Here is a 60,948-nt window from a genome sequence, read left to right as displayed (position 1 = left end):
TCTGCCTGTAATACTGACCAACTCTCCATCTCCTCCTCCTACACCCAGTCTGCCTGTAATACTGACCAACTCTCCATCCCCCTCCTCCTACACTCAGTCTGCCTGTAATACTGACCAACTCTCCATCCCCTCCTCCTGCTCCTACACTCAATCTGCCTGTAATGCTGACCAACTCTCCATCCCCTCCTCCTACACTCAGTCTGCCTGTAATACTGACCAACTCTCCATCCCCTCCTCCTACACTCAGTCTGCCTGTAATACTGACCAACTCTCTATCCCCCTCCTCCTACTGTCTGCCTGTAATACTGACCAACTCTCCATCCCCTCCTCCTCCTACACTCAGTCTGCCTGTAATACTGACCCACTCTCCATCCCCCTCCTCCCACACTCAGACTGCCAGCAATACCCGCTAACTCTCCACGGCCATTCCTCTTGGCTGCTTTAAAACCAACATTTACCAATGTTGCAGCATAGCTGACTTCTTGGCCCACAGTCAATGAGAGAAGATAAATGTGTTATAGAAACTGTTGGCTGATCATGGTGTTAGGGGTCTAGAATAGAAATGCAAGGACATAATGCTGAGGCTTTACAAGGCTCTGATCAGTCCGCACTTGTACTGTGAGTATTTAGGGACCCTCATCTGAGAAAAGATGCCGTGGCACTGGAGAGGGTCGAGAAGAGATTCATGAGAATGATCCCAGGAATGAAAGGGTTAACTTATGAGGCGTGTTTGCCGGCTGTGAGTCTTAACTTTTTAAGGCATTTAGAAGAATGAGGGGGAATCACATTGAAACCTAGGACCAGAGGGCACAGCCTCAGAGTGGAGGGACATCCTTTAGAAGAGCGATGAGGAGAAATTTCTTTAGCCAGAGAGTGGTGAATCTGTGGAATTCATTGCTGCAGGCGGCTGTGGAGGCCAAGTATATTTAAAACAGAGGTTGATAGATTGTGGATTAGCAAGGACATCAAAGGTTACATGGGGAAAGCAAGAGAAAGGGGTTGAGAGGGATAATAAATCAGCCATGATGGAATGGCAGAGCAGACTCAATGGGCTGAATGGCCTAATTCTGATCTTATATTTTATGCTATTATGGGAAACCTAAGATATCTAGGGAGGCAGTCGGGGAGAGTTTGAAGGCACTTTGCAGAAGTAGTTCAATTTCTTTGACCACCATAGTGACCGAACAAACCGTCGCTACACCAGGAACTGACACGTAATGGAGAGTATGATGACTTGCTGCACCAGTGATCGGGATTCAGTGCCTGTGATTTCCGTGAGGAGTTTGTACATTCTCCCCAGGACTGTGTGGGCTTCATTCAGGTGCTCCGGTTTCCTCACACATTTCTAACACGTACGGGTTAGGGTTAGTGAGTTGCGGCTATGATTTTAGACCATATGACACAGGAGCAGAATTAGGCCATTCAGCCCATCAAGTCTGCTCCATCGTGGCTGATCCCGGATCCCACTCAACCCCATACACCTGCCTCTGTGCAAGATCTTTTGATATGTTGGTGCTGAAAGCATGTCGACACCTGTGGTATGCGCCTCCCCGTCCCCCTGCACATACTCTTGTTATGTTGGACATTGACACAAACAGCATGTTTCACCATGTACGTGTGACAAATACACCCAACCTAATCTAGTCTTTGCCTGTTAGGTCAAGTCCAATCTAGAGAATGACTGCTCATTCCCGTTCTGACATGTCCACAGCCTCACCTTCTGCCACGATGAGGCCAGACCATCAATTTCTCCTTCTGTGAATGTTTATTTTCTTTACCCCTCCTCCATTCCCCACTCTGGTCCTTTACTTCTTCTCACCTGCCTATCCCCACCCCGGTGCCCCTCCCTCTTCCTTCTTTCCAGCCCTTTACCGCTCTGGCCCGTCTGACTTCACCTATCACCTTCCAACTTGCCCTCCTCCTCCCCCTCTACTTTTTTTATTCTGGCATCTCCCCTCTTCCTTTCCAGTCCTGATGAAGGGTCTCAGCCCGACATTATGACTTCATAGATGCTGCCTGACCTGCTGAGTTTCTTCAGCATTACTCTGGATTTCCAAGATCTGCAGAATTGCTAATGTTAATGTCTGATCATTGCTGCACTCACCCCCGATGCCAGGAGGACGTACCAGACCTTTGCACACCTGGACCAAAGACCTGAGCTCCAGAGTCGGGTGATACCTCCTGCCCTTCACAGGGGGTCTCGGTAAAATGGGCATCAAATAGCGTCAAACATTGTGCAAGGTGGCGTGGCTGAAGGAGGTCGATCCTCCTAATCTATCACTGCAGCGGTTGCTCAGGTAGTGTCCTAGACCCAACCACCTTCACGAGGGGTTTTCTTTCAGTCATTATGTCAGCAGCTGAGTTGCTTGCTGTTGATCATACAACGATGAATTCCAATTATATCTCCGAAACTTGAGGCGGTCCATGTCTGCATGTAGCAATACTTCGATAACAGTCAGCCAGGAGACATAAACCATAAAACATAGGAGCAGGATGAGACCATTCATCCCATCAGCTCTGTTCTGTCATTCAATTGTTGCTGATTTATCATCCCTGTCAATCCCACTCTCCTGCCTTCCCATAACCTTTGATAACCTGACTAATCAAAAACATAATCAACTTCCCCTTTAAATATATCCAGTGACTTGACCTCCACAGCCTTTAAACCCTCAGATCACTACCCTATAACAAAAGAAATTCCTCCTTATCTCTGTTCTAAAGGGATATTCTAGGATGTGCACTCTGGTCCTAGACTCTCCCACTATTGGAAACATCTCCGTCCACTCTGTCGAGGTCTTTCAATATTCAATAGATTTCAATGAGATCCTCTCTCCGTCTTCTAAATTCCAGCAAGTACAGGCCCACAGCCATCAGATGCTACTCATATGTTAACCCTTTCATTCCCAGATGCCACTTGCCGAGGACTGGTGTGTGTTCTCCCAACTTTTCCTTCCTGAAGTCCATAATCAATTCCTTGGTCTTACTGACATTGCGCTCCAGGATGTTGTTGCCATACCTTTCAACCAGCTGATCTATGTCACTCCTGTACTCCTCCTCATCACCATCAGACACACTCTGTGGACAACAGTTATGTCATTGGGGAATTCATAGTGCTTGGCGTAGAGAGAGTAGAGCAGTGGGCTAAACACACATCCTGACTGGTGCATCTTGTCCTGCTGTGGAACAACCAATGGCAAGGAACAGAAATGTCTGCAGAAAGTAGCGGATACTGTACAGCCAAGTACATCATATGCAGGGAAATCTGATTGATACGGACATGTGTGCAGGATAACGCGTGGAGTTGATCGGCCGAACAGCCAGTATCGGTGTTGTATGAGTCTTTACAAAGGCGCAGGGCGGCCGGAAACGGGAGCCCGCCGCCAGACCAGCACTCCGCAGAGGCGATGCCCGGAATCCGCGCCGCAGCGCTGGACCTGTCAGTCATCGGGTTGATTGACAGGCAGGGGTGGTCTGGGGCGCGTCATCTGGCTGATTGACAGGGGAGGTGGCCATGGGCGTGTCACCGGGGTGACTGACAGGAGAGGGTGGCGCGGGACTGGGGCAGCGTGCGCGCTCTCGCGAGACGGCGCCGCGCCTGCAGCAGACGGCCCGACACAGACAGACAGACAGACAGACAGGCAGCGATGGCGTTACTGTGCAGAGCCGCTGTGGCTTCGCTCTGTGCGCCCCGGATTCTGCCTTCTGTATTAGTTGCAGCCCGGGTGAGCGGCGCAGGTAAGCTTCTGTCCCGTCCGACGGCCGTGCGCCTGCAACCCAGATCGGGCCTTCTGCAGAATATCGGGGCGGAGAGCCCATGACCTTGGGTCTTTAACCAGCCGGACGAGCCGTCCACCTAAATGTAGCCGGATGCTTCGAGAACACTGTCCCCTGTCAGAGTGGCATTGCCGGAGATTCCCTGGTCACTGAGGCGCAGAAAGATGGCCTCGGTCCATTCCCCTCCATACCTGATCTGCGGAGTTCCTCAGCGTTTTGTGTGTGTTGCTGAAGATTTACAGCATTTGCAGAATCTTTTGTGTTTGTGGTCGCCAGGTCTAACTTGGGATGGACACGTGATAGCAACAGGCCTGGGTGAAGGATCTCCCCACCACAGACTTCTTTGGGGGGGCGGGGGCTTTATTCTAAGTTCGAGGGAAACGACACCACCTGCCCCAGGCTGTTTGCATCCTATGTGAAATCAAAAGTCAAGAAGTTTTGAGTTAGTTAGAAAAGCATTTCTTGATTAGTTTCATTCTAGTAGTTTTGCACGTTAATAAGTGAGCAATAAGTAATCTCTGGTGCTTCCCTTGGAATCTAATCGTTGAATAAATTGCTTCCAAGTTGGTGGTATTGTCAATTGTTCAGATTGTTGTTGGGACTCTAGAATTCATGTTCTCATTATTATTTATTTTCTTGCATTTGCACAGATTTTCTTCTGTGCATTGGCAGTCAGTTTTTGACTATTGTATTTGCTTGTTCTATTGTGAACGCCTGCAAGAAGACGAATCTCAGGGTTGTATATGGTGACAAATATGTACTTTGATAATGAATTTACTTTGAACTGTGCAAAGCTGGGCTGAGAAATGGCTGGTGGAGTTCAGTGAAGTGATACAAAGTTCAAGTATATTATTATCAAAGTATGTATGCATTATACAACCTTGAGATTTGACTCCCAACAGGCGGCCAAAAAACAAAGAAACCCAAAAACCTATAAAAAAGGAAGACCGTCGAACACCCAGTGCACAGAGAGGGAAAAACAAATCGTAAACATTAACCGCAAGTAAATAGTGTTCTGAAATGAAATTCACAAAGCGAGTCGAGACCCATAGGTCAGCACAGAGCTGAGTAAACATCGCGGAGCAGCGAACTGCACTATCCCCCACCTCGGGCCCCGACACACTGACCTTTTCCATCTGACCCAGTGCCTAAATTGACGACCAAACCTTGGGTTCAACTGCTTGGAGCAGCGAGCTGAACCAGCTGGTCCCTCACCTCGGGCCCTGACGCCTTGGCCTTTTCCATCTGACCAGCACCCAAGTCAACATCCAAACATCAGGTTCAGTCGCCTCGATTTGCTCTGGGCCTGGACCCCGATGCCTCAATTCAGCCTGTACCCAATCCTCCTGATTTGGCCTGACACTTTGGAAAGTTGAATTTGAAGCCAGAATACGAGGTGAAAGGCAGGATTCTTAGCAGTGTGGAGGAACAGAGAGTCCTTGGGATCCACGCCCATAGCTCCCTGAAAGTTGCTGTGCTTGTTGGTAGAAAAGTTAAGAATGCTTAAGGTGTGTCACCCTCATTTGTTGGGGGGATTGTGTTCAGGAGCCGTGAGGTAATGTTGCAGCTCTATAAAACCCAGGTTAGACCAGACTTGGAGTATTGTGCTCAGATCTGGTCACCTCATTAGGAAGTTTGTGGAAACTTTAGAGAGGGTTCAGAGGAGATATACCAGGATACTGCCTGGATTAGAGAGCATGTCTTATGAGGGTAGGTTCAGTGAGTTAGGGCTTTTCTTTATTTTCTCAGCGTGGAAGTTACTAATATGAGGGGATATAATTTTAAAATGATTGCAGGAAAGTATAAGGGGCATGTGGGAGGCAAGTTTTTTTTTTACAGACTGTTGTGTATGTGGAATGTAGTGCCAGGGTGGTGGTAGAAGCGGGTACATGGGTGGGGAGGGGGTGAGAGGGGAGTGCAGGGAGGGGTGGGAGGGTGGGGAGGTGCAGAGAGGGGAGGGATGGGTGGGGAGGGGATGAGGGGAGTGCAGGGAGGGGGGGGTGAGGGGCATGCAGAGATGAAGGGGGTTGAGAGAGGAGAGGATAGAGGTGGTAGGGGAGGGGAGCAGGACTGGAAAACTGCAAGTGTCGCTCCACTCTTTAATAAGGAAGGATGACAAAAAGAAAGGAAATTATAGGCCAGTTACCCGAACTTCTGCGGTTGACAAAGTGTTGGAGTATATTATTAAGGATGAGGTTTCGGGGTACTTGGAGACTAATGATAAAAATAAGTCAAAGTCAGCATGGTTTCAGTAAAAGGAAATCTTGCTTGACAAACCTGCTAGAATTTTTCAAGAAAGTAACAAACAGGGAGGACAAAGGAGAGGCAGTGGATGTCATTTACTTGGATTATCAGAAAGCATTTGATAAGGTGTCACATGAGGCTGCTTAACAAAATAAAATCCTATGACATTACAGGAAAGATACTGGTATGGATATGGAATGGCTGACAAGCAGGAGACAGTGAGTGGGAATAAAAGGGGGCTTTTCTGGTTGGTTGCCAGTGACAAACGGTGTTCCTTAGGGGTCAGTATTAAGACTGCTACTTTTCACATTGTTTGTCAGTGATTTAGATAATGGAATTGATGGCTTTGTGGCAAAGTTTGCGATGAGATGAAGATAGGTGGAGGGGTAGGTAGTGCTGAGGAAGCAATGTGATTGCAGCAGGACTTAGACAAATTGGAAAAATGGGAAAAAAAGTGGCAGATGGAATACAGTGTTGGGAAATGTCTGATAATGCATTTTGGTAAAAGGAACAATAGTGCGGACTATCTAATAGGGAGAAAATTCAAACATCAGAGATGCAAAGGAACTTGGGAGTCCTTGTGTAAGTCTCCCAGAAGGTTAATTCAGAGGTTGAGTCTGTGGTTAAAGACTGGCATTTATTTCAAGGGGAATAGAATATAAAAGCAAGGAGATAATGCTTGAAACACTAGTCAGGCCATATTTGACATATTTTGGGCCCCTTATCTCAGAAAGGATGTATTGTCATTGGAGAGAGTCCAGAGGAGGTCCACGAGGATGATTCCGGGAATGAAGGGGTTAACATACGAGGAGTGTTTGACAGCTTTGGGCCTGTATCCTCAGGAACTTAGAAGTATGTGTGGGGATCTCATTGAAACCTACCGAATGTTGGAAGGACTAGATAAGGTGGATGTGGAGAGGATGTTTTTTTCTGGTGGGGGTATCCAGAATTAGAGGGCACAGCCTCAAAATTGAGGGGCGACCTTTTAGAACAGAAGTAAGGAGGAATTTTTTTTTAGTCAAAGAGCAGTGAGTCTGTGGAATGCTCTGCCACAGACTGCGGTGGAGGCCAAGATCGTGAGTATATTTAAAGTGGAAGTTGGTAGAGTCCCAATTGGTCGGGCATCAAGGGGTATGGTGAGAGGGCAGATGAAATGATGGAGCAGAGTTGATGGGCTGAATGGCCTAATTCTGCTCCGATGTCTTGTGGTCTAAAGCAACTGAGATGTGACAGCTTCCAAGGGGTGATGAATGTATTTCATTGGGGGTTTCCAAATTCGCTGTTGAAGTCCTATCCATAAGACATAGGAGCAGAATTAGGCCATTTGGCCCATCAAATCTGCTCCACCATTCCATCATGGCTGATTTATTGTCCCTCTCAATCCCATTCTCTTGCCTTCTCCCCATAACCTTTGATGCCCTGACTAATCAAGAACGTATCTGCTTTCATTGACCTGGCCTCCACAGATCACTATGCTCTGACTGAAGAAATTCCTTCTCACCTCTGTTCTAAAGGGACACCCTCATACTGTGAGGCTGTGCCTTCTACTCCTAGACCCCCCCGCCTCTATAGGAAGCATCCTCTCAAGATCCACTTTAACTCTCCCCTCATTCTTCTAAACTTCATTGAGTACAGGCCCAGAGCCATCAAGTGCTCCTCATACATTAACCCTATCTATGACAGAGATGAATGATGATTGCTTCTGTGAATATTGTGAATCTTTGCAATTCTGTTCCCAAAGAGCAGAGCTTTCCTGGTTGTTGAGATCGATCAGTTATTAGAGCTCGGAGACAAAATGGAGTCCTACTCAGTGACCAGAACAGCTGTGAATGGTGCCACAGGTAAAGGTTCCAGGGGTGACCACTCTCGGTGTTCATACTTTAGCTCTTTAACCTAAGAACGTAAGAGGATTGGGCCAAACACAAGCAAAAGGACAGCACGGTAGTGTTGGGATTGGTAGATCACTTTACAGCAGAGTTCCCAACGTTTTCTATGCCTGTTTCCATGCTGTCTGGCTCAGTGACTGATCGTGGACCCAGGCTGGGAGTCCTGCTTTACGGCATCGGCAACCACCGACTGGAGTTCATTTCCTTCCGTGTGCACGTTCTCCCCGTGACTACTGGGTTTCCTCTGGGTGCTCCAAAAATGACAGGTTAGGGTCAGTGACTTGTGGGCATACCGTGTTGTTACCAGAAGCGAGGTGACACCTGTGGGCTGCCCAGCACAGTCCCTGCTTGGTTTGATACAGAACCACACAGTTCACTGTCTGTTTCAATGTAGAGCTAATCTTTAAAGAAACACATCTGGCTCAGGTTGGAGCCTTGGTTAGCATTGATGTGTTGGGCTGCAGACCCTGTTTCCATACTGTATGGCTGAATGACTGTTACCATGTTGCTGTGCTGTGGTGCCTTCACTGTGGATTGTGTGTGCACCGTTCTGCTGTTGTGTTCCAGGTGAAGAATGATGGACTAACGAGTTCCCACAAAGTCCGTTGAAATCTTTATAAAAGCATTCTCCATTGGAAAGATTTCTGGAAGATTGCCTTCATGTGTTCATTGTTCACGTTTCTGCAATGTGTCCTTCTGTCCAGGGGCTCAGTACCAACACATCCTGGTGGGAAAGAGGGGTGAGCGGGAGAACGTGGGGTTCATCCAGCTGAACCGCACGAAAGCCCTGAACGCATTGTGCGACGCGCTCATGAAGGAACTCGGTCAGGCTCTGGATGAGTTTGAAAACGACCCAGCAGTTGGAGCCATTGTCCTCACGGGAAGTGAAAAGGCTTTTGCAGGCAGGTACCTGTTGAGGTGTTGGTAATTTTTCAGAATCAGGTTTAATATCACTGGCACATGTGAAATGTGTTGTTTGGCAGCAGCAAGTACATGGTAATTGTAATTTACAGATTTCATGAGAAGTTTGTGTAGATGTAGATGTATATATACATATTTATTGCAGTAAGTGAGGGGAAAAATAGGTGGTGTTCATTTGTTCATTGTCTGTTCAGAAATCTCATGGTGGAGGGGAAGAAACATTTCTGTTCACAAACATTCAGAGATGGGATGATTGTGCCAGTTAGATTAGGAGAGAGGAAGAAGTGAGATGGGCCAGAGGGAGGATAGTTACCAGCAGTTTGGTGGACCTAGTTTATACCAACTGATAGCGATCACTATAACTGGTCAACAGAGTAGCCAGGATCTCCCAGTGGCCAACCATTTCAATCTCTCTCCATTCCCACATCAACGTCAGTCCATGGCCTCTTCCACTGCCACGTCGTGTCCAAACGACAACTCCTATTCCACCTGGGCAGTCTCCAACCTGGCGCCATGAGCATTAAATTCTCAGACTTCTGGTAGCCTTGCTGTGTGGCTGTGCTGCTGCTGCTACAAGTTAGCTTAACACTGTCGCTGTGCATGTGGCATCACACTCGACTTCTGACTTTGATCTGTCATTACTGTGCCTGTTTGATGATTATTCCCAGACCGTGAAGTGAATTTAAATTCAGGTGGAATTGAACTTGGTCAGTCCGCCAGGCATCACACACTGATCCACGCCACCCCTTTTTCCATTGCTGTCAGTGAGCAGACCGTGGCATCCCTCACTCTCTCTGCTGTTTCCGTGCCAACCATGCACTTAGGCAGCTGACCCCCCCATCTCTCTATCTAGACCTGTCCACCTCCACCTCCTTTGCCTTCAAGGTTCAGGTTGACTCTGCCTTCACTCACCTTCTGACATCTTTCTTTGCTGTAGTGCTATTTGTTTCCTGATACGTGTCCCCTTGGGTTCCTTTACTGCCTTAGAAAGTTGCTATGCAGATACAGATTCCAGTTGTAGTAAATGAAGATTCAAAAGCCAGTAGATACTGCAGGTCAGAAATGAAACACAATAGGTCAGACAGCGTCTGTGGAATGAGAGATGGTTAATGATTCAGGCTGAAGAACTTTTGTCAGAACTTGGGGAGGTGGGGAAGCATGAGTTTTAAATTGCAGGGAACATGGGGAAGGAGTGGCTAGGACAAAGGGGTTATCTGATAGGATAAAGTTGGGGTTGGATAAGATTTAGATGATGTAGTAATCTTAACTTCTGGTAATGACTTTTTCTTCCCCATTCTCTCTCTTTGACATTCTCTATTCTGATTCTCCTTTTACTCCTCCTCACTTGTCTGCCTGTCACCTCCCTGTGATGCCCTTCCTCCCGTCCTTTCTTCCATGGTCCAGTCTTCTCTTCTACCAGATTCCCTTTTCAGTCCTTGACCTGTTCCACCTACAGTATCTATCACCACCCAGCTTCTTACTTAATCCCTCCTTTCCCACCTTCCCCCTGAGGTGTTTCACCTGTCACCTTCCAGCTTGTACTCCTATCCCCTGTCCCTCCTCCCCCCTCCCCAGCACCTTATTCTGGCCTCTCCCACCCCCTTCTAGTTCTGATAAAGGGTCTTCACCCAAAATGTCGACTGTTTATTTCCCTCCGTAGATGCTGCCTAACCTGCTGAGTTCCTGCAGCATTATGTGGGTGTTACTCAGGTTTTCCAGTATCTGCAGTGTCTCTTGTGTTTCTAGTTGAAAGTGAAAAGACAAAGGAATGTAAAAGCTGTGAAATGTAGAGCTGTACGGAGTGCTAAGCAAGTTATAATTGGGTTTTGATCTCCCGTTAGCTGGCGCTGACATCAAGGAAATGGAGAACAAAACATTCCACGATTGCTACACTGGAAACTTCCTGTCCCACTGGAACCACGTGGCCACAACCAGGAAGCCTGTGATTGCAGCTGTCAACGGCTATGCTGTAGGTAGAACAGAGGATCCAAACCTGAAATTCTTCTCACCACTGCCTTCGTGTTCAATCTGGTGTAGTTGTGGACGGGAGAAAGTCATGTGACCCAGGAGAACTTTGTCCATGAGTAGCCCTTGTGTTAGTATGTCCATTCCTGATGTTGTCTCGCACACAAATGGAAAAAAGGCCATTCAGCTCCTCAAACCTGCCTCATTATATGACATGATTATGGTTGATCTGCCCCAGGCTTCAACCCCCTGACCAGATGTGATTCCTCTGGGTGTCCCTATGTTCCAAAGGTGTGAGGATCAGCAGGTTAATTGTCCCTCATGAGGGTGATGAGGTAATGGGCCAGTTCCATGCTGTATGTCTTTTCTGTCTGTTCCCCGTAACCACCAGTTCCCCAATCTTTCAAAAACTATCTCCCTCTTCTTGTTGAAGTAATTGCAGTGATTCAACCTCCACCAACCTGTGGGGTTGAAAGTTCCAGAGCTGACCACCCTCCCTGAAGCAATGTTCCACACATCTCCTGTCCCCATATGTTGTAACTGTGCTCCCTTTTTAAAGTTTCATTTCATTATCAAAGTATGTGTGTACAATACAACTTTGGCAGCATGGTAGTGTAGTTGTTAGCACAATGCTTTACAGTACCAGCGACCCGGGTTCAACTCACGTTGCTGCCTGTAAAGAGTCTGTACGTCCTCCCCGTGACTGTGTGGGCTTTCTCCCGGTTCTCCTGGTCCCTCTCGTGTTCCAAAGATGCACTGATTGGTAGGTTTGGTCGTTGTAAATTGTCGTGTGATTAGGCTCAGATCAAACTGGGTGATTGCTGGGCGGCGTGCTCCGAGCCGAAAGGGCCTACTCTACATCAAAAAATTTAAAAAACACAGTTTGTCTACTCCAGATAGCCATCAAGTACGGAAAGACAATTGGGGTTGATGAAAGAACAGACAGAAACTCCCTGCCCCCCCCCCCAGCATGAAAAAGAAAAACAAAATTCGTAGACCCCCAAATCCTCCCACCACAGCATGAAAAAGAAAAACAAAGCTCGTAGACCCCCAAATCCCCCCCACCACAGCATGAAAAAGTGACAATAACAGTTCCTGACTCCCTCACTTGTGGGGGGAGAAAACAGCGACCACAGCACCAAATCCCCAACACCCCCTCTTACACATAAAATAGGGGGGTGCCGGTACTCAGTGTGATAGAGCTTGAGATGTTTCTGTCCACACGGACTAACTGTCAAGAAGTCCAGGATCCAGTTACAGAGAGAGGGGCTGAGACCCAACAAGGACAGTTTACTCACCAGCTTCTGAGGGACGATCATATTCGACTCCAAGGTGAAGTCGATAAACAGCATCCTGGCATAGGTGAGGAACCATTTTCCAAGTGGGACAGGACGGAGTGGAGTGCAGAGGCTATCGCATCATCAAGACTGATTTGAACGATAGGTGAACTGGGAGGGGTTCAGTATGGCAGGAAGATGGGAATTTAATGTGATCCATAACCAGCGGCTCAAAGTACTTCATTATTGTTTGCATTTTTCCAAACTGGTGGTCTTCCGGAACCCAGTGAGTTTTGGAAATCGCCATTCAGTACCTGGACTATCACTGCAGCCTCCTCCTTTAATGGCCTTTGATGTGCCCAACAAGCCACACCATCCAGCGGCTCACCAATTTTAACCCTAGCTTAATCAATGGGGCAATTTACGATGACCAATTAACCCAGTAACCGGTACCTCTTGGGCTGTGGGACAAAACTAACACCTGGAGAAAGCCCACACATTTCATGGCGAGGGAGTAGAGACTCCTTACAGGGGATGGTGCAATTGAACTCTGAACTCCGATGCCCCGAGCTGTAATAGTGCCATGCCAACCACTGTACCACCCATTTGCAACTTCCGTGTGACTCAGTTTTGGTCAGTCACAACAACAGAAAGATTCCTGAACTCCCAAACAGAACCACAGGGGTGTGGGCGCGGAGAAACCCTTTGTGCGTTTCCTTGATGCAAGTATGGAGCAGTGGCCTTGACTTTGAACCTCCTGGTTGTGTTCCACTCGGGGAGAGGGCCGCTCTGAGTTTGATGCGCTGATGTTGAAGGGGTGGGGGGTGGGGGGAATCGGGAACGCGGGATATGACTTTAACCGTCCTGTTCCGCAGCTCGGAGGAGGCTGTGAGTTGGCCATGATGTGTGACATCATCTATGCAGGTGACAAGGCACAGTTTGGACAACCGGAAATCCTGCTCGGAACCATTCCAGGTAAATTTTCTGTCCAGTGTTACTAACTGATTGTAAGTTTTCCAATAAGATCGAGGGCGGGAGCTGCCGGAGGGGATTTGAAGGTTTCATTGAGAGTTTGTTGGTAACATCCGCCATTCTCTGAAAGTCTAATCCCATCACCTTCCATGCACTGAGGGCTGAAACCCTGGCAGGTAAATGCCTGCTCTGTGAAAGTTATTTTGCATCAAAGAAGTTGTTACTTGCTTTTCAAAGTTACTAATTTGAAGATATTGCTAAATGTTTGCTTTGAACCCTGTGGGGAATATTAGTGATTATGTGTGCTGAGTGTATGCATGGTATAAGATCATTTGACATGGGAGCAGAGTTAGGCTATTTGGCCCATCGTGTCATCCCCACCATTCCATCATGGCTGATTTATTATCCTCCAACCCCATTCTCCTGCCTTCTCCCCAAAACTTTTGACACCCTTACTAATCACAAACCTATCAACCTTGCTTTAATTATACCCAGTGACTTGGCCTCCACAGCCAGTAGTAGCAAAGAATTCTACGCTCTGTCTAAAGAAATTCCTCCTAATCTGTGTTCTTAAGGAACATCCTTCTATTTCAGGCTGTGTGCTCTGGTCCTAGAACCCCCACTATAGGAACCATCCTCTCCACGTCCATTCTCTCTAAGCCTTTCTATATTCAATAGGTTTCAATGAGATCCCCTCTTATTCTCCTAAACTCCCGTTATTATAGGGCCAGAGTTATCAAACGCCACTTGTATGTTAACCTCTCATACCTGGGATCATTCTTGTGAACCTCCTATGAACCCTTCCCCATGCCAGCTCATCCTTTCTGAGATATGAGGCCCAGAACTTCTCACAGTACAAGGATGTAAACTTGTGGAACGGTGACGATTTGTGGACCCTGTCTACAGTGGGTCACTGGGCTTTTCCCACAGCCGGGCACCGTGCAGACACTCAGGAAACCTGGTGATAGAGAGTAGAACCTCTTAGCCTTCATAACACACAGACTCTGTGGCATTCAATGTGCCCTTGTGATGTGATCCGTTACTGCTGCCACTTGGGTAGCTCAGCTCACGGGCAGTGCGGCATGCTGCAACATCTCTGAGCAAGCCTAGAGTCCTCGAGCACCACAGCTTAAAATCAGGCTCAAAAGACATGTTGTGCAAATAAATAAATAATACTGACTCCTTGGTGAGCCTGTCTGTAGATTGTGGAATCAGTTCAAAGGTGGGGTGAGTGAAGTTATCCACATCGGTTCAGGCGCCTGATGGTTGTAGGGTAATAACTGTTCCTGAACCTGGTGGTGTGGGACCCAAGGCTCCTTTACTGCCTGCCCAGTGGTTGTACTGAGAAGAGAGTGTGGCCTGGATGATGGATGCTGCTTTCTTGTGTGGTGCTCCATGTAAATGTGCTCAGTGGTGGAGAGGGCTTGACCTGTCATGGACTGGGCCAGATCCACCATTTTCTGTAGACTTTTATGGCCTTGATGTTTCCATACCAGGCTGTGATGCAACCAGTCTGGATACTCTTCACCGTGCATCTATAGAAGTTTGACAAAGTTTCTGATGACCTGCCTAATCTACGGAAACTTGGAAGAAAATAGAGGCACTGCCGTGCCTCCTTTGTGATGACACGTACAGCGGACCCTCCGCTATGATTATGCCAAGGGACTTAAAGCTACTGACCACCTTCACCCCAGAAGCATACGCGTAAACATCCAAAGTTACAAGTTAGAAAGTCAATTTGAAACTTTTAACCAGTCAGTCAGCATCTGTGGAAAGACAGAGAGAGAGAGTTAATGTTTTGGGTGTCTGACCTAGAAACTCAGCTGGTCAGCATCTGTGGGAAGGAAGAGAGACAGAGTTAATGTTTTCAGTGTCTGACCAGAGTGTTTCCAACATTTGGTGTTTTGTGTTTGAATTTGGAATTGAAAGAAGAGTTATGTTTCTGCAGAGTGAGGGAGGGAACAATCTGGATTGTCTGTAAACTTAGCATGGACTCAGGACTGAGTGGTCTCTGCTGTAATATCAGTACCACAGGTTTGTATAGCATGGACTCAGACCATTCAGCTTTCTGCTCCCCTACTGAATTGTGTGCCACATAAAACAGAACAGCATATTCAAGCCCTTTGGCTCACGGTGATGTGCCAACCTTATAACCTATTCTAAAGTCAATTTAACCCTTCCCTCCCACATAACCTGCCAATTTTCTATCATCCAAGTGCCTATCTAAGAGTTTCTTAAATGGCCCTAATGTATCTGCCTCTACCATTCCACTGGGAAGGCACCTCACACATCCATCACTCTGTTTTAAAAAAAATATTACCATAGGGCCATAAGATGTGGCAGAATTTGGCCATTCGGCCCAACGAATCTGCTCCACCATTTCATCATGGCTGATCAGTTTCCTCCTCAGCCCCAAGCTCCTGCATTCTCCCTGTATCCCTTCATGCCTTGTTTAATCAAGGATCTACCAACCTCTGCCTTAAGTATACATAAAGACTTGGCCTCCATAGCTGCTTGTGGCAGTGATTTCCACAGATTCACCACTCTCTGGGTAAAGAAATTCCTTCTCATCTCCATTCTAAAAGGATTCTGAGGTTGTGTCCTCTGGCCGTAGACTCTCCCACCATAGGAAACATCTTCTCCACATTGACTCTATCAAGGCCTTTCACCATTTGATAGATTTCAATCAGGTCACCCCTCATTCTTCCGAATTCCAGTGAATACAACCCCAGCGCCATCAAACACTCTTCATATGACAAGCCATTCAATCCTGGAATCACTGTCGTTTGCCTTATAACCATATAACAATTACAGCACGGAAACAGGCCATCTTGGCCCTTCTAGTCCGTGCCGAACTCTTACTCTCACCTAGTCCCACCGACCTGCACTCAGCCCATAACCCTCCATTCCTTTCCTGTCCATATATCTATCCGATTTAACTTTAAACGACAATATCAAACCTGCCTCATCCACTTCTGCTGGAAGCTCGTTCCACACAGCTACCACTCTCTGGGTAAAGAAGTTCCCCCTCATGTTACCCCTAAATTTTTGTCCTCTAACTCTCAACCCATGTCCTCTTGTTTGAATCTTCCCCACTCTCAATGGAAAAAGTCTAACCGCGTCAACTGTTATCAATCCCCTTCATAATTTTAAACACCTCTATCAAGTCCCCCCTCAACCTTTTACGCTCCAAAGAACAAAGACCTAACTTGTTCAACCTTTCTCTGTAACTTAGGAGATGAAACCCAGGCAACATTTTAGTAAACTCCTCTGTACACTCTCAATTTTATTGACATCTTTCTTATAATTAGGTGACGAGAACTGTACACAGTACTCCAAATTTGGCCTTACCAATGCCTTATACAAATTCAACATTACATCCCAACTCCTATACTCAATGCTCTGATTAATAAAGGCCAGCAAACCAAAAGCTTTCTTCACCATCCTATCCACATGAGATTCCATCTTCAGAGAACTATGCACCATTATTCCTAGATCCCTCTGTTCTACTGCATTCTTTAATGCCCTACCATTTACCATGTCTGTCCTATTTTGATTAGTCCTACCAAAATGTAGCACCTCACATTTATCAGCATTAAACTCCATCTGCCATCTTTCAGCCCACTCTTCTAACTGTTCTAAATCTCTCTGCAAGTTTTGAAAACCTACCTCATCATCCACAACTCCACCTATCTTAGTATCATCTGCATACTTATTAATCTGTTTTACCACCCCATCATCCAGATCATTAGTATATATTATAAACAACATTGGACCCTATACAGATCCCTGAGGCACACCGTTACACACCAGCCACTAACCTGACAAACAGTTATCCACCACTACTCTGGCGTCTCCCATCCAGCCACTGCAGAATCCATTTTACTACTTTGATATTAATACCTCACGATTGAACCTTCCTAACTAACCTTCCGTGTGGAACCTTGTAAAAGGCCTTACTGAAGTCCATATAGACAACATCCACCGCTTTACCCTCGTCAACTTTCCTAGTAACCTCATCAAACAGTTCAATAAAATTTGTCAAACATGACCTTCCACACACAAATCCATGTTGACTGTTACTAATCAGACCCTGTCTATCCAGATAATTATATATACCATCTCTAAGAATACTTTCTATCAATTTACCCACCACTGACGTCAAACTCACAGGCCGATAATTGCTAGGTTTACTCTTAGAACTTGGCCTCTCCAGTTTCAGCACATCCTTTCTAAGATAAGGGGCCCAGAACTGCTCTCAGTACTCCAGGTGAGGCCTCACCAGTGTTTTATAAAGTCGCAATGTTACATCCTTGCTTTTATTTTCTGGTCCTCTTGAAATGAATGCTAACATCGTATTTGCATGCCTTACCACAGACTCAGCCCGCAAATTAACCTTTGGGGAATCCTGCACAAGGACTCCCAAGTCACTTTGCGCCTCAGTTTTGTGAATTTTCTCTCCATTTAGAAAATAGCTCTTTCATTTCTTTTACCAAAGTGCATGACCATACACTTCCTGACACTGTATTCCATCTGCCATTTCTTTGCCCATTCTCCTAATCTGTCTCAGTCCTTCTGTAGCCTCTCTACTTTCTCAAAACTACTTGCGCCACCATCTGTCTTCTTATCACCTGCATACTTTGCAACAAGGCCATAAATTCTATTGTCTAAATCCTAGACATATAACGTAAAAATTGGTCTCCACACAGATCCCTTTTGACCACCACTCATCATGGCAGCCATCCAAAAAAGGCTCCCTTCATTCCCACTCTTTCCTCCTGCCAGTCAGCCACTGCTTTATCCATGCTGCAATATTTCTTTTAATATCACGGGCTCATAGCTTGTAAAGTAGTCTCATGTGTGGCACCTTGTCAAAGGCTTTCTGAAAATCCAAGTACACAACATCAACCAATTCTCCTTTGTCTATCCTGCTTGTTATTTCTTCAAATAATTCTAACAGATTTGTCAGGCAAGATTTTCCCTTGAGGAAACTATGCTTACTATGGTTATTTTATCATGTGCCTCCAAGTACTTTGAGACCTCATCCTTAATAATCAACTTCAACATCTTCCCAACCACCGAGGTCTGTAGTTTCCTTTCTTCTGCCTCTCTCCCTTCTTGAAGAGTGGCAGCATTTGCAAGTTTCCAGTCTTCCTGAACCATTCCAGAATCTAGTGATTCTTGAAACACCAGCACTAATACCTCCACAATCTCTTCAGCCACCTTGTTAAGAACCCTGGGGTGTACACCATCTGGTCTGGGTGACTTACCTACATTCAGACCTTTCAGTTTCCCAAGGGTTCTCGTAATGGCAACTTCCACACTTCAGGACTCCTGACACCCGGAACTTCCGCTATTACCACAGCGAGCCTCTTCTCCCCCTTCCCATCTGAATCACAGAGGCAGACTCTGTGCCAGAGACCCGACCACTGTGACTTTCCTCTGTTCGGACAACCCCTCCCCCCCCCAACAACAGTTTCCAAAGTGATGTCCCTGTCATTGAAGGGGATTAGCTCTGACGTTCTTCCTATAATTTCCTCCCGTCACCTTCAAATTATGCTCCCTCGTATTAGCCATTTGCACTTTGGAAAAACGTCATTGGCTATCCACTCAATTTGTGCCTCAAATCATCTTGTACACCAATATAAAGTCACCTCTCATCCTCCACACTCTAAAGGGAAAATTCCTAGCTCACTCAACCTATCCTCATAGGACCTGCTCTCTAATCCAGGCAGCATCCTGGTAAATCTCCCTGCTCCCAATACATAGAGCACTTAACATAGCCAACATGTTGGGTTTAAAGAGCTATCTGATGGGGAAGGGGGAGGTAATAGACATAGAAACATAGAAAACCTACAGCACAATAAAGGCCCTTTGGCCCACAAAGCTGTGCCAAACATGTTCTCACCTGAGAAATTACCTAGGGTTACCCATAGCCCTCTATTTTTCTAAGCTCCATGTACCTGTCCAGGAGTCTCTTAAAAGACCCTATCGTATCCACCTCCACCACCATCGCTGGCAGCCCATTCCATACACTCACCTGTCTCTGCGTTTTTTAAAAAAAAACTTACCCCTGACATCTCCTCTGTACGTACTTGCAAGCACCTTAAAACCGTGCCCTCTTGTGCTAGCCATTTCAGCCCTGAGGAAAAAGCCTCTGACTATCTACACGATTAATGCCTCTCATTATCTTGTACACCTCTATCAGGTCACCTCTCATCCTCCATCACTCCAAGGAAAAAAGGCCAAGTTTACTCAACCTATTCTCATAAGGCATGCTCCCCAATCCAGGCAACATCCTTGTAAGTCTCCTCTGCACCCTTTCTATGGCTTCCACATCCTTCCTGTAGTGAGGCGACCAGAACTGAGCACAGTACTCCAAGTGATATACGGGGATTTCCAAGGATCAGGGCTTGGCAGGTGGAACATAGACTTTCCTGTTGCAGAAACTGCTGTTGGAAAGTAAGTTTGGAATTGGCAGAGTTGCTGTTTTGGGTCGGAGTAGAGTATTTAGAGTATTTGAGATGCATTGTGGTTACAGCCCCTTCCAGGTGACCAGTTAATCTGCTAATTGGTACTCTTTGGAATGTGGGGGAGAACAGGAGCACCTGGAGAAAATCCACATAGTCATGGGGCGAACATGCAAACTCCTTACAGACGGTGGCGGGAATTGAACCCTGGTCACTGGCACTGTAACAGCATTACACTAACCACTACGTTACCCTGCTGCCCCAAAGTTTGTGATGTTTGTGTGTTGTTGATTTTGTTCTGTAATTTCTGCCAGACAATTATAACCCAAGGTGCATGTAATCACAATCTCTGCTGCTTGGGGCAGGTGCCGGAGGAACTCAGCGACTGACCAGAGCTGTAGGGAAGTCACTGGCGATGGAAATGGTCCTTACCGGAGACCGGATTTCTGCTCAGGAGGCCAAAGCAAGTGGTATGTCATGGACTATTGCAGCCTCTCAGTTCACATTGTCTCACACACTTCTCCATACCCTGGGCTAACCAGAGGAACAGAGCAGAGCTACAACACGCATCTGCTTGGCTCTGCTGTGTAACTTGTCTGTTTGTGAGCCCGTCCCACTTTAATATTTTATATACACATTCCTTGTAATTGGTAATATCTTTATGCATTGCACTATACTGCCTCACAGAACAAATTTCACGACTTGTCAATATTAATAAATCTGATTCTGAAGGTTCAAAGTAAATTTATTATCAAAATATTTATGTCACCATATACAACCCTGAGTTCATTTTCTTGATGGCATATTCAAATTCAATAACCATAATACAATCAATGAATAGTATACATAATAGAATGGAATTTGTAATGAAGATTGACGTACTTTGACATGTTGCTAAGGGAGTGCAGCACTGTCAGAGATGCAAACTTTGAAATGTTGTGTTAAGCGTGTTTTAAAACACCCTGTTATGCTGGTCAGACCTTGGCTCATTCCTACTGCAGCTTCTGACAGAGCGACTGAATCTCTGGATTTTATGTCAAGCTCCAAGTGGGAGTTTTCACTGTACCTTCAGGATTAAATGTACCTTAAGGCCTTGGCCCGAAATGTCAGCTGACCTGCTGAGGTCCTCCAGCATTTTGTGTGTGTTGCTCTGGATTTCCAGCATCTGCAGAATCTCTAGTGTTTATAAATATTGTTAGACCTGTTTGCTAACTGTCAGTGATTCATGCATTAGAACACTTAGATCCTTCGGAATTCTCATTTACCATCTCAATTTAGATCATCTGTACTTTGATTCCTCTTACCAAAATGTACGAATCAGAATCAGGTTTATTACCACTGGCATGTGTCATGAAATTTGTTATCTTAGCAGCAGCAGTTCAATGCAATACATAATATAGAAGTGAAAAAATAAATAAATAAGTAAATCAATTACAGTATACGTATAATAGATTAAAAACCGTGCCAAAAAAAAGGTGAGGTAGTGTTCAAGGGCTCAATGTCGATTTAGGAATTGGATGGCAGAGGGGAAGAAGCTGTTCCTGAATCACTGAGTGTGTGCCTTCAGGCTTCTGTATCTCCTACCTGATGGTAACAGTGAGAAAAGGACACGCCCTGGGTGCTGGAGGTCCTTAACAATGGACGCTGCCTTTCTGAGACACCACTTCCTAAAGATGTCCTGGGTACTCTATAGGCTGGTACCCAAGATGGAGCTGACTAGATTTACAACCTTCTGCAGCTTCTTTCGATCCTGTGCAGTAGCACCCCCCCCCCATACCAGACAGTGATGCAGCCTGTCAGAATGCTCTCCACAGTACATCTATAGAAGTTTTTGTGTGTATTTGTTGACATAACAAATCTCTTCAAACTCCTAATGAAGTATAGCCGCTGTCTTGCTGCCTTTATAACTACTTCGATATGTTGGGACCAGGTTAGGTCCTTGGACACCCAGGAACTTGAAGCTGCTCACTCTCTCCACTTCTGATCCCTCTGAGGATTGGTATGTGTTCCTTCGTCTTACCCTTCCTGAAGTTCTGAATCAGCTCTTTTGTCTTACTAATGTTGAATGCAAGGTTGTTGCTAGGACACCACTCCACTAGTTGGCATATCTCGCTCCTACACACCTTCTCGTCACCACCTGAGATTCTACCAACAATGGTTGCATCATCAGCAAATTTATAGATGGTATTTGAGCTCTGCCTAGCCACAGAGTCATGTGTATAAAGAGAGTAGAGCAGTGGGCTAAGCACACACACCCCTGAGGTGCACCAGTGTTGATCCTCAGTGAGGAGGGGATGTTATCACCATTCCACACAGATTGTGGTCTTCCGGTTAGGAAGTTGAGGATCCAATTGCAGAGGGAGGTGTAGAGGTCTAGGTTCCTCAACTTCTCAATCAGGATTGTGGGAGTGATGGTATCAAATGCTGAACTATAGTCGATGGACAACATCCTGTTGTAGGTGTTTGTGTTGTCTACGTGGTCTGCCGTTGACCTATTGTGGCGATAGGCAAACTGCAATGGGTCCAGGTCCTTGCTGAGGCAAGAGTTCAGTCTAGTCATGACCAACCTGTCAAAGCATTTCATCACTGTCGATGTGAGTGCGACTGAGTGATGGTTATTAAGGCAGCTCCCATTATTCTTCTTAGACACTGGTATAATTGTTGCCTTTTTGAAGCAAGTGGGAACTTCTGCCCGTAGCAGTAAGAGGTTGAAAAGGACCTTGTGCTTCCAAATATTAAACTTCCTTCGCCAGGGTATGCACAGTCACTCAATTTGAGACAGAAAATAATCAGTTTCTGAAGAGAGGCCATGTACTTTCTGTTACGTACCCTGTAACTGGGTTGCCAAACTAGCAGAAATGGACCACTCAGTTGGAGTCTGGATTACTGGAACTAAGAAAGTTTTATTAAAGAAATAAGCAACACAGTACTCTAATAGTAAGGATATAAATGCAACAGGTTAGCAATGAATAAACACATGTACACAGATCTAGGATAATAGGGTCAATCATGCTCTATCGCAGTCTAGGGGTAAAATGATCAATCACAAGTGACAGAGTTCAGTTTAATTCAGTTCGCAGTAGTCGCCATCGTGTTATTAGAGAGAGAGAGAACGAATGAATATGCAAATCGGATTCCAAACAGACCTTCGATATTCCTCGCAGTTAGCTTTCGGGCGAGCCCTTTGTAATGTCTTCTGAGGTCACCGACTGTGACCCCTCCGTTTCAGATACGATCTTTCTTCTGCGGTGAACCCGGCACCCAGGCAAGGGTGGACACACACACCAGGTTCCCGCCAACCGTATCTTTCCACCCTGTGTGTCTATGGCTGATCCCGTGAGCAGTCCTCCAAAAATTCCCACCGACTTGTGGGGGGCACACCGCTTCCAGGGTCTCGTTACCTCGTAGTGTCGTGTGTGGTGTCTTAGCGAACCTGCCCCTTTTTATCCCCCTGCTGGGGTATCGCCTGTCCATCACATTTCAAACAGTTCAGGGTTCAAAAGGAGCCGGTCTTGACAATACTCAGACCGGTGTCTCCTTCCGTTAAACTCTCTCGTCTCTTCATTAACGTTTCCAAATGCTGCTCCATTGTCTTACTTATCTCTCTCTCCTGAAGACAGGTGGCAGATCAACTGTTGATCCCACTGGTGCTAGCACAGGACAGTTAACATCTTAGTCTATGTGTACTTTTGTAACCCTCTTTCGTCACACCTCTCCCCTTTACCCGGGTAAAAATTATAGCATGAATACATTATTAGATACACACAAATATACATCTTCATCAGTTATTTGGCTAATACAGAGAATTTTAAGTTGTCAACACCTTGACAGACAGTCAGCAATCACATTTTCTGTTCCTCTTATATGTGTTATTTTAATAATCCTCTCAAACCAGGCTCCAACTTAGCAGACTTCATAGTGGCCGTAAACACTAATGAATTGTGATCAGTGTAACTTCTCAGTGGTTTTCGCCCCAGACACAGATAACAAGGGTCATCCCATCCTGACTTAGTTTTCTTTCGCAAGGGCTTAGTAGGAGGCTGAGGGGTAGTACCCGCAAAGTTATTGCAAAACTTCCTACAGTACCCCACCATCTCCAAGAGCCTTCTGAGGCCCCTCTTGTCTGTCGGGGTTGGGATGTCAGAGATAGCCTGCACCTTAGCTTGCATCGCTGCCAGCTGCCCGTGTTACCACAATTCCCAGATAAGTGACCTTTGCGTGGCCGAACTCATTTTTTTCAAGGTTCACTATCAAGCTGGCTACAGACAGCCGTATTACATCGCCAGTATACACTTCTGTGTTCTTTAGCCCTTTTGTCACTGAATTACTCATGCTATAGGGGTGTTGCTCACTAGGCTGACCTAGCGTGACAAACACCACCCAACGTCCCAGTTCTTTGCATCGCCTCGGGACAATCAAACACACGTGTGCGAGCCATTTAATTAACTCTCTTAAAGGGTCGCTTTGTTTAGGGATTAAGGGAGAGATCTTATCAGCAGAGCTGGCCAAAACAATAGCCTTCTCCGATCTGGTCGGTACCATACTCATCTTTTCAAAATGGGTTTTCCCCTTATCAGGTGGCACCCTAGCTTCATTGATTTCCGCGCTAACACCGACTAGGTTTGTTAGCATATCAAAAGCCTGTGACCGTCTCAGTTCGCATCTGCAATAATCAATAACATCCTTCCTCCTGTGCAGAGTAAAACTCTTTCATGATTCAACTGACTATTTATCTCCCCCAAAATGTCCACCGAGGGGTATCTTGTGGGCCAGGTTAAGAATCTCATCCCCATAGATTTTTGGCACCATCCCCCATTCCTCGTCTGCGGGTACGGTACTTGGTCTCCCTTTCTTCCTTAGCACTCCCTCCTCCACACAATAGCCTACTGGCTCTCTTCCTAATTCTGTTTCACAGAGAGCTGTTTCCTCGTCTTGCTCCTGTGCCTGTATAAAGTCCTTCTTTTCTAATGATAAATCTACCTTAATTTCCCCACTTCCTCCTGTTTCATTATGCTCCTTCTTTTCACTTTCTACCCCCTCCTCGTACAAGGCTGGTAGAAACGTCTCAGCAGTCTCTCTGGACATACAGCGGGTCACTGAGCAAACAGGATGAACCTGTGAGTCCATGGGCGGGGCCTCAATGCTGGCAGGCTGACCTGTCAATCTCACTGCCAAGAACACAATTCCCCCGGCGAGGTCATTACTGAGCAAGACTTCCACGCCTTTCATTGGCAATTCGGGCCTCACCCCGATCGTGACTAGTCCAGAGACCAAGTTGCTTTTTAGGTGTATCTGGTGCAAGGGTACTGCTTCTGTCCCTTCCCCAATACCTTTGACCCTGACCTCCCCAGTCTGGGTGTCTGAACTAAACTCTAACACACTCTTCAATATCAATGACTGACACGCTCCCGTGTCTCTCCAGATCCGTACTGGAACTGGGTTTAACCCCTCCTTCACCGACACCAATCCGGCCGAGATAAACCTCTCGCGCCCTTCCTGAACTTTTGCAGACCTTTCCTCTCCTAGCGGTTCATTTACCAGCTCAATACAGCCAGTCGAAATCGCTGTTTTTCCTTTCCCCGTCTCCTTCTTTGGGGCAAAGCACCTGGACGCAAAGTGTCCGACTTTCCCACGATTATAACAGACGACCCCAGGAGACTTCCTACCAGACTGCTCCCGGTCTACCTTATCCTTCTCACTAGTCCCCGGCTTACTTTCTGACTTTTCCGGCGGACTCTCCCCGCCACCCTGTCTACCCTTCTGGTAGCCTTTACTCGGGACAAACTTCATTTTATGCGTCAACGCATACTCATCCGCTAACTTAGCAGTTGCGGCTAACGTGGCTGCCTCTTTCTCATCGAGGTAGGGTCTCATACCCTCAGGGACACAACCTCTAAACTGCTCAATCAGGATCAGCTGTAGCAGTCTGTCATAATCCCCCTCTACCCCCTTCGAGGCGCAGCAACGCTCACAATATGTCTGCATCTCACGGGCAAACTCTAAATACGTGCGGTCCCACTGCTTCCTCGCATTCCGGAACCTCTGCCGGTATGCCTCTGGGATCAACTCATAAATCCTGAGGATGGCCTCTTTCACCACCTCATACCTCTGGGCATCTTCCGCGGACAAAGCCGAGTAAGCTTGTTGGGCCTTTCCTTTAAGTTCGCTCTGAAGCAAAACAGCCCACTTATCCCTCGGCCAGTCCTGACTTGCAGCAACTTTTTCGAAATGGAGAAAGTACCGATCCACATCGGTATCGTCAAATGGGGGAACCAGCCTAACCTCCTGGGTCGCCCGGAACCCTCCACCTTGGTTCGGCATGAGCCTCTGCTCTGCCATCATCTTTAACCTCTCCAGCTCGAATTCCCTTTCCCTCTGCCTCTCTCTTTCTTGCCGTTCTAACTGTTTCTCTTCGTGTTCTAGCTGCCGTACCCGGAACTCATGCTCGAGTCAGTTTTTCAAGCTGCACCTGTACTGCATCTCCACCAGGTTTTCCAATAGATATCACCTCCAGCTCCCCTTGGGGAAACACACCTTTAGATACATAGTGCTCTATGATAGCTCTGTGTATCTCCTCTCTCCTCATTGTCGACTTCCCCTTAACAAGATTCAACCGTTTGGCCACAGCTGCCCATTCCGCTTTCCTAGCATCCTCTAATGCCTCCAAGGTCGGCGCCTTTAGAAATTCCTCAGTCTCCATTTCTGCTGTTTGCCTTTTCTTTCTTTCGGGAATTTTAACTCAATCAATTTACCCCGTCCCAAATTTAGTGTTCAAAATCGCGGACGAGAACCCCACTTATGTTACGTACCCCGTAACTGGGTTGCCAAACTAGCAGAAATGGACCACTCAGTTGGAGTCTGGATTACTGGAACTAAGAAAGTTTTATTAAAGAAATAAGCAACACAGTACTCTTAATAGTAAGGATATAAATGCAACAGGTTAGCAATGAATAAACACACATGTACACAGAACTAGGATAATAGGGTCAATCAAGCTCTATCACAGTCGAGGAGTAAAATGATCAATCACAAGTGACAGAGTTCAGATTAATTCAGTTCGCAGTAGTCGCCGTCGTGTCGTTGGAGAGAGAGAGAACGAATGAATATGCAAATCGGATTCCAAACAAACCTTCGATATTCCTCGCAGTTAGCTTTCGGGCGAGCCCTTTGTAATGTCTTCTGAGGTCACCGACTGTGACCCCTCCGTTCCGGATACGATCGTTCCTCTGCGGTGAACCCGGCACCCAGGCAAGGGCGGACACACACACCAGGTTCCTGCCGACCGAATCTTTCCACCCTGTGTGTCTATGGCTGGTCCCGTGACCAGTCCTCCAAAAACTCCCACCGACTTGTGGGGGGCACACTGCTTCCAGGGTCTCGTTACCTCATGGTGTCGTGTGTGGTGTCTTAGCGAACCTGCCCCTTTTTATCCCCCTGCTGGGGTATCGCTTGTCCATCACACTTCAAACAGTTCAGGGTTCAAAAGGAGCCGGTCTTGACAATACTCAGACCGGTGTCTCCTTCCGTTAAACTCTCTCGTCTCTTCATTAACATTTCCAAATGCTGCTCCATTGTCTTACTTATCTCTCTCTCTCCTGAAGACAGGTGGCAGATCAACTGTTGATCCCACTGGTGCCAGCACAGGACAGTTAACATCTTAGTCTATGTGTACTTTTGTAACCCTCTTTCGTCACATTTCTAACGGTTTTCGCAGCCCACCTCCAAGGACCTAATTCTGGAAAATAATAATTGGGTTTTCTTTTGCAAGGGCTTGTTAGCAAAATATATCCAGCGTCTCAAGTGGTGGACGAAGCCGTCAGATGCGGGGAGAAGATAGCTTCCAATTCGAAACTCATCACAGCAATGGCAAAAGAGGCAGTGAATGGCGGTGAGCAGATTCAACTTTTTTCTTCGTTGCATGTTATTATAAAGGGAAACATGTTATTTCTTCATTATATGACTGCTCCAGTACACAGTGAATTTCAGTGTAATTTAGAAGAATTATTTAATATTGAGATTAGTTGTACCTGTGCTTTTAAATATAAAATGACTCATGAAATCTGTCTGTTTATTTGTTTAGAGATAGAGTACAGTAACAGACCCTTACGGCCCAATGAGTCCCCACCGCCTAGTTACACCCACGTGGCCAAATAACCAACTGACCTGTGCGTTTTTGGAATGTGGGAGGAAATCGGAGGACCCAGAGGAAACGCTGAGGGTCCCGGGGGAGAACGTACAGGCTGCTCACAGGGTCACGGGGAGAACGTACAAACACCTCACAGGGTCACGGGGAGAACGTACAAACACCTCACAGGGTCACGGGGAGAACGTACAAGATCCTCACAGAGAGTGCTGGAATTGAACCTGGGTTGCTGGCACTTTAAATGCGTTTCACTACTGTGCTGCCCCCAGGCTGATCCCAGACCGTGTTCCCTAGACCTATTCTTGACTGTGTCTCCTAGTCTGACTCTACAGTTGGTAGGAATTGGGAAAGGTTTGGTGGCCGATTGTTTTCCTGTACACTGCAGAGGGGTTTACTGTTCAAAACACCTTTTGCATGATTTCAACATCGCAATTTTTTCTATCGTTCTACACAGACATAGAGTTATACAAAATGGAAACAAGCCCCTTTGGCACATTTGGTCCATGAGAACCAGAATGACCCGTCCAAGCTAGTTCCTAACCTTCTAAACCAGGGGTTCCCAACCTTTGTTGTGCCATAGACCCTTGCCATTAACGATGGGGTCTGTGAATGCCAGGTTGGGAACACCTGCTCTAAACTTTGCCAATCCACGTTCCTGTTATAACTGCATCCGCCTCATCCACTTCCTCTGACAGTTTATTCCACTCATTCCGTGGAGTGTTCTGTGTGCTTATTGCCCCTCGGGTTCCTGGTAAGTCTCTCCCCTTTCACCTTAAAGCTCTTCCATCTAAATGTAGACTCCTCAACCCTGGGAAAAAGACTGTGTGCAATCACATGATGTATGCCTCTCACAAATTTATATACCTCCATAAGATCCTCTGTCAGTCTCCTAAGGATTAAAGTCCTAGCTTGCCAACATTTCCCTATGCCTCAGTCAAAGTCCTTGGGCAGCACAGTAGTGTAGTGGTTAGTGTAACACTATTACAGCACCAGGGATCTGGGTTCCATTCCCGCCGCAGTCCGTAAGGAATTTTCAACATTCTCCCCGTGACCACGTGGGTTTCCTCCGGGTGTTCCAAAGACGTTTCGGGTAGTGGGTTAATTGGTGTATTCGGGCAGAGTGGATTCATGGGTCAGAAGGGCCTGTTACCATGCTATATCTCTATACCAGTAAAAATTTACCTCGTTTTCCAATCTGTCACCTTTTTTTTTCTTAAATATTGTTGCTTCCTTGTTCCTGTTTCATGGCAGTGCTGGAGAAATACAAACTTGCCCGTGTGTTGGTGAAAGTTTAATCTGTGGTCAGCCGGCAGTGAAGGGAATATCAGAGGTCAATTCTCCACATTGTCTTCTCTTGCTCTTATCCTGGGAACAGAGACTCTGGATCACACTGTAGGATTAAGAGGGAATGTGAAGATTGTCACTTGGAAAAGTCATTTCATGAATGTCTTCCACTGTAGCCCATGCATCTTTTATTGGAATTTGTAAATGATAGCCACTGTCTCAGTCCTTAAAAACCTTTTCATCAAGTTGGAAGTCAAAAACTGAGTAAATTTTGCTCAACGTTCTTCCGTTGTCACTGAGTGATAGCTACAAAGATCAGACAGTATTTCATGGTTGTGCTAAACCGTCCTGTACTTTATTACAGCTTTTGAATTAACGTTGGCGGAAGGAAATCGACTAGAGAAACGTTTGTTTCATGCGACCTTTTCCACTGTAAGTAACTTAAATTCAGTTAAAATGGAATTTTGGGCTCATCTACCAAAACTTTGTAATTGTGCTGTGTAAACTTTGTTTCAGGTTGATCGGAAAGAAGGAATGAGTGCATTCGTTGAAAAGCGGAAGGCTAATTTCACCGACCAGTGAGTCGGAGTTGTTCCAGGAACATAAACGGCTGGAAATTGAACAGTTGAGAGCTGAGGTAATGGAAATGTGGACTTCTACATACATAATTCCCCATTTCAAATAAATACTATGTTTCTAATACTTAGATATTCTGTTTCATTTTTTCTTTATGGTTGGGGTGGCCAGAATGAGAGTAATGATGTAACTTGAGTAATTGTCGTTAGTCAAATCCTCTGTCATCACTGAATCATTTAAAATCATTTTCTTCAGTAATGTTACTCTGTTTGTGGCTTTATTAGATACCTTGTCACACAAGAATTAAATGATGCCATGCAATAAGACACAGGAGCAGAATTGGGCCCTTCAGCCCATCGAGTCTGTTCCACCATTCTTGAGTCTCAACATGGATAAAACAGAAGAAGATGATTGTGGGTTGCAGGAAGGAGCAGGTCAGCCACTCTCTATTGCACATCGATGGCTCTGCTGTGGAGGGAGTGAAGAGCACAAAGTCCCTTGCTGTCCACATAATGGACGATCTAACCTGCACCCACAATATCTCCTCAGTAGTCAAGAAGGCACAGGAGCGTCTACACTTTCTGAGGAGATTGAGGTGAGCAGGGCTCCCCACTACCATCCCAACAACTTTCTTCAGGAGCACGATTCAGAATGTACTTGCTGCATCATTGGGAAGCTGCAAGGGAGACCCCGGTCTCCCCGGACCGTGAGACCCCACAGAGGACAGTAAACATAACCGAGGGGGTCACCGGGGTCTCCCCCCTTCCCCCCCCAAGTTGTGACATTTACCGGGAACGTTGCCGACGAAGGGCCCAAAGCATTGTTGACGATCCCCACCACCCGTCGCACAGCCTGTCTGACCCTCCACCCGTCCACGATCTCTCTGACCCACCACCCATCCCACAGTCTCTGTGACCCACCACCCGTCCCACGATCTCTGTGACCCACGACCTCAGGAAGGAGGTACAGGTGTATCAGGACTAAGATGGGTAACCGCGGAGGTCTCGTCACTAGGACGGCGAGCTGTTTGCTTTACTGTTTACATCTGCTGCACTTTACTATGTTTTGTATGGTCGTATATGTGTACAGTCAGATGACAATGAACTTGAACCATCATGACTGATTTATTATCCCTGTCAGCTCCATTCTTGTGCCGTCTACCCGTTGCCTTTGATGCCCTTACTAATCAACAATCTGTTAGCCACTGCTCTAAATATACCCAATGGCTTGGCTGTCACAAGTGTCTGTGACAATGAATTCCACAAATTCACCACCCTCTGTCTAGTGAAATTCCTCCTCATCTCTCTTCTAAATAGACATCCCTCTAACGTTCTGGTCCTGACTCCCTCACTACAGGAAACATCTCCATATCCACGTTATCTCAGCTTTTTAGTATTTGATAGGTTTCAATGAGATCCCTCCCTCGTTTTTCTAAACTCCAGCGATTACAGGCCCAGGGCCATCAAATGCTCTTCACATGTTAACCCTCTCATTCCCAGGAGCATACTCGTGCATCTGCTCTGGACCCTCTCCAATGCCAACACATCTTTTCCTGGATAAGGGCCCAAAACTGCTCGGTCCAGTCTGACCAATGCCTTATCAAGCCTCAGCATCACATCCTTGCTGTCCATGAGATCATCAGATGCAGGAGCAGAGTTAGGCCATTTGGCCCATCGGGTTTGCTCTACCATTTCATCGTGGCTGTTCCATTTTGCCGCTCAGCCCAATTTTCTGCCTTCTCCCTCTGCCGTATATATACCCAAATGACTTGGCCTCCACAGCTGCCTGCGGGAACAAATTCCACAGATTCACCAACCACTGGCTAAAGAAATTTGTCCTCCTCTCTGTTCTAAAAGGATACCCCTTTATTCTGAGGCTGTGTCCTTTGGTCCTCGCCCACCATAGGAAATATCCCCTCCACATCCACTTTATCAAGTCCTTTCACCATTCGATAGGCTTCAATTAGGTCTCCCCTCATTCTTCTGAATTCCAGTGAGCGGAGGCCCAGAGCCATCAAACACTCTTCATATGACAAGCCATTCAATCCTGGAATCGTTTTTGTGAACCTCCTTTGAATCCTCTCCAGTTTCAGCACATCCTTTCTAAGATAAGGAGCCCAAACCTGCTCACAGTACTCTTAAGTGAGGCCTCACCAGTGCTTTATAAGGCCCCAACGTTGCATCCTTGCTTTTATATTCTAGTCCTCGTGAAATTAATACTGACATTACATCTGCCTTCCTCACCACAGACTCAACCTGCAAATCAACCTCTATGGAATCCTGTACAAGGACTCCCAAGTCCCTTTGCAGCTCAGAGTTTTGTATTTTCTCTCCACTTAGAAAATAGTTAACCCTTTCATTTCTTCTGCCAAAGTACATAGCCATACACTTCCTGACACTGTATTCCATCTGACATATCTTTGCCCTTTCTCCTAATCTGCGTCAGTCTTTTTGCAGTTTCCCTGCTTCCCCAACACCAGAACAGGCTCTCTTTATTCCCGTTCTGCCTCCTGCCAATCAGCCAATGCTCTATCCACGCTAGTAACCTTTCCTGTAATACCGTGGGCTGTTGACTTGTTAAGCAGCCTCATAAGAGGCAGTTTGTTAAAGGCCTTCTGAAAATCCAACAGCACAACACCCATCGATTCTCCTTCGCAACGCTCAGAACCCGCTGGAGGAACTCAGCAGGTCGGGCAGCATCCATGGAAAAGATCGGTCGACGTTTCGGGCCAGAAACCTTTGTCAGGACTATCCTACTTGTTATTTCTTAAAAATTCCATGATTTGTCAGGCAAGATTTTCCCTTAAGGAAACCGTGCTTACTATGGCCTATTTTATCATGTGCCTCCAAGTACCCTTGACTCCATCTTCCCAATAACTGTGATCAGATAATTTCCTTCCTTCTGGCTTTCTCCCTTGAAGAGTCGAGTGTTATTTGCAATTTTTCATTTTCCCAGAACCATGCCAGAATTAACTGATTTGTGAAAGATCGTTACTAATGCCTGTACTGTCTCTTCAGCCACCTCTTTTAAAACCCTGGGGTGTAGTCTATCTGGTCCAGGTGACTTGTCTACCTTCAGACCTTTCAGCTTACCAAGCACCATCTCCCTAGAAACGGCAACTTCACTCGCTTATGACCCTGACACTCTCGAACTTCCACCATACTGCTACTACTAGCTTGTGTCCTCCACAGTGAAGAATGATGCGAAATACTTACTCAGTGTGTCTGCCATTTCCTTGTCCCCCATTACTACCTCTCCAGCATCGTTTTCTAGCAGTCCAATATCTGCTGTCGTCTCTCTTTTACACTTTATATGTCTAAAGAAACTTCTAGCATCCTCTCTAATTTTATTGGCTGGCTTAGCTTCGTATTCCATCTTTACCTTAATGACCTTTTTAGTTGCCTTCTGTTTTTAAAATCTTCCCAATCGTCTAACTTCCCACTAATTTTGCTCTTTATATGCTCCCTCTTGGCTTTTATGTTGACTTTGACTTCTGTTGTCAGCCACGGTTATGGCATCCTGCCTTTAGAATACTTCTTCCTCTTTGGGATGTATTTATCCTGCACATTCCAAATTTCTCCCAGAAATTCCAGCCACTGCTGCTCTGCCATCATCCCTGCCAGTGTTCTTTTCAATCAATTTTGGCCAACTCCCCTCTCACGCCTCTGTAATTCCCATTACTCTACTGTAACACTGATACACCTGACTTGAGATTCTCCTTCTCAAACTTCGGGGTGAATTCTATCATTGTCATCACCTAAACCCTAAGGGTCCTTTACCTTAAGCTCTCGAATCAATTTGGTTCATTGCACAACACCCAGTCCAGAATAGCTGATCCCCGAGTGTGCTAGAAATACCCTAACAACAGGAAATCTGCAGATGCTGGAAATTCAAGCAACACACATCAAAGTTGCTGGTGAACGCAGCAGGCCAGGCAGCATCTCTAGGAAGAGGTATAGTCGACGTTTCAGGCCGAGACCCTTCATCAGGACCAACTGAAGGAAGAGTTAGTAAAAGATTTGAGAGGGGGAGGGGGAGATCCAAAATGATAGGAGAAGACAGGAGGGGGAGGGATGGAGCCAAGAGCTGGACAGGTGATTGGCAAAGGGAATATGAGAGGATCATGGGACAGGAGGCCCAGGGAGAAAGGGGGGGGGGACCCTGAGGATGGGCAAGGGGTATAGTCAGAGGGAGAAAAAGAGTGAGAGAAAGAATGTGTGTATATAAATAAATAACAGATGGGGTGGGGGGGAGGTGGGGTATTTGCAGAAGTTTGAGAAGTCAATGTTCATGCCATCAGGTTGGAGGCTACCCAGACGGAATATAAGGTGTTGTTCCTCCAACCTGAGTGTGGCTTCATCTTTACAGTAGAGGAGGCCGTGGATAGACATGTCAGAATGGGAATGGGATGTGGAATTAAAATGTGTGGCCACTGGGAGATCCTGCTTTCTCTGCGGACAGAGCATAGATGTTCAGCAAAGCGGTCTCCCAGTCTGTGTCGGGTCTCACCAATATATAAAAGGCCACATCGGGAGCACTGGACGCAGTATATCACCCCAGCCGACTCACACATAAAGTGTCACCTCACTTTACCCTCTTGGGATTCAGCACCAACCTGATTTTCCCAATCTACCTGCATATTGAAATCTCACATGACTATCAAAACATTGCCCTTTGACATGCATTTTCTATCTCCTGGTGTAATTTGTAGATCACATCCTTGCTGTTTGGTGGCCTGTATATAACTTCCATCAGGGTCTTCTCACCCTTCAAATTCCTTAGCTCTACCCACAATGATTCAACACCTTCTGATCCTCTGTCACCTCTTTCTAATGATTTGATTTCATTTTTTACCAACAGAGCCTTGCCACCCCCTCTGCCCACCTGCCTGTCTTTTTAATACAATGTGTATCCTTGGATGTTAAGACCGTAAGACATGGGAGCAGAATTAGGCCATCTGACCCATTGAATGGCAGAGCAGAGTCAATCATGGCTGATCTTTTTTCTTCCTCCTCAACCCCACTCTCTGGCCTCACCGTAACCTTTGATACCATGTCCAATCAAAACCCTATCAATCTCTGCCTTAAATACACCCAACGACCTGGCCTCCACAGCTGCCTGGGGTAATAAATTCACTACCCACTGACTAAAGAAATTCCTCTGCATCTCCATGTTTTACGCGGACGCCCCTCTATCCTGAGGCCGTGTCCTCTTGTCTCTCCCCCCCCCCCCCCACCATGGGAAACATCCTTTCCACATCTACTCGGTTTAGGCCTTCCAAAATTGAAAGGTTTCAATGAGATTCCCCCCCCCACCCCCATTTCCTTCTAAATTTCAAGCGTTTCAAGGTTTCAAAGGTATATTTAATGTCAGAGAAATAAAAACAATATCCATCTGGAAATGTTTTTTCTTTGCAAACATCCACAAAAACAGAGGAGTGCCCCAAAGAATGAATGACAGTTAAATGTTTGAACCCCGAAGTCCTGCCCCCTCCCACGAGTAAGTGGCAGCAAAGCAACGATCCCCCCTCCCCCAATTGCAAAAAAAAAGCATCAGCACCCAAGCATGAACAAAGCAACAGCAAAGCCACAGACTTGCACCACCAAAAGACTACTCGTTCACCAGGTATTCGCCATACCACAGCTCTCTCTCTCTCCCTAATAACAGAGAAAGAGGTGTCTCTGTTTCACAGTGAGGGGGGAGACACAAGGAACAACTCACTGATTTACGATCCATCACTTTTTCTAAGCCCTGTGCCCAAAGAACTCAGGTCTCTGGTACATAGCCAGTGATCCTCCATCTCCCACGACACACTGATTTCCTGCCGGGACACTGACCTTCGATCCGCCGTCTCTCGAGCCACGAGATCCCGGACCTCCAAAGGCAAGCTAAGCTCTGAGACTGCATCCTTGGCATGGTGAATAACGGCTGGTTGTGAAACCCCGAGAGCGGGTCCCATTCCTGCAAAGAACCAAAGTCAGCGTGTAACTCCAGGTCAGGGTCTTCAAAAGAACCCTGAAAGGGGAAAATAGAGATACTAAAGATGGAAATAGAGCTGTTTCTGAAGATGCAAGCAAAGGAGTGGCCATTTAGTGCCATCATAACTAAACTCCACCTTCTCCAGCGAGTACAGACCCAGAGCCATCAAACGTTCCTCGTACGATAATCCTTACATTCCCGGAATCATTCTTGTGAACCTCCTCTGGACCCTCTCCAATGCCAGCACATCTTTTCTAAGATGAGGGGCCCAAAACTGTTCACAATACTCAAGGTGAGGCCTCACCAGTCCCTTATAAAGCCTCAGCATCACTTCCCTGTATTCAAGATGTCTTGAAATGAATGCTAACATGGCATTTGCCTTCCTCACCACCGACTTAACCTGAAAGTTCACCTTTAGGGTGTTCTGCACAAGGCCATTTGCATCTCAGATTTTGGATTTTCTTCCCATTTAGAAAATAGTCTGCACATTTATTTCTTCCTCCAAAAGTGCATGACCATACATTTTCCAACATTGTATTTCATTTGCTACTTTCTTGCCCATTCTCCTAATCTGTCCCAAGTCCTTCTGCATCCTGTTTCCTCAACACTACCTGTCTCTCCACCAATCTTCATGTCATCTGCAAACTCTAGCCATCTATTTCATCATCTAAATCATTGATATACAGCATTAAAAAGAAACGGTCCCAACACCGACCCCTGCGGAACACTGGTCACTGGCAGACAACACCGACCCCTGTGGAACACTTGTCACTGGCAGACAACACCGACCCCTGCGGAACACCACTCGTCACTGACAGACAACACCGACCCCTGCGAAACACCACTCGTCACTGGCAGACAACACCGACCCCTGCGGAACACTGGTCACTGGCAGACAACACCGACCCCTGCGGAACACTGGTCACTGGCAGACAACACCGACCCCTGCGGAACACCACTCGTCACTGACAGACAACACCGACCCCTGCGGAACACCACTCGTCACTGGCAGACAACACCAACCCCTGCGAAACACTGGTCACTGGCAGACAACACTGACCCCTGCAGAACACTCTTCACTGGCAGCTGACCAGACAAGGGTGACTTTATTCCCACTCGCTGCCTCCTACCAATCAGCTAATGCCCTATCCATGTTAGTAACTTTCCAATAATAAGCTCCCAGATATAATACTCTGTCAGCAATGATTCAGTGGTGTCCACAATGTCATGCATGACAATCTGTAACTGTAACTGTGCTACAAGTTGATCTACCTTATTCTGTATACTGCTCACATTCAAAGAAAACATCTTCGGTCCTGTAGTCATCCTTTTGATTTTCTCCACCGTTTACATTACAATTCATCTTGTTGACTGCAATTTTGCCCAATCATCAGGCTCTCTTCACTATACACTGCCTCTGTTGGTAAAACAACTACCTGAACTTCAGCACCAGCACCCCTGCCAAATTAGTTAAACCCTCTCGAACAGCTCGAACGAACCTTCCCAGAAGGATGTTGATCCCCTTCGGATTCAGGTGTAAACACCACTTTTGTATTGTCCTGAAATGAATGTTAGCATAATATTCTGCAAGATGATCTTCAGGGAAGTGTCGTCTTCTTCTATGGCAAAAGATTTAGGCAGTAGAGCAATATAGCGTGGATTCAAGCACTCGTGTCATAAACCAGTCCAAACTGACCACAGGGCACACTGACGACAGCCCACTAGCATCTGACCCCTGCCCAGTCCACACTGACCACAGGGCACTACCGTCTGACCCCTGCCCAGTCTACACTGACCACAGGGCACTACTGTCTGCCCCGGCCACACTGACCACAGCCCTCTACCGTCTGATCTCTGCCCAGTCCACACTGACCACAGCCCACTACCGTCTGCCCCCTGCCCCGGCCACACTGACCACAGGGCACTACCGTCTGCCCTGGCCACACTGACCATAGCCCACTACCGTCTGCCCCCTGCCCAGTCCAGGCTGACCACAGGGTCCTACCCCAATTTTCTGCAGTGGTCCCATTTCCCTGTAGGCTCCGTACAGAATAAAGTTCCCCTGTCTGCCCCTCCCAAAATCTTGAGCGGATAGGCTGCAGTGAGCCAACCTAGAGTTGTATTCTGGCTCCTGTCTAATGGAAGAATAAATTGATTGGCCGTCCATTGGCAGTGCGTTGACCCCGGGATCGCAGGCCCATCGTGCTAAGCTTTTGCAGGAGCAGCGGGTCGGGCAGCGCCGGTGTACGGAGGAGAGAGAGGAGCGCCGCTCAGGGTTGGCGCCGGAGCCGGTGGCCACGAGATGGCGCTGTCTGACCGCAGAGGGACGGGGAAATGATCGGGAACTTCAGCAAGATTTGTACAGTATTGGATTGGTAAAGGGTGGACATAGCAGGGCACAACTCGACCCATTCGGTGCGGGTCCGGTCTGCCGGTGGCACAAGGTCTCCGTGCTGTTAGATCAGTGTCCTGGAGTAGCTGTAACGCGAACTTGGTCCAAGGTGCCGGGTAAAACTAAAGCACAACTCTTGGGACACGGACACGGAGACGGGCCGTGATGGGCGCCAGGGTTACGGGGCGAAGTCGGGAGAATGGTGTTAAAAGGGATTATAATAAATCAGCCATGATAGAATCGAGAGCAGTCTCGATGGGTTGAATAGCCTAATTCTGCTCTCCCGGCAGGACTATGGATGGTTGCCGCAGGTAAAACGTAGTGTTACCCGAGGAGTTCTGGAGGGGGAGGGAGGTCCCGAGTGATCCATAGGCAAACGCATGTTCCCACGTCCTCCAGCCAGATCCCGAGCGCAAGGAACGGCGGCGGGTCCACGGCTCGCTTCCCAGGCCGATTCCCACAGTCAGAGAGGAGTCGGCGGGAGACTCGCTCCCTCCCGGAGCTGGGGATCTGCGCCTGGTCGGTTCCAGGGAGGTATGGCACCCAGTAACTGCTTGTGTTCACCTACTGGGAGCCGAGGGCGGCGGGGCTGGAGTGAAGGGGACACGGGAGGTACCAGGTTTTTTTTATTTCAAAATATACTTTATTCAAAAATAAATATATACAATAAACCATTCAATAACTTTTCATCGTTTACATGCGTTTCCATCATAGTCAGTACATATCCGTATTTATAGCCACCCACGTGGCACTCCAGTAGTTCAGCTTACCATATCATTGTTGAGGGGTATACTCCCCGCCCCCGCCCCCTCCCACTCCCACGGGTGGAGAAACCTATTCTGTGGTCCTTCCCCACCGGGCCCTTGCGGTGGCTGCACCGAGTTTCAGTGCGTCCCTCAGCACGTACTCCTGCAACCGAGAATGTGCCAGTCGGCAGCATTCTCCCACGGACATCTCCATGTGCTGGTAGATCATCAAGTTTCGGGCCGACCAAAGAGCGTCTTTCACCGAGTTGATGATCTGCCAGCAGCACCGGATGTTGGTCTCCGTGTGCGTCCCCGGGAACAGCCCGCAGATCAGAGAGTCCTCTGTTACGCAGCTGCTGGGGATAAAACGTGATACTAGCCCGTCCATCCTCCTCCACACCCTCTTTGCGAACTGGCAGTGTGCAAAGAGGTGGGTCACAGACTCCTCCTCATTGCAGTCCTCCCGTGGGCAGTGGGGTGCGGAGACGACGTTCCGGGCGTACCAGGTTGTGGGATCAGAGATGGTAGGGAGCGGGGAAGACGGGTTACGTTATTTGGGACGCAAACACGAGGAATTCTGCAGATGCTAGAAATTCAAGCAACACACATCAAAGTTGCTGGTGAACGCAGCAGGCCAGGCAGCATCTCTAGGAAGAGGTACAGTCGACGTTTCGGGCCGAGACACTTCGTCAGGACTAACTGAAGGAAGAGCTAGTAAGAGATTTGAAAGTGGGAGGGGGAGGGGGAGATCCAAAATGATAGGAGAAGACAGGAGGGGGAGGGATGGAGCCAAGAGCTGGCCAGGTGATTGGCAAAGGGGATATGGGAGGATCATGGGACAGGAGGCCCAGGGAGAAGGAAAAGGGGGAGGGGGGGAACCCAGAGGATGGGCAAGGGGTATAGTGGGAGGGACAGAGGGAGAAAAAGGAGAGAGAGAGAGAAAGAATGTGTTTATATAAATAAATAACGGATGGGGTACGAGGGGGAGGTGGGGCATCAGCGGAAGTTAGAGAAGTCAATGTTCATGCCATCAGGTTGGAGGCTACCCAGACGGAGTATAAGGTGTTGTTCCTCCAACCTGAGTGTGGCTTCATCTTTACAGTAGAGGAGGCCGTGGATAGACATATCGGAATGGGAATGGGACATGGAATTAAAATATGTGGCCACTGGGAGATCCGCTTCATCCCTCCCCCTCCTGACTTCTCCTATCATTTTGGATCTCCCCTTCCCCTTCCCACTTTCATTTCTCTTACTAGCTCTTCCTTCAGTTAGCCCTGAGGAAGGGTCTCGGCCCGAAACGTCGACTGTACCTCTTCCTCGAGATGCTGCCTGGCCTGCTGCGTTCACCAGCAACTTTGATGTGTGTTACGTTATTTGGGAGCAAGATTGCAAATGCTGGAATCTGGAGCAACAGACGAACTGTCGGATGAACAGCGGCTCAAGCTGCATCTGTGGGAGGAAAATGGACAGTCGACATTTCGGGTCCCCCTCTCTCTCTTTCCCCTCTTTCACTCAGTCCCTCCATTTCAATCCCTCTTCCCCTGCCCTCGTTCGCCTCTCCCTCTTCTGCCTGAAGCTGCGTGGTAGAGGCAGATGCGTTAGGGGGATCTTAGAAACGAAATCAGTTCCGGTGGACTGAGGGGATGCGATCTAACGGCCGGGAAGACGGTTCTGCAATGCTCTTTGGTTATGACAGGCCACCCACTGTAACCTCAGTTTGTGACGACTATTCGTGCCACCAGATTTGGGCTTCTGAGGTGAAGAGAGTGGAACTATTACAACTTCACCCTCCCCTAACCTCTCTAACGTTCCCCCCCCCCCGTCTCGCAGAGTAATTATTGTATGAATCAATTAAACTCACTTGAAGATGATTGAAATCCCACGGACCAGAACTGGGAGGTCGGTCAGCTTGAGTCTCCGCAGGAGGCCGCAGCTTTGACCCAGATACTTCCCCACTCCCCGCCCAACCCGGCAATAAGCAGAGGCCTTTGCCTCTCGCTTGCGGCCTAGCCAAGGATATCAACACCCGAGTTCCCTAGACTGCGCTGGTGAGGGCTAAACTATGCAATTCAGCTCGCAATCCCTTCCTGACCTCCTCCACGCTTCCCCTTTATGTGTGGGGAACGAATGTTTCACTCTCTCCGCGTGTTCATACCGCCTGTTTAAAACATTATACAGGTTTCCCAGCCGACTCTTGGCACGTGATCTGTTTGATCCCGTCAGTGGCATCAATAACGTGCCACGAACAGGTTAATTTCCAAACCTTCCAGCTTTTCATAACGAATAGAAAGGCCAAAAGGCGGGAAATCCGTCTATGTGATCGGGATGGACGCGAGTTACGGAGTTGCTATGCTGAGCACTCTGGGTTGAGTTCATTTCCCTCCGTGCCCTGCTCATTCAAGTACCTGTCCAGGGAGCTCTTAACTTCCCCTTCCTGTTCACCCCTCCCGTTAAACCATAGCACCTAGGATGGTGTGGTAGCTCAGCTCTTCACATATCCGTGATCCGGGTTCAATTCCGCCGCTTCCTGTACGTTCTCCCCGTGACGGCGTGGGTTTCCTCCTGGTGCTCCGGTTTCCTCCCACAGTCCACAGACCTACCGGTTGGTAGGTTAACTGGTCACTGTAAGTTGTCCGGTGAATCGGGGGATTGCTGGGAGGCGCGGCCCCATGGGCCTATTCCGCGCGGTGTCTCCATTCGGTCCATCGAGGCTGTTCCACTATTCCATCATGGCTAATTTATTAACCTCTCAGCTCCATTTCGTGCTTTCTTCTCGTAACCTTTGAACCTATCTGGCGCTTCTTTAAATAGTGTATACCCAATGACATGGGATCCGCCGTCGTCTGATCCACAGACTCTCTACCGTCTGGCTGAAGAAATTCTTTCTCATCCCTGTTCTGAAGCGGACTCTCTCCATTCTGCTGTGCTCTCTGGTCCTGGACAGCCCCGCTATAGGAAACATCCTCCCGACGCCCACTCTCCAGGCCTTCCCACCCGAGACTTCCTTTAAACCTTCTCTCTCTCTGACCCTAAATCAATGACGGTCAGTATTAGACGACCAGTCGTGCGAAACAGGCTCTGATTGTCGGCTGCTCTCTGTGCCTGAAGGTGTGTGTCGGTGCTGGAGCCGGCTGACTGTGCACTCCTCTGCAGCCTCTCGATCCCGTGGATTGGAGATTGGAGCCTCTGTACGAGGGGGTGATGGAACCGGTCAGGATACTCTCCATGGTACACCTGTAGAAATTTGTTAGTCTTTGGTGACTCAACACATCTGAACCTGGCGTGCTGTCTTCGTGATTACGTCAAATGCAGGGACCTATGCAGGGTTCCCAACCTTCTTTATGCCGTGGACCAAGGGGCAGGATAGCTCCTCTGAGAAGTTTACGCCCAGAGACAAGTAGCCCGACGGATCCTCAAACACAAGCGCCCACCGCCCTTCTGTGAAAACGAGGCCCATCGCTGCCGCCTCATTGTCTATATTGAAGGTACAGAACCGTGGAGTTATACTGCCTGGAAAACGGGCCCATCGGCCCAACTCGTCTGCCGACCAAATCTTCACCTGAGCTACCTCAATGGGCGGGATCCCTACCTGTCCGAGTGTTTTAAAAATGATACCGCTGTACTTGCTTCGACCAATTCCCAGGTAGCTTGTTCCATAAGCTTACCATCCCCGTGTGAACAAGTTTTAAACCCCTACACACACACACACACACACACTCTGTGCTGGATGGGTATAAAAACCATTTTCAAATCCAGTTCCAATTGGGATTAGTTTGTTGTCAAATACAATGAAATACTGTATGTTGCCTGCGTGAGACTCACAGAATAACCACAGAGACGGGCAGAGCGGTGCAGAAACTACTGAGGTCTAAAGTGGTGCAAAAGGAATCGCTGATAATTACGGACCAGCCGATGGCGGGAGAGTTAAGAGACCGGAACATTTGTAAATATCAGCATTAACGCGGAATCCGCAGAAATCCCGGCAAGGCGCTGAATTATCCTCAGTTCAAAAAGGAAACGAACTGATACCACGTGGAATTATTTTACTGATTTATGTAGAGATACAGCGCGAATCTCTAAACTCTGCGGTCTGGGGCCTATGGTCTCTGGCCTAATCTCTGCGGTCTAAGCGGAGATACAGCGCGGATCAGGGCGCTTCTGGGCCAACAAGCCTCACTACCCAGCAACCCATCTACAGTACTTCACATGAACCTAATCACAGGACAATTTACAATGGCCAATTAATCCACTAACCCGCACGTCTTTGGAGAGTGGGGGAAAACCGCAGCACCCGGAGGAAACTCAGGCGCTCACGGGAAGGATGTACAGACCACTCCGGAATAGAACTCCGATGCTCCCTGCTGTTTTGGCTCCGTGCTAACCGCTATGTTATCGAATTATCGGAGTGAGGTCGGCCGAGAGTAGTGTTTCAACAAGCCGCCTGGAGGGGAGAATCACAACCTAGTGCGACCCGGTTCTCTCGATGCAGTACAAGGCTTCCACAAAACACACGAAGCCAACTCTTAGAATGATCCTGTAACCGGATCTAGCATGGCGGGAGGGAGGGAGAGAGGTGGAGAGCAAGAGAGAGAGGAGGAGGGCAGGAGAGAGAGGAGTAGGGAGGGGAGGCAGGGAAGGAGAGCAGGAGGGAGGGAAGGGACAGAACGAGGGTGGGAAGGAGCGAGGAGGGGAGGGAAAGAGGGAGGAAGGGGAGGGGAGGGAGGGAGTTGAAGAGGGGATGGGAAGGAGAGGGGAAGGAGGGGAGGAGATGGAGAGAGGATGGGAAGGAGAGGGGAGGGAGGGAGGGAGATGGAGAGAGGAAGGGAAGGAGAGGGGAGGAGGGGGAGGAGGGAGATGGAGAGAGGAGGGGAAGGAGGGAAGCGACAGAACGAGGGCGGGAAGGAGCGAGGAGGGGAGGGAAAGAGGGAGGAAGGGGAGGGGAGGGAGGGAAATGGAGAGAGGATGGGAAAGAGAAGGCAGGGAGGGGAGGTGAGCGAGGAGGAAGGCGATGGAGAGAGGAAGGGAAGGAGAGGGGAGGGAGGGAGGGAGATGGAGAGAGGATGGGAAGGAGGGGGAGGGAGGGGAGGAAAGCGAGGAGGAAGGCGATGGAGGGAGGAAGGGGAAGGTAACAGAACGCTTCACAGCCCTTCCGGCGCTCCACACGAACCGCCGATGTTCAGATGTGGACAAGGGTCACCAACGCTCGGAGGCACAGCACGGCTTTTCAAAAATTGCATTTCTATTCAAACTCAAGACAGTTTGAAATTAATTTTGAAGGAGGTACATTTTGATTTAATTTCAAGTTCAGACGAAACATGTTCTTTGTTAACTAATTTGATGTCTTTATCAGATTCCACATTTTACGAACTGGTTTCGAAGTGCCTTTAACCCCGCGTCCTAAGCCGTCCGGCACAAGCGCAGCCACGCCTGCACCTCCCGGGGCTGTTACCCCCCAGGTTGTCTTACCCACCCGCCCTACCCCCCGCATGAGCAACGCAGTGTGTCCCCGTCGCCAGCGCCACTAATCCCCGATTCTGAAACCAGCCGTCCCCGTTGTGGGCCGGCCGAGACTCGCAGCTCCGCAGCCAAGGGAGGTGGGCAGTGTCGGGGTAGCCAGTGACAGGAGGGGCAGTCAGTACTGGGAGGGAGGGAGGGGTGAGAGATTATTGGAGGAGGGTAGTGAGCGGAGGGGGTTATTGGAGGAGGTTAGTGACCAGAGAAGGGTGATTGGAGGTGGGTAGTGACCGGAGGAGGGTGATTGGAGGAGGTTAGTGACTGGAGGGAGTTATTGGAGGAGGGTACTGTCCAGAGATGGTGAATTTAGCGGTACAGGAGTGGGTGATTGGAGGTGCATAGTGACCGGACGGGGTAATTGGAGGAGGTTAGTGATTGGAAGGAGTTATTGGAGGTGGGTATTGACCGGAGGAGGGTGATTGGAGGTGGGTAGTGACAGGAGGAGGGTGACTGGAGGAGGGTGATTGGAGGTGGGTAGTGACTGGAGGAGGGTGATTGGAGGAGGTTAGTGACAGGAGGAGTGTATTGACCGGATGGTGTTATTGGAGGTGGGCAGTGACTGGAGTGGTAAGGGGGAGGGGTGAGGCGTAAGAGGGGAGGGGGAATGGAGGAGTGACAGGAGGGGTGAGGTGTAAGAGGGGAGGGGTGAGGATGTGACTGGAGGTGGGCGGTGTCGGGAGAGGTGAGGGGTGAGAGTGGAGAGGTGAGAGGGTGATCGGAGGTAGGCAGTGCCGTGGGGGGGGGGGGGAGTGACGGGAGAGCTGATTTGTTCCTTCGTTATTCAACATTACAAAGCTTTCCTGCAAAATGGAACGGCCCCACTTTGATGTCGTTCCCATGCTAGTTAAAGGTCAAAATAATAAATGTATCCTCAAATTGAAGCGTTTACAGTGAACAATGAGGGCGAAGCGTTACATTCTCACTGGTCTGCCCCTCAGAGCGTGATAAACGCGTTTGAAGAGTCGGACCAAAGACAGATCAGCATGGGTTCTCCCGGGAAAGAAAAGGCCATTGAGCGGAATCAGGCAGGCTCGGCTCCCCCATTGCCCCTCCCGCCTCTCCGCCTCCCTACCCTGCAGCTGCGGGGCCTACGCACCTCATTCACACACACGCGGAAACTCCCTTCAATGCGTTCCTGGCCGCGGTAAACGTTCCTGTACACAACAGCTGCACGTTTGGGGAATTATTTCACGGTGATTTTGTATATAACGCAGAAGGTGGGGGTAGTTAGTTTTTAAAAAAGAGAAAGACGTTATTTATCCTCCTAACTTTGCGGATAAATGGCCCCCGTGAATAGAAAACGATTTGAATGCTTTCGAACTACACGGTTTTGCTCACATTTTGTCAAATGGCCGATAACAATTCTGGGGTAGATCAAAGTTCCTGCAACATTTTCCTCTACTGTGCCGAGTGTAATCCGATTTTATCCAGAATACCAGACATTTTAACCAGGAGTTTTATTAATTTGCGACTGGAGAGAAGTGTTTAAGGAATTCAAGCCACGAGGGGACTTTGCGAAATGCTCTCTATCAGCGAATCTAGCCCAGATACGGCCGCCTATCTGCAGGCACGGATCGTTGTTACAGATGAACTCGTTAATGAACAGGCCCGGACGCAGTTTGCCTTTAGCTCGTTAATACTTACAGAGTCGAACCCCCCAACGAGACTATATTAAATGCCAAAAAGGCAATTTTTTGATCCTTTGTACATTTCCCGGTCTCGGAGCCCCGGGCACAAAGTTTACAAGAGTTTGAGCTGCAAATTAAAAGTTAATTAAAGAACAGCGGACGGGGAGTGCAGACACGAGAGGAAGCTCTGATATTGGCACAGGAATTACTTTTTAAGAAGAAAAATATGACAACAAAAACGAGTTAATTAAATAAGAGAATCGGCAGTGTTTATGTAATAAATTGTACAAATGCGGATGAGAGTGTAGAACTTAATAAAGGCGCCAAGCGGCGATTAATGAATGTATGATTTAAAAAAAACAAATCGAAACATTTTTTTCTCTGTTGCGACCCCGCTATTGAGTCGGACAGTTGAGGCGTGTGATTGGAGAATACATTGTCATTCCCCGGCCCGCAAGAGCGCCGGGACGGCGAGCGGTGTAATTGATTGATAACCGCGAATATAGCTTGCTGATAAATAGCTAACATCAAAGAAATTATAGAGTCGAAAGGGAAACGTAGCCCCCTGGGCATCAGATCGGCAGAACAACAGGCAGCCCGGCTCCCTCAATGGATACTTTTTGCAACAAATTAGCCGAATAATTATTGAAATATTCTCAAGCAGCGAAATTAAAAAGAGAACCCTTTTGGAGATACCGCCTGTTATATTTAGTAGAAGCAAATCTATGCGAAGCTGGGTTGATTGGCGGTGCAAATTTATCTTTTCTACTTTGAAAGAATGTATTTTGTCCGCCGCTCTCTCGTCTGTCTGTAGCTATTTGATATTGGGTAAATTGTTCCAAGCAGGCTGAGTTAAACGCACACTCCTCTTTCGATTTATCTTTCAGATCCGCTCCCCGAAACTCATATTTCTCCAGATCCCAACATTTCAAAGCAAAACCTTTTTTAAAAAAAATAAACAATTAGTTGTGTACCAGTCGGAGATTTTTGTTTAACACCGCGTGATACGAAGGAGCCCAACATAGGAATGGCTTCCTAAACCAGTACACGGGTTTAAAATGTTCCTGTATGTTTGGACTTTTTTCTCTCTCTCTCTCAACAGATTATCCCACACATCGCATTCAGTTCATTAATATGCGCCGAGCGAATTGTTTCTGCGAATCAGTCCTGTCGAAAGGTCTCGACCCGCAACGTCGACTGTACTTTTTTTTCCATAGATGCTGCCTGGCCTGCTGAATTCCTCCAGCATTTTGTGTGTGTTGCTCTGCATTTCCAGCATCTGAAGATTTTCTCCTGTTTGTTTAGACGACCTCTGAGCAAACGTTAGAGATAAGCACAGGGAAGCCTGCAGTTCCGGAGTCCCTTCCGAGAAAATCCCTGCTCCCCTTTCTCCGCCGGTCCCAGTTTTCTGTGCGGCTGATGAAGATGGGGGAAATTCCCTCTCGGCCTGGTGATAACGGTTTATTCTGAAGATACAGATTACTGTGAGTGAGTAACCCGAATGCGAGGATAAACTCCACGCCTCCCGCGGCTGAAAGTAGCCCAGCCCGCGCTGCCAAGCCACATAGTTTATTTATTCCCCCAAATATGTAAGGGGGGTGTTTAATTTCAGAAGCAAGCGGCAGTATGATAACTGAGTCGTTAAAGGCGATGCTCCAAACTGCAGGACTGTGCAGAATAAGGGCTCTGCTTTGAAGGCAACTTCGCTTCAGAAGCCCCAGGTCAGTACGTGAGCGAAAAGCCGGCCAAGGCGCTCACACGCGGAGCAGGGACCTCTGATCCTCAGTGTCTTCGCCCACATGTAAATTACACCGCAGAAAGCACGTTCTCACACGGTATATTTATCTACTTGTTTAGGTACTTTTACTGATCTATATTTATTTATTCATATTTAGTGATGTCATTAAATATATATCTGACTAAACGGGGAAGCAATGGGTCACTCGCTCCGTTTCTCGTGCGATTTAATCGACTAGAGTTGTAGGCTGAAAGTGATGTTACTAAGCCCCATAGCCCAGTCATTGTCACTCCGAGACGAATGTACCGGCGGAGGGACCATTTGAACATCACCTTTCACGAAATACCCGTTACCAACCCCGCACTGTCCTATGTTCTTTACAATATTAATTTACAATTAATTGATATTCTGAATTAAACTCGGGAAATGCCTGGTAAATACATGCGGATATTTACGTATTTATCCTCATTTTATTCCGTATCCGTATTTTAACCTCGAACTGTATTTTTATATAATTCTCTATTCTTTGTAATTGTTGAATATCGATTTCTGTTGCACGCAGCGCCAACATCCCTCAGCAAAGACCTAAAAAAAAAGTGTACGCTGTATAAAGTTGATCCTTCATCCTTAAAATATCCCCACCCGGCACCCGACGGTATTTTTATTTGGCTGTGTGTGTTGGACAGCCAGTTTAAAACTCTGCTTTAATGGTCTACGTATATTTTACTTCAGGCCGTCTCTCGCTTTAACTAACTCAATCGCCTCGCCCCATCGGGGTCTGCAGTGACTGGGGAACAATTTTTGCCTCCGCTATGTGGAAAAGTGTTTCTGACCGCTCACCTCTCTCTTGTGCGTCTGATGCCGGTACCGGGGTTTGCTGCCTTAGGGGCGTCCTGTCCCCGGCGCACAGGAGACTTGGGCGGTGTCGCACTGGCCAGGCCCACACCGATTTTTAAAAATTCAAACATACAGCTTGTTCATAATAAGAGGCACACAAACAGAAAAATGCAGAGTTAACGCTTTTTACATTCTTAGTGTCACTTGGCCATTGCATTCAGAATTAGAATCAGGTTTAATGTCACTGATATCGATGGGGAAATTCCTGACGAAGGGTCTCGGCCTGAAACGTCGACTGTACCTCTTCCTAGAGATGCTTCCTGGCCTGCTGCGTTCACCAGCAACTTTTATGTGTGTTGCTTGAATTTCCAGCATCTGCAGAATTCCTCGTGTTTTCGATGGGGAAATTTGTTGTTTTGCGGCAGCTGTGCATTGCAATGAAGAAGAATGAAAATCTATAAATTACAATGTGTTGATTAAAATAAGTACTGTAAGAATAGAACAAAAATAAAAACGACGCTGAGGTGGTGTTCATGGGTTCATTGTCCATTCAGAAATCTGCTGGCAGAGGGGAAGAAGCTGTTCCTGAATTGTTGAGTCTGGGGTTTCAGGCTCCTGTATCTCCTCCATGATGGTAGCGATGAGAAGAGGACACGTCCTGGGTGATTCGGTACGGGTAACACCGGCCGACACGGAATTTACTGATATCCAATCCATCGGGCCAGAACAACACACACACACACACACACACACACACACACACACACACACACACACACACACACACACACACACGCGCGCGCGCACACACACACACCACACACACACACACACACACCACACACTCACACACACGCGCACACACACACACACTCACACACACGCGCACGCACACACTCACACACACACCACACACACGCGCACGCACACACTCACACACATTCACACACACACACACACACACACACACACACACATTCACACACACACACTGTGTTGGCGGGTTGTTGAGGGTGGACTGAATTGTACAGTTTAGGGGTGGGGTGCTGAGTTTGATATTATTTTGTATCCTAGATATTTGCAATGTTTGAAAATCCCTCTGTTCATCTCATTAGCTTAAACCTTCCTGTCATTCAGCTTCTGGAGAGGTACAAAGAGGGAAATAATTATCCAAGAGACCATGTGGCGAATTAAGAACCAGGGTCATTGCAGTGAATTTACATCACAGTTCGTGGCAAATTATCATCCAGATAACGAAATGCGCAAACATTTAAGACACAAGAAATTTTGCAATCCAGAGTAACACACAGAAAATCAACCATGATGGAATAGCGGAGTAGACTCGATGTGCCGAACAGCCTGAATTCTGCTCCTATGTCTTATATAGTCTGACGTGCTGGAGGAACTCAGCAGGTCAGGCAGCATTTGTGGAGAGGAATAAACAGTCAACGTTTCGGGCCAAGACACTTCATCAGCTCTCATTTTCCAGCTCGATTTTTAGTGAAAGCATCGAGAAATTAACGATGATCATTGTTCACGGAGAGGTGTGAAGTTCCTCCGACTTTTGAAAATCCGTTTGTAAAACAGCGCAGTGCCGCGGCGTTGGAAGCGCTCCAACAGCGCGGTGAGGGACAGATGATTTCGCTTTACGCTCGATGAAAGGCTTCGGCTGCAAATGCCGACTGTTTACTTTTCTCCATTTACCAGATGCTGCCTGACCTGCTGAGTTCTTCCAGCTCTTTGTGTGTGTTGCTCTGGACTTCCAGCATCATCTGGACAACCTCTTGTGTTTATGATCTATATACGTAAACGGATACGGGGAGAAGGCAGGAGAATGGGGTTCGGAAATCTACCGCGATGGAATAGTTGAAAAGACTCGATGGGCCGAATGGCCAACTTCTGTTCCAAAGTGTTAAGTGTTCGCGTTCTGAGCGAAAATATCCATATGAAGATGCTAAAACTATCTCAGAAACACTTCCAAGCACTGTAAACGACTCTTCCTCTGCGTTTTGTCACCGAGGGAAGGGAAACACAGATATTTTCCATAGGCCTGTTGTCTACTTCCTCTCCAGTTACCATTTAGGCCGAGATTATTGTCACGCATTCAGGGACGGTGAGGTACAGGTACAATGTACGTGTTATTGTCACACACTCAGGTACAAGTACAATGTACGTGTTATTGTCACACACTCGGGTACAATGAGGTACAGGCACAATGTACGTGTTATTGTCACACACTCGGGTACAGTGAGGTACAGGCACAGTGCAGGTGTTTACTGACATATTACTGTCACCGAGATACAGAGAAAAACTTGTATTGCTTACCGTCCGTACAGATCATCATGTCAGGCCTGCTCCTATGGGCACAATCCAGTCTCCATCCAGCTGAAAGGATTCACCTGCCTTTCACTCCAGACTGATCACCTGCAGCCAATTTTACCCCAGCTCTCATCCAAAATCCTTGTTCAACTTATCAAACCAGTTGGCCTGCACTCTTCCTGCCTAAAGTTTACCTGGTTGCCTGTTGTGTTCAGTTTCTATTTTCTTTTGTTTTGTGGCCCCTCGTGGCTTGTTATTGTGTGGTCTACCATTAAAGTTATTGATTACCGCCACACTGTCTCCACTGCTCCGCTTTTGGGCCAAGCTTTCTCTACATTTCCTGCCCAGGGAGGCAGTAGAGGCTACTTCATTAAGTATATCTGAGACACAGTTAGGTTTTTTTTCCACATCGCAGGGGAATTAAGAATTATGGGGAAAAGGCAGGTAGGTGGAGATGAGTCCATGGTCAGATCAGCCATCATCTTATTAAATGGTGGAACAGGCTCAACGGGCCAGATGGCTTCTAGTTCTTATGTTCTTACTTCACTTCAACAAGGCACTGAGTTAGTACAAGGAAAAACGATAACAGAATGCAGAACAAAGTGTTACAACTACAGAGATAGTGCAGCGCTCGCAGACAATAAGGTGCACGGCCATGAAGAGGTGGTTTGTGATGTCAAGAGTCCATCTTTACTAGGATCCATTCGACAGCGTTAGAAAAGTTTGCTTGTAGCAACGTCATGGGCACATAGGTCAGGCAACGTACTGAATATAAATGATATAGAAATTATACTGGTCAGTAAAGAGAAAGAGAGGTATTATACAGAAACAGAAGAACTCTCTCAGAAATCTTGTCTTAATTTACCCATTGCTAAACGCCATCCTGAGTTATGGAGTGAGATTTCCCGTTCCACCACTGACTACTGTTAATTGTTATCTCAGATCTCCTTTAACCATGGCCAGGTCCTGTCTCGATATGTGTGTGTGTGTGTCTGAGTGAGAGAGAGAGAGAGGGATTGCATGTGTATGAGTATGTGTGTACGTGTGTAACAGATGTGAGAGAGATGTGTGTATGAGTGTGTGTGAGTCAGTGTGTGTTTTTGTGTGTGGGTGTTTGTGTTTGTGTTTTTTGAGTGGGATTTTCTGTGTGCATGTTTTTCTGTGTGTGAGTGAATGTGGGCTGTGAGAGTGAGTGTGTGGGTGATTGTGTGTGTGTTTCTGAGTATGAGTCAGTGTGTGTGTATGTGTGTGTGTGAATGTGAGTGTGTGTGCATTTCTGTGTGTGTGAGTGTGCATTTGTGTGTGTGTTTCTGTGTGAGTGTGTGTAGGCATTTCTGTGTGTGTGTGTTTCTGTGTGAGTAAATTTGTATGTTTCTGTGTGTGAGAGTAGGGGTGTGTGTATTTCTGTGTGAATGTAAGTAGGCATTTCTCTGTGTGTGTGAGTGTGTGTGTGGGTGATTGTGTGTGTTTCTGTGTGTGTTTAGGTGTGAGAGTGTGTGAGTGTGAGTGTGAGTGTGTGTGTTTCTGTGTGAGTGTAGGTGTTTGTGTGTGAGTGTGAGTGTGTGTGTTTCCGTGTGAGTGTGTGTAGGTGTTTGTGTGTGAGAGAGCATTTGTGTGTGTGTTTCTGTGTGAGAGTGTGTAGGCATTTCTGTGTATGTGAGTGAGTGTGTGCATTTCTGTGTGTAGGTGTGTTTGTGGGTTTCTGTGTGTGAGTGTGTGTATAAGTGTGTGGTTCTGTGTGTGAGTGTGTATGTTTCTGTGTGAGTGTGCATAGGTGTTTGTGTATGTGTGTGTGTTTCTGTGCAAGTATGTATGTGTGTTTGTGTGTGTATGTTTCAGTGTGTATAGGTGTTTCTGTGCGCGTGTGTGTTTCTGTGTGAGTGTGTGTAGGCGTTTGTGGTTGTGTGTGTTTCTGTGTGAGTGTGTGTAGGTGTTTGTGTGTGTATGCTTCTGTGTGAGTGTGTACTTGTGTGTGTGTTTCTGTGTGAGTGTATGTAGGTGTTTGTGTGTGAGTGAGTGTGTGGTCTGTGTGAGAGCGTGTACTTGTGTGTGTGTTTCTGTGTGAGAGTGTGTAGGCATTTTTGTGTGTGTGAGTGAGTGTATGTGTGGGTGATTGTGTGTGTTCGCCTTTCTGTGTGTAGGTGTTTGTGTGTGCGTGTTTCTGTGTGAGTGTGTGTAGGTGTGTGGGTGAATGTGTGTGTTTCTGTGTGAATGTGTGTAGGTGTTGTGTGTGTGTGTGTGTGTGTGTGTGTGTGTGTGTGTGTGTGTTTTTATGTGTGTGTGTTTCTGTGACGAGGTAGGGAGAGGCTATTGCAATACTTTCTGAACGGAAAGGACCTCTGAGCAGGAATGAAACGTCACTGAAAGTCTTTGGCAGCTACACGCCATTTATACGGAGCTTGGTAGTTCGCACAGTATTTTAAAACTCCATTCCTGGAATACGACAGCATCTTATTTCCCATCTCCACTCACCCCGCGAGGATAGGAAAGGAAATGATTTTATTTCTGCAGTACCGTTCACTTCCCCAAGAGGTTCCAAAGCACTTTAGAAGAAGCGAAATCTTCATGAGGTTACACATTAAATCAGACGTCTCCAACTTGACGGCCAGTTTTGACTTAGCAAAATGGCCTAGCGAGCAAAGTGATAATGATTTTATACTTTGTTTGTAGGTGTTGGTTGAAGGGTAAGCATTGACCGGAACGCCAGGGAGTCCTCACCCTGCTTCCCATTAAAGATTGCCCTCATGTCCCGGGATAGAACGGACTGAGGTCCCTCTGGCAATTGAGCAGCTGCTCCGGACGCGGCTGCTGGTGGTGTGTAATGGGCTGAAGAACTTTTTGTTGTGATCAACCATCTCCACTCTGCACTGAGGGGTAAACCGTGACATCTTCAGTATTTTCAGATGAATGATACCGAGAACTTATTTACTTGTCTGCACAGTTTGTCTTGTTTTGCACATTGGCTGTGTGTAGTTTTTCATTGATTCCATTGTTATTCTTTGTTCCACTGTGAATGCCTGCAAGAAAATGAATTTCAGGCTCATATATGGTGACATACACTTACTTCGATAATCAATTTACTTTGAACTTTGGAAATGTATCAAAAGGCACAGACCCTGTCAGAATTAGAGCGAGAGGAAGTAGTGCTCCTTGTGAACACGATTGCAAGAATAATCATGGCTGGAGGCAGACTAATCCTTCGGGGATTCCTGTCCACCCCACGAGCTACTGCCAGAAACTAAATTAAAACTAATGTTTACTGTCCCTAAATCCGTCACGCAAAATAATTAGATCTAAATCCATTAATCAATATTTGAATTAACGTAATCTCGGGGGCGGGGGGGATTCTAATAGACTGGGTGACAGGCAGAGATAGAGTAAGGGATGTCAGGAGAGAGCTGGGCAGGTTAACACGTCAAGAGGATTAAAGCACTTAGACTGTGACGCCAGAGGTGTGAAAATGTAATGAATGAGAGGTGGACATGCTAAGGGAAACGAACAGACTTTATGTAAAGGAAAAGACATTGAAAAAAAAGAAAACAGTAGAGAATACAGAGAGAGTGAGAGAGAGGGTTTTTATTCTAATTGTGTTTGTTTATCTAAAACTTGTGCATAATTTATGCTTAATTGATTTTTTAAAAAAATAGTTCCCTAGTGCTACTTGCATGGTGGTTTTTGTGCACATATCTCTACTTCTAACTTTATTTTTATATGATTCTATTCTGTATAATTGTTGAATGTTGTTGTTTTTTGTTACACCCTGACCCATTCACCATGGCAAATTCCTCATATGTGCAATTGGTTACGGCAAATAAAGCTGATCCTGTGATCAGATGGACTCTTGACCTCACACTACCTCGTTATCATCTGGCACTTTATTGTTTACCTTATTATTAATCTACTTGTGGTGATATTACTTTATGCATTGTGTGTAAGTTGTATGCACTGTGTTGTCCACCTTGGTTCGGAGGAATGTTATTTCATTTGGCGGCATAGTTAAATGACAATAAACTTGAACTAGAACTTTCTCTGTAGCGGTTACACTTTATTCCGCATTTTGTTATTGTTTTCCCTTATTCTACCCGAATGCACCGTGTAATGATCAGAACTGTATGAACAGTTTGCAGGACAAGCGTTTCACTGTATCTCAGTACATGTAATAGTAATAAATTAATTTCAATCCCATTTTCACCAACTCTCTCCTGATGGAAGATCTCTCTCATTTGACCATCAAGCAGCACACTTTCCTAACAGAGTCCGACACTGAGCACAACACACCACAAGTGGAACAGTCCTTGAACACAAAATAATGAAAGCACAATGAATCTGTCGCCTTCACATGAGCGGATGATTCCGGCACAGACACCCAGAGTAGCACTGACATCACACCAACATTCACCATGAAGGTTTTTGAGATTTTTAAGGTTAGTTTTGTGTGTTACATGTACATTGAAGCATACAGTGAGATGTGTTGTTTGTGTCAATGACCAACAGTGCCCAGGATTGTGCTGGGCAGCCCAGAAGTGTCTCCATGCTTCAGAGTGCCAGCGTAGCACGCCCCCAGCTTACAAACCCTAACCCTAACCCTAACCCTCCCACAATCTTTCAATGTGGGAGGGTAGTAGAGCACCAGGAGGAAACTCACGTAGTCATGGGAGGAACATGCAAACTCCTTACAGACAGTGATAGGAACTATAGTGTAAACGGTTATGCTAACTGAGACACTAACATGCCACCTTCTCCACATAATTCCCTGGTAACAAATGCAAAGGAACCAGGTTATCCTGTTATGTTAAGGTTACTGCTTTTATATGTTCATTCAGCTGACTTGTGATACATTCTGGTTTGATTGATGTGGGGCTGAATGGGTGAACTGCTCACCCAAACTATCATGCATCTCCTGGAGTTATGGGTGGGATGGTAACATATTGGTTAGTGCAATCACTTTACAGCAACTGTGATAACCAATGTGGGTTTGATTCCCAGCTCTGCCTGTAAGAAGCTAACACATTTTCTGCAGGACCTCCCACACTCCAAGATGTCTGGGTTAACGGATTAATTGTAAGAGAATCTCTTACTAGCTTTTCCTTCAGTTAGTCCTGACGAAGGGTCTTGGCCCGAAACATTGACTGTACCTCTTCCTAGAGATGCTGCCTGGCCTGCTGCGTTCACCAGCAACTTTGATGTGAGTTGCTTGAATTTCCAGCATCTGCAGAATTCCTCGTGTTTGTGATTAAAGATCCCTTGTTAATGAGAGAGGTCAGAGGAGAATGACGAGACTCGTTCAAACTGACAAGAAGGCGACAGTAGCTCAAAATACCACATGTTCCAACAATGGCGTGCATGAGAGCATCTCTGAATGTACAACACATCAAACCTTGAAGCAGATGGGTTACAGCAACAGAAGACCTAATCAGTATTAGAAAGATGTACCTAATAAAGTGGCTACTGAATGTATTAGGTGGCAGGGTGGAGATATGTGTCTACCAATGGAGGTGTAAGATGCTCTTTCCCTCTGCTAACCTGCAGGTGACCCTTGGGCAAGCTGTAGCACTTGCTTAGCCCCCTGATCAGAGTCATGTGAAGCCATGGGAGCAGGTGGTCGATAGTCGTACGAGCAGCTGGTGCATATCACAAGTCCTGGTTATGCAACCACTGACACCAGGCAGACAATCTCTGAAGAGTATTGATAATGGCTGGGGCCACCTGTCTTATAATGACACTGTCCAGAAGAAGGCGATGGCAAATGACTTTTGCAGAAAAATTTTCCAAGAACAATCATGCTCATGGAAAAACCATCATCACTTATATCATACAACATGGCACTTAAGAAACGAACAAACTGAATGTATATTTTCTCTGGCTCAGGACAGGAGCGGAAAACAGGGGTTTCTTACTTGACCATCTGTTGAAAAGTGTCTCTCTGGACCCAAGACATGATCCAAGATCAAAGAGCAAAGGAGACCAACGCAGGGAGACTCTACAAACCTGGAGTGATAGTGAGAGAAGGTAAGGTAATTATAATTACTTTGTCTAGTTATTTGGTGGACTTCTACAAAAACGATCAGATTTAGAATTGATTCTCTATGCAGTGCAGATCCTGACCAAAGAAGATTCAAGTCAAACACTGAGCATTAAATGTAAAATTACTTCTGTTTCACCCACTGAGTTTCATGTGCGATTTTTGCATCATTTACGTTTCTAAATGAAACTGCACTGAAACTGTCATTATGACATAAGTCCATCACCCCTACTGGGACATTAGCTGCAAAGAGCAGCTCACTAGAGTCCTCTGTCCTAAGCCAGTCCTTCAAGTTGTCCCCAGCTGTATCTCATCTTAGCTGAAGATCCTTCTTCGGTCAGGGATGAGGCCTTTGGAGCTTCTGTTGCCATACCTGTAGCTCTGAGGTTTTACAGTATGGGGTTGCTAGCCTCATCCCCAACCATTGTCCTTTCACAGCCAGGCTAGGGACCGTCCACGGTGGAGTTAAACTGTCATTATTGCTTCTCAATATTGGCGCTCACAGCTGAGAATGTTTTGGCTACTCTACCTGGAAAAACCTCTTGACCTTGTGTTTCTTAAACAAACTATATTTCAGTTCTGGCAGCTGGCAAAGAAATGGTCGAATCATCAGCCACATGTGACATCTCTAGTTTACTGCCAGAGTTCTTTCCCAGCACTGTGTTTACATTGGGATTTATGTGAAGTATTTTACCAGGGAGACTCATTACTCATCCCCAGTGTGTTATCCTTCATTGCTGGATGATGCTAATTGCCCAACCTTCTCCGTGTGTCGCTCTGTCTGACTCAAGTGAGAGCTGTTGGGAATCACTGCATTGACCTGTCTGTGAGTTTTGAACATATGGCAATAGACATTACTGCATTTTACTTTCCCAGTGCCCGGGTCCTTAAGTATTGTCAATGTTGATATTGATCCAGAGTTTCTACAGAAGTGAGGAATGAGGCATAATGCTTAGTGGTTATGACTACATATTGAGTCTTACAATAACAAAGAATGAACAAAGGTAGAAAGACAAAGAACAAAGAAGTTGTGATCGTCCACTGCTGTGCAGTTTCCATACTGTGCAGCGATGCAGCCTGTTAGGGTGCTCTCTATTGAATTGAATTCATTACTTACATCCTTCATATACATGATGAGTAAAAATCTTTAACATTACATCTCCGTCTAAATGTGCAATGTGCAATTCATAGTAATTTATAATAAATAGTATGTACAACAGGACAGTCAATATAACATAGAAATACAGTTGTGTCAGCATGAATTAATCAGTCTGATGGCCTGGTGGAAGAAGCTGACCCGGAGACTGTTGGTCCTGGCTCTTATGCTGCGGTACCACTTCCTGGATGGTAGCAGCTGGAACAGTTAGTGATTGGGGTGACTGGAGTCCCCAGTGATCCTTCGGGCTCTTTTTACACACCTGTCGTTGTACTGCACATCTATAGAATGATATGAGTATAGATACACATAGTCTAACTTTCTTTAGCCTCTTCAGAAAGTTGAGGCTTTGGTGAGCTTTCCTGATTGTGTAGGATATGTTCTACATCTTGAGGTCATTTGTACGATTCCTCAGTGTATTTCTGTTGAAAGGAATGGTTGCCAACTTGTAATTATAATTTCAGATGTTGGCATAATGCTATTATAGAGCCAGCAACCTGGGTTCAATTCCTGCCTCTATCTGCAAGAAATTTGTACCTTCTTCCTGCAACCACATGGCTTTCTTCTGAGTGCTCTGGTTTTCCCCACCTTCCAAAGTGTTTCCGAGTGCTCTGGTATCTCCCACGTTCCAAAGATGTATCGGTTAGTAGGTTAATTGATCAATGAGTGTAATGATGTGGGCTTGTTGGGCCAGGAGGGCCTATTGCTGTTCTGTATCCCTTTAAATATACTAAAATAATTCAATTTCTCTTCTACAAATACTGTCTGACCTTATCGGTCTCTCCTTATCTGAGATAGCGCCTCAGAATCAGGGATTACTTGATTCCATCCTGGGCTTCTGACACGACTCAGCAAGAGATCCACAGACCCCACCGTAGTTGGGACAGGAGGTCGTAGTGAGTCACAGAGAGATGCAGTATGGAAACAGGCCATTCAGCCCATCCAGTTCATGCTGATATCAACTATTTCAACTAACCTTCCATTAATTTTTTTTTCTTTATTCTCCCCTCCTATCCAACCCATCACCTACATGCTAGAGCTGGTTTAGAGTGGCCATTTCACCAATGGACTTTTTTTGGGGGGGGAGAAACTGGAGCATCTGGTCAAAGCCCTCGTGGTCACAGGGAGAACGTGTAAACTCCACACAGACAGCACCTGAGGTCAGAATCGAACCCACGTCTCTCTCTCTTTGGTGTAGTGGTTTGACTAGTTGTGGCACAGGGGCCTGTGGTGAAGGTTTGTACCTTTGGATCCTGGGCCAGGAGTCTCCGTGCTATCCCGAGCATGCCTCCTGGATATTTATTTATTTACTGAGAGATACAGTGTGGAGTAGACCCTTCCGTCCCTGCAAGCCACACCACCCAAGCCTAATCATCGACAATTTACAATGACTATGAACAAGTATGTCCAGAGACATACTGGGAGGACACCAGAGCACCCGGACCAAACTCGTGGGGTCATGGGAAGAGATTACAAACTCCTTACAGAGGACATCGGGATGAGCTCCGGACTCCGATGGCCTCAGCTGTAGAGCGACGTGCTAACTGATGCACTCCCGTGGAACTCTAGGAGGCAAGGAAGAAGCTGCACTTTTTTTTCAAGAAGGCTTTGAAGGCATCCTCTGTCCAGGTGGTGAAAGAGCTCAGATCAGACGGTCTGTGGTGGGGATTCTGACGTTGGACATACTGATGCTGCAACCTGTCCAAGGACTCGGTCCTCAGCAGTAACATTGAAATCGGTATGATGCCATGATCAGCCACCAGGTGGCGCCCTTCTACACAAGACTTGTGATTGTGAACAATGATTTCTCCAACTTCAACTAACCGCTCCACTCCGTCCCGTATCTCTTGGCCCCATCATCCCATCGCTTCCTTCCACGAAAATATCACAAAGAAAAAAAAAACAGATGTTGGAACTCTGAAAGAGAAACAGAATGCTGAAAACCAGTGGGAAAGTTATTGGAAGGCATTCTGAGGTAATGGATATATAAGTATTTGGATAAACATGGGCTGTTGTGGAATAGTCAACATGGCTTTCTGTGTGGTAGGTCGTTTAGAGTTTTTTTGAGGTTTACCAGGAAATTTGATGAAGGCAAGGCAGTGGATGTTGCCTACATGGACATTAGCAAGGCCTTTGATGAGGTCCCTGATGGGAGGTTGGTCAAGAAGATTCAGTCAGTTGGCATTCAGGATAACATAGCAAATTGAATTAGACATTGGCTTTGTGGGAGAAGCCAGGGAGTGGTAGTAGAGGATTGCCTCTCTGACTGGAGGCCTGTGACTAGTGGAGTGCCACAGGGACTGGTGCTGGGTCCGTTATTGTTTGCCATCTATATTGATGGTTTGGTCCGAACAACAACTGAACTTCTTGACCATGTCTGCATACTTTTATGCGTTGAGATGCTGCCACATGATTGGCTGATTAGATATTTGTAGTAATGAACAGGTGTACCTAATAAACTGGCCACTGAGTGTAAGTACCAAACTCTGTAAAATAAATTGCCCCTCAGTTCCAATTAAATCCATTCCCTCTCTCCTTAAACCTAAGCCCTCTAATTCTTGCAACACACATCAAAGTTGCTGGTGAATGCAGCAGGCCAGGCAGCATCTCTAGGAAGAGGTACAGTCGACGTTTCAGGCCGAGACCCTTCGTCAGGACTAACTGAAGGAAGAGTGAGTAAGAGATTTGAAAGTGGGAGGGGGAGGGGGAGATCCAAAATGATAGGAGAAGACAGGAGGGGGAGGGATGGAGCCAAGAGCTGGACAGGTGATTGGCAAAAGGAATACGAGAGGATCATGGGACAGGAGGTCTGGGAAGAAAGACAAGCATCTGCAGAATTCCTGTTGTTTCCCTCTACTTCTTGATTCATCTCCCCGTCCCTCTCCCAATCAATGGCCCTTATGATAACCAATAATCTCCAATAAGCTTAACATTACTCTCCCCTCCTATTTCACGGACACACAAGAGTCAGGAAGATATGGCTAATATGAGAGGGCATATTTTTAAGGTGATTGGAGGAAAGTATAGGGGGATGTCAGAATATTTTTTACCCAGAGTGTTGTGGGTGCATGGAATACCCTGGTCTGGTTTAAAAAACTCTTACAT

General features: G+C 46.9%; 1 protein-coding gene across 1 annotated transcript; it reads left to right on the top strand.

Annotated features, from left to right (window-relative positions):
* Positions 1-3,568: 3,568 nt before the first annotated feature.
* Positions 3,569-29,644, top strand: echs1 (enoyl CoA hydratase, short chain, 1, mitochondrial). Its single transcript, XM_063070312.1, has 8 exons — positions 3,569-3,735; positions 8,609-8,806; positions 10,667-10,794; positions 12,943-13,042; positions 19,875-19,979; positions 27,278-27,397; positions 29,301-29,368; positions 29,453-29,644. Exons 1-8 carry the CDS (start codon positions 3,645-3,647, stop codon positions 29,516-29,518), a joined length of 876 nt encoding a protein of 291 aa, XP_062926382.1. The 5' UTR covers positions 3,569-3,644; the 3' UTR covers positions 29,519-29,644.
* Positions 29,645-60,948: the final 31,304 nt, after the last annotated feature.

This window comes from Mobula hypostoma, chromosome 18 (assembly GCF_963921235.1).
Source record: "Mobula hypostoma chromosome 18, sMobHyp1.1, whole genome shotgun sequence".
NCBI classification, from domain to species: domain Eukaryota; kingdom Metazoa; phylum Chordata; class Chondrichthyes; order Myliobatiformes; family Myliobatidae; genus Mobula; species Mobula hypostoma.
Note: the sequence above shows the minus strand (reverse complement) of the source record. Positions and strands in the feature narration are given on the sequence as shown.

What these genes read in the sequence shown, in the direction of transcription:
- echs1 (XM_063070312.1), top strand. Translation starts at nt 3,645, where the DNA reads ATGGCGTTACTGTGCAGAGCCGCTGTGGCTTCGCTCTGTGCGCCCCGG. An exon ending in AAAAGAGGCAGTGAATGGCG is followed by an intron (nt 27,398 to 29,300) that starts GTGAGCAGATTC and finishes ACTTTATTACAG; the next exon opens with CTTTTGAATTAACGTTGGCG. An exon ending in TTCATGCGACCTTTTCCACT is followed by an intron (nt 29,369 to 29,452) that starts GTAAGTAACTTA and finishes ACTTTGTTTCAG; the next exon opens with GTTGATCGGAAAGAAGGAAT.